This window comes from Bombina bombina, chromosome 5 (assembly GCF_027579735.1).
Source record: "Bombina bombina isolate aBomBom1 chromosome 5, aBomBom1.pri, whole genome shotgun sequence".
In the NCBI taxonomy this organism is placed as follows: domain Eukaryota; kingdom Metazoa; phylum Chordata; class Amphibia; order Anura; family Bombinatoridae; genus Bombina; species Bombina bombina.
This window is the reverse complement of record NC_069503.1, coordinates 84,905,930-84,978,018: the sequence shown is the minus strand read 5'-3', so window position 1 is coordinate 84,978,018 and position 72,089 is coordinate 84,905,930. Positions and strand designations below refer to the sequence as shown.

The 72,089-nt window shown below is 38.2% G+C and overlaps 1 protein-coding gene across 2 annotated transcripts; it reads left to right on the top strand.

Moving 5' to 3' along the window:
• The first annotated feature begins 31,683 nt into the window (after positions 1-31,683).
• On the top strand, positions 31,684-63,622 carry LOC128659224 (gastrula zinc finger protein XlCGF28.1-like). Of its 2 annotated transcripts, none has more exons than XM_053712903.1 (4): positions 31,684-31,708; positions 59,491-59,546; positions 60,692-60,805; positions 61,661-63,622. In XM_053712903.1, exons 3-4 carry the CDS (start codon positions 60,787-60,789, stop codon positions 62,821-62,823), a joined length of 1,182 nt encoding a protein of 393 aa, XP_053568878.1. In that variant the 5' UTR covers positions 31,684-31,708; positions 59,491-59,546; positions 60,692-60,786; the 3' UTR covers positions 62,824-63,622. The 2 variants fall into 2 exon arrangements, with proteins under 2 accessions (XP_053568878.1, XP_053568877.1); XM_053712902.1 differs by having other exon boundaries at positions 61,622-63,622.
• The last annotated feature ends 8,467 nt before the right edge of the window (positions 63,623-72,089 follow it).

The window sequence follows — 72,089 nt, the reverse complement described above, 5'->3', positions numbered from 1 at the left end:
CAGAAATGTACAATTGTACCCTCTTGCAGTTTCCCTGATGCGCTTTTGAAAAAGTGGAGAAAAGCTGAACACCTGCGCAGCCCCATAGAAATGGCGCCATTCACGCTCTCTTAACAGTCCCCTGTCATAGTTCAATTTGCAGACAACTAACTAATTAACACTAAATGGGATCCAAAGGGGCTGCCAAAGATACAAAGGTCCTGCATATTAAGAACATAGAAATGAGGTGGAAATTAACCCTAATGAAATGTTCTAAAACACTCCGCTACGGAAAATATTCCAACCCTAAAAATCTAGAAAACTAGAGTTTGCCAAGAGTCTCATAGATGGTTAACCCCTTCCTTGCTGTGAAGGAGGGTAACCCCTAAGTCTCCAAGTCTTGTGCAATTAATGTGCCTGCCCACTGCCTTAACCATCCATAAAGGATTTTTCCCACATAAAAAGCAGAGGGTCCTTAACACCTTCAGTGCCAGCCTCCTAGCCCCAGAAGACAAAAGGCACTTACCTGCATTCTAGCCATCCGGCAGTCAGATGACTCACATGGTATGAAAGAACGCCACTCCTTACAGAAAAGTGTAATTGTGACTTTGCTGTCCCTTTAATGTGTTTCTAATTACTTGTTTTACCGGTGTATAAAATAGTATAAAGTGTATGGGAAATTTCACATTTAGGTTTAGTTTTTATGTGAAATAGCTGTTTGCTGTTTGTAATTTATTTTCATTATTGAATTGTACACAGCCTTTAAATGACCTGAGGCTCTGGCTCCTACTTAGCATACGCAGGAGTTCACATTATATAAAAATATGAGTCTGTTATTGGCTGGTAGCTGTCACATGGTACAGGTGCAGAACTACATTTATCAGAAAACAATCTATTGCTCTTTAAAAAAAATCATAGTAAGTTTTATTGCATTGTATTTTTATTATGCATCTGTGGTTTTTGTAATTTCTATATTTCTTTCTAATGACACAATGGCCACTATTTATCAAAGGTCTTGTGGACCTGATCCGACAGTGCGGATCAGGTCTGCAAGACCTCGCTGAATACGGAGAGCAATAAGCTCTCCGCATTTAACATTGCACCAGCAGCTCACAAGAGCTGCTGGTGCAACGCCGCCCCCTGCTGACTCGCGGCCAGTCAGCTGCCAGCAGGGGGGTGTCAATCAACCCAATCGTACTCTTTAGACCGCTGCTTCATAACTTGTGTTTCTGGCGAGTCTGAAGACTCGCCTGAAACACGGGCCCATAAGCTCCATACAGAGCTTGATAAATGTACCCCAATGAGTCCACGGATCATCTAATTACTATTGGGATATATCACTCCTGCCCAGCAGGAGGCAACAAAGAGCACCACAGCAAAGCTGTTAAATATCACCTCCCTTCCCTCTAACCCCAGTCATTCTCTTTGCCTACATTAGAGCAAGGAAGTGGTAAAGTTAGGTGTTGGTAAAAGATTCTTCAATCAAGAGTTTATTATTTTTTAAGTAGTACAAGATTGTGCTGCTTTGTTCTGGGGTGTAGCCGTAGTCCATATCAGTCTCTTCAGTAGGGCAGTGGTGGTTTTAGAGCAATGGGAACTTGTGGGACATAATTCTCACTGCGCCTCCCATGTAGTTAATGCTGCCCTAACTCTGAAAGCCTGAGTAAGATTACTCAGTCTTTATCTCCTTTTTCCACAGGTCCATGTGAGGGAGAAGACCTCTCAAACCTAGTGAGCTGCCATGCTGCCTGACAGATTTATGAGGTAAGTGCTGACTTTATTTTTCTGGGTACAACAGGAAAAAGTGGTCACTTTATTCAATAAGGGACACACAGTTTTTCTCCTATATGTTAAGGGGAACATATAATGGCAGTATGTTATAGTAGGCACTGAGGCTGATGATTGTTAGAAAAAAGGCTCATGTTTTGTGGTTTCACTTCTCCCAGCAACTTGTTTTTATAATATGCCGACCGGGAGATTCATTTTGAAGATGCCCATGATGAGCGGGGCTATCTGAGGCGGCGGTTTACTGGTGCGCTCCATTTCCCCCTGCATCACTGTGACCGGGTAACAATCTCTCTGGATAGAGCATAATACGTTTTAAAGCTGCGCTCTTGGGACCGGACAGCTGCTCATTATACCGCAGACGCTGTTATTGCTATTTGCGAGTTCCGGATCTTTTACTAGAGAGATTTTATCCGGTGTCAGCAGGGCAGGTAGTCACCTCAGCAAAGCTAAGCTGAGGTGTACAGGCTGTTAATAGCATTTGCATACACACTATTCAGTTACTTACGGTTTTACATTTTTATTAAAATTTAAGTATTTTTTTGTGGTAATTAGTTCCATTGTGAGTCAGAATGGACCAAGATGCCTTGCAAAATGCTTGTTTCTATCATGTAATTGGCAAGAGTCCATGAGCTAGTGACGTATGGGATATACAATCCTACCAGTAGGGGCAAAGTTTCCCAAACCTCAAAATGCCTATAAATACACCCCTCACCACACCCACAACCCCAGTTTCATATTTGGGGAAAGTAAATATTAGAAATGTTTTTCTTACCTGGGGTTTAGTCTTTTTTTCAATTGACTTCAATTTTTTCAAATTGCGGGCTGGATTAGGCTCGCGGGTGCGCCAAATGCTACACTTTATTGTGTCATTCTTGGTGCGAGAATTTGTTGGCACAAAAGGCACGTCCGTTGACGCAAGTTCGTCATTTCCGGCGTCATAGTTGACGCTGAGTTCTTCACACAGGGTTGTGTGTAATGACTGTAATGTTTAACATAGCTCTATTTTATAAATAGATTGTTGTGTAGCTGTAGCATTCAAACACCAAATGATATGAGACTTAACACTTGGTAATAAGAAATACAGCAATTTAGTGCAATGGAAATAACCCAGGTAAAGAGTGTGTATATATATATATATATATATATATATATATATATATATATATATATATATATATATATATATATATATATTGGCAAACAAAATAAGAAACTAGAAAATGAGGAACACTAAAGGTTGCAATTCCAATGAGAGCAGTGATCCAAAATAAAGTAACAAGCAAGCATGGATTAGTAAGTTGCAGCTGTTAAAGGCAAGTCTATATACAAGTAATTAGCACAGTTAGTATACTTGCTTATCCGGTGGTGTTTGGATGATGAATACTTGCTTCCCCAGCGATGATGTAGCTAGACTCCGGTAAGTAAAGTAGGTAGGTCCTGGCAGGAGACAAGCAAACTTCAGATGAGCTGTGATAGTTTTACACAGCATGTAAGTGACTGGTAATGGAAGGAAGCAGGCAGAGGGATACGTGCTGCAAGTAGATCCGGCAATCCAGGTAACTGAGGCTGCAATGATTATAGCAGAATAGAGCAGAGACTGCAGCAGAGAGACACAGAAGCAGCACAGCTGATTATCAGGATGCAGCCAATCAAAGGTAAAAAAATGAGTAAATAAGTTGGGCTCAGGTGAATACTAGTAAATTCAGCAAAAGAGTTCCAATAACTCCAACACAAAAGTAAAAGTTATTTGAGGGTTAAATTTGACTTGAATATGAGACACTTGGACAGAGAACAATTCAGATACTCTGCTAAACAAAATAATCAAGCAAAGAACCAAAAAGGAAATGAGGCTATATAGGGAAAATAGGCGGAGTTTACTTAAAGGAACATTACTTAAAGGGACATTACATAAAGGGACATTACAGACCCCCCTGTTCAAGGCATCAGCTCCGAGGATGCAGAGGAAGGTTTGTGGATAACGCTTATAAAAAGCAGCTATCCGCAATGGAGCGTGTATATGAGAGTGTGGTACCCAGGAATCCTCCTCCTGACCATAACCCTTCCAACGTATAAGATATTCCAATTTCCTACGAAATATTCGGGAGTCAAGTATACAGTCAACCTCATATTCCTCATGATCTTCAAATTCAACATGAGGAGGTGGTGACTTCTGACGGTTAAATTCAGAGGTAGTTCTGTAAGGCTTCAGGAGCGAAACATGGAAAGAGGGATGTATGCCATATGACTGTGGTAGGTCTAGGATGAGGGTTGAAGGATTGAGGATACGTTTACTGGAAAGGGTCCGATGAACTGACTTCCTAATTTCTTTGTCGGTATGGCGAGTTTCAAGTGCTTTGTGGATAGCCATACAAGGTCCCCTAACTTATAATCAGGACTAGGTCTATGTCTGGAATCATAATAATATTGTTGATCTGCCTTGGCTTTTTGCAGATGTTGTTTTAGGAGAAGTAAACTATCCTGTAGGTTCTTAAGATAAGAAGAGGCTGATGGGGAGTCAGAAACATGTTTTGTAATTCGGATAGACTGCGGGTGATAACCATATGTAGCATAAAATGGTGTCATTTTAGTGGAACTGGAAACTGAATTGTTATATGAGTACTCGGCCATTGGCAGATGTTCAAACCAATCATCCTGCAGATGTGATACATAACATCTGAGATACTGTTCCAGAATGCCGTTCACCCTTTCGGTAAGACCGTTTGTGGGTGGTATGAAGTTGATAGCCTAGGATGTATATGAAGGGATTTACATAGATCCTTCCAAAAATGAGAAGTAAACTGTGATCCACGGTCTGTGATGATGGAATGAGGCAGTCCATGGAGGCGAACAATATGTTTAATAAAAGCATCAGCAGTTTCACTGGCAGTGGGTAAATATTTCAGTGCTATGAAATGAGCTAATTTAGTTAAATGGTCAATAACCACCATGATTGTGTTATGACCTTGTGAGATCCCCGTCCTTGATCCTTATTAAATTGTAAGCGCCTTTCAAATCAAGTTTAGTAAAGATAGTAGCTCCATTAAGGTGTTCGGGGATGAGTGGTAGGGGATAACGATTCTTTACTGTAACAGCATCGAGTGCTCTGTAATCTATGATGGGTCTTAACGAGGAATCTTTGTTAGTTACAAAAAATAAACCAGCAGCTGCTGGGGATATGGATGGAACTATAAAGCCTTTTCTAATATTATCATCCAAATACTCTCTTAAATACTGTAACTCTTTCTGTGAGAGGGGATAAATCTTACCAAAGGGGACCTTGGCTCCTGGTACCAAATCTATGGGACAATGGAATGCCCTATGAGGTGGGAGTACCTCAGCTTCCTTTATATCGAATACCTCAAGTAGATCTTGGTAGTGATTTGGGATCTCTGAGTTTATAGTACCTAATATCTGATGTGGAAAACAAGTAGTGGTACAATAATCTGACTCAAAATTAACAGTGGGAGTAGCCCAATCTATACTAGGGTTATGTTTACTTAGCCATGTGTAACCTAATATAACTGTGTGGAGAGTGGATGGGATTACATCAAAGCTAAGATATTCAGTATGCCCATGTGATGTGGTTATCATTAAAGGAACAGTATGGTGTGTTATTGGGCCATTATGTATTAATGATCCATCAATAACTCTTATAAAAACTGGATTTTGCTTTGTAACACACGGTATTTTATTATTTACAACAAATGTAGGATCTATAAAGTAGTCATATGCCCCAGAGTCTAGAATAGCGTCAGTCTTGACTTGTAGATGGTCCCACTGTAAGGAGAGTGAAAGTGTTAAAGATTTCTGTCTTATCTGTGTGGTAGTGGAATATAAGTTTGTCAGCTTACCCTTCTTTTGTCGGTGTAGTATGGGGCAGGTGGCTACTGTATGCTCTTTACTTGCACAGTATAGACAAAGGTTGGACAGGCATCGTCTAGTCTTTTCTTCAGTAGTCAGCGGACCTTTAATTACACCAATATTCATAGGGGTATGTGGATGGTTTAATTTTTTTACTCTTGTTTGGTGTCTCAGATGAGAATCTTTCTAATCGTCTTTCTCTGAGTCTGCGATCAAGAGTTGTTGCTAATTTAATTAAACCATGTAATGTGTCTGGCATATCTAATCTGGATAACTCATCCTTTAAGGTTTAATTTAAACCTAATCTAAATTGATTTTTTAGTGCAATATCGTTCCATAATGAGTCTGTAGCCCACATTTGGAAATCTGTTATGAAATCTTCCACTGGGCGCTTACCCTGTCTAAGCGCTCTTAACTTAGTCTCTGCCTGTATCTGGGTATTGCTGTCTTCATAAAGAGTACCCATGGCAGCAAAGAATTGGTCTAATGAGTCTAAAATAGGATTGTTTGATTCAAAAAAACAATTTGTCCATGATCTTGGTTCTCCTGTGAGATAGGAAATTGTAGTGGATACCTTTATTTTATCTGAACAATAAGTTTTAGGCTTCATTGTGTATAGCAATAAACATGCATTCTTGAAATCTCTAAAGTCACACCTTTTCCCTGAGAACAGAGCAGGAGGGTTAATCTGTGGTTCAGATGGTTCTGTGTGTTTTGATGCAGTTTAATCCTTAACTACATTTTTTAATGCAGTGTTTTCAGTCTGGAGATCAGTAAGAGCTCTGGCAAGATAATCCACTTTGTGGTTTAATGTATCAATCTCTGTTTGTACAGCCTGGGGATCCATTGCTACTAGTATTTCTTTCATGTAATTAGCAAGAGTCCATGAGCTAGTGACGTATGGGATATACATTCCTACCATGAGGGGCAAAGTTTCCCAAACCTCAAAATGCCTACAAATACACCCCTCACCACACCCACAAATCAGTTTTACAAACTTTGCCTCCTATGGAGGTGGTGAAGTAAGTTTGTGCTAGATTCTACGTTGATATGCGCTCCGCAGCAGGTTGGAGCCCGGTTTTCCTCTCAGCGTGCAGTGAATGTCAGAGGGATGTGAGGAGAGTATTGCCTATTTGAATGCAATGATCTCCTTCTACGGGGTCTATTTCATAGATTCTCTGTTATCGGTCGTAGAGATTCATCTCTTACCTCCCTTTTCAGATCGACGATATACTCTTATATATATACCATTACCTCTGCTGATTTTCGTTTCAGTACTGGTTTGGCTTTCTACAACATGTAGACGAGTGTCCTGGGGTAAGTAAGTCTTATTTTCTGTGACACTCTAAGCCAGTGCTTTCCAAACTGTGTGTCGGGACACACTAGTGTGTCGGCAGCAGTGTGTAGGTGTGTCCCTGTTTCAGCACAATTTTTTTTTTTTTTTGGTTTCTGACTTTCCGCCTGCCTGCTATGCATATCACATGGTTGACACGTGATTGATGCCTTGGGGGGACACAGATCATCTTAACCTATTGGCGCAGCTCAGTGGGAACTGAAACTATTACCATTGGCGGCACATTGGCTCGTGACTGCATGTGTAGTCTCCTTAATCGGCTCGTGACTGCATGTGTAGTCAGTGAGTGGGAGAGCAGTGTGTTTGCAGCGCGGGCAGTAGTCAATCGGACTCACCGAGCTCTGAGGGCGGCAGCTTAAATGCTGAGCTGAAGTCAGTGGGGTTTTTTTTGGAACTAGCTCCCAGTAGTGCATTGCTGCTCCTGCTCTTGATGTATGGATAGGAAGTGGAAGCTTAAGAAATGCTTGATGAAATGCGAGTGTCTTTATCTAATATTCCACCAAATATTCAGAAATTGTGTTCATCCCATTAACCTCATACATCCCATTAAAATATCAAGTAGCTATTTGTGTTATTAAAGTTTTTTTTTAATTCTTGCACATACATACTGTTACTTGTAAATACATTTCATTATTATATAATTCATGTATGTGTCCGTATCTCTTAAAACAAGTTAGTTTAACCTCCTTTTTGCTAGTACAACTGAATTACTGTGTCGCGAAATGATGCAGGTCTAAAAAGTGTGTCACCAACATAAAAAGTTTGGAAAGCTCTGCTCTAAGCTATGGTTGGGCGCTTTTTTATAAAGTTCTAAATATATGTATTCAAACATTTATTTGCCTTGACTCAGGATGTTCAACATTCCTTATTTTCAGACAGTCAGTTTCATATTTGGGATAATGCATTTGAATCAATCATTTTTTCTTACCTTAAAAAATTTGACTTTTTCCCTGTGGGCTGTTAGGCTCGCGGGGGCTGAAAATGCTTCATTTTATTGCGTCATTCTTGGCGCAGACTTTTTTGGTGCAAAAAATCTTTTCTGTTTCCGGCGTCATACGTGTCGCCGGAAGTTGCGTCATTTTTGACGTTCTTTTGCGCCAAAAAAGTCGGCGTTCCGGATGTGGCGTCATTTTTGGCGCCAAAAGCATTTAGGCGCCAAATAATGTGGGCGTCTTATTTGGCGCTAAAAAAATATGGGCGTCGCTTTTGTCTCCACATTATTTAAGTCTCATTTTTCATTGCTTCTGGTTGCTAGAAGCTTGTTCTTTGGCATTTTTTCCCATTCCTGAAACTGTCATTTAAGGAATTTGATCAATTTTGCTTTATATGTTGTTTTTTCTCTTACATATTGCAAGATGTCTCATGTTGCATCTGAGTCAGAAGATACTTCAGGAAAATCGCTGCCTGGTGCTGGAACTACCAAAGCTAAGTGTATCTGCTGTAAACTTTTGGTAGCTGTTCCTCCAGCTGTTGTTTGTATTAAATGTCATGACAAACTTGTTAATGCAGAAAATATTTCCTTTAGTAAAATACCATTACCTGTTGCAGTTCCATCAACATCTAATGTTCAGAGTGTTCCTGATAACATAAGAGATTTTGTTTCTGAATCCATTAAGAAGGCTATGTCTGTTATTCCTCCTTCTAGTAAACATAAAAAGTCTTTTAAAACTTCTCTTTATCCAGATGAATTTTTAAATGAACATCATCATTCTGATTCTAATGATTCTTCTGGTTCAGAGGATTCTGTTTCAGAGGTTGATGCTGATAAATCTTCATATTTATTTAAAATGGAATTTATTCGTTCTTTACTTAAAGAAGTCCTAATTGCATTAGAAATTGAGGATTCTGGTCCTCTTGATACTAAATCTAAACGTTTAGACAAGGTCTTTAAATCTCCTGTAGTTATTCCAGAAGTTTTTCCTGTTCCTGGTGCTATTTCTGAAGTAATTTCCAGGGAATGGAATAATTTGGGTAATTCATTTACTCCTTCTAAACGTTTTAAGCAATTATATCCTGTGCCGTCTGACAGATTAGAGTTTTGGGACAAAATCCCTAAAGTTGATGGGGCTATCTCTACCCTTGCTAAACGTACTACTATTCCTACGGCAGATGGTACTTCCTTTAAGGATCCTTTAGATAGGAAAATTGAATCCTTTCTAAGAAAAGCTTATTTGTGTTCAGGTAATCTTCTTAGACCTGCTATATCTTTGGCGGATGTTGCTGCAGCTTCAACTTTTTGGTTGGAAACTTTAGCGCAACAAGTAACAGATCATGATTCTCATAACATTATTATTCTTCTTCAACATGCTAATAATTTTATCTGTGATGCCATTTTTGATATTATCAGAATTGATGTCAGGTTTATGTCTCTAGCTATTTTAGCTAGAAGAGCTTTATGGCTTAAAACTTGGAATGCTGATATGTCTTCTAAATCGACTCTACTTTCCCTTTCTTTCCAGGGTAATAAATTATTTGGTTCTCAGTTGGATTCTATTATCTCAACTGTTACTGGTGGGAAAGGAACTTTTTTACCACAGGATAAAAAATCTAAGGGTAAAAACAGGGCTAATAATCGTTTTCGTTCCTTTCGTTTCAACAAAGAACAAAAGCCTGATCCTTCATCCTCAGGAGCAGTTTCAGTTTGGAAACCATCTCCAGTCTGGAATAAATAAGCCTTCTAGAAAAGCAAAGCCAGCTTCTAAGTCCACATGAAGGTGCGGCCCTCATTCCAGCTCAGCTGGTAGGGGGCAGATTACGTTTTTTCAAAGAAATTTGGATCAATTCTGTTCACAATCTTTGGATTCAGAACATTATTTCAGAAGGGTACAGAATTGGTTTCAAGATAAGACCTCCTGCAAAGAGATTTTTTCTTTCCCGTGTCCCAGTAAACCCAGCGAAAGCTCAAGCATTTCTGAAATGTGTTTCAGATCTAGAGTTGGCTGGAGTAATTATGCCAGTTCCAGTTCTGGAACAGGGGCTGGGGTTTTATTCGAATCTCTTCATTGTACCAAAGAAGGAGAATTCCTTCAGACCAGTTCTGGATCTAAAAATATTGAATCGTTATGTAAGGATACCAACATTCAAAATGGTAACTGTAAGGACTATCCTGCCTTTTGTTCAGCAAGGGCATTATATGTCTACAATAGATTTACAGGATGCATATCTGCATATTCCGATTCATCCAGCTCACTATCAGTTTCTGAGATTCTCTTTCCTGGACAAGCATTACCAGTTTGTGGCTCTGCCGTTTGGCCTAGCAACAGCTCCAAAAATTTTTACAAAGGTTCTCGGTGCCCTTCTGTCTGTAATCAGAGAACAGGGTATTGTGGTATTTCCTTATTTGGACGATATCTTGGTACTTGCTCAGTCTTCACATTTAGCAGAATTTCATACGAATCGACTTTTGTTGTTTCTTCAAGATCATGGTCGGAGGATCAATTCACTAAAAAGTTCATTGATTCCTCAGACAAGGGTAACCTTTTTGGGTTTCCAGATAGATTCAGTGTCCATGACTCTGTCTTTGACAGACAAGAGACGTCTAAAATTGATTTCAGCTTGTCGAAACCTTCAGTCACAATCATTCCCTTCGGTAGCCTTATGCATGGAAATTCTAGGTCTTATGACTGCTGCATCGGTCGCGATCCCCTTTGCTCGTTTTCACATGCGACCTCTTCAGCTCTGTATATATAATCTGTATATATATATATATATATATATATATATATATATATTATCAAGCAAAATAAGAAACTAGTAAATGAGGAACACTAAAGGTTGCAATGCCAATGAGAGCAGTGATCCAAATTAAAGTAACAAGCAAGCATGGATTAGTAAATTGCAGCTGTTAAAGGCAAGTCTATATACAAGTAATTAGCACAGTTAGTATACTTGCTTATCGGTGGTGTTTGGATGATGAATACTTGCTTCCCCTGAGATGATGTAGCTAGACTCCGGTAAGTAAAGTAGCTAGGTTCTGGCAGCAGACGAGCAAACTTCAGATGAGCTGTGATAGTTTTACACAGCGTGTAAGTGACTGGTAATGGAAGGAAGCAGGTGGAGGGATACGTGCTGCAAGTAGATCCGGCAATCCAGGTAACTGAGGCTGCAATGATTATAGCAGAATAGAGCAGAGACTGCAGCAGAGAGACACAGAAGCAGCACAGCTGATTAATAGGATGCAGTCAATCAAAGGTAAAAAAATGAATAAATAAGTTGAGCTCAGTGGGTCGATCCGATAAAAATCGTCGCCCGCAAAAGTCGGCGACGCCAATATTTGCGCGGGTTTGGTATCACATATACGGCGTAACCTAGAAGTTACGCGCATATATTTCTGCCATCGCCCGTAGTTTTTTGGGCCATAGGCAGGTATACCAAACCAGCGCAGTTTGGTATCCAATATACAGCGTAAGGACTTATGTGGCGAAAATGGAGAAATCTTACTCCATTTTCACCTCGGCACAAAAAGCAGCCGTAAGAAGCCTTACGCTGACTATTGGAGCCCCATAACTCCCTAAACTAGCTGCTAAAAAAACCTAACACCTAACGCATGCGCAATGTCTATCTACCTGTCAACCGCGATCTGCTAAATAAAACCTAACACCTAACGCATGCGCAATGTCTATCTACCTGTCAACCGCGATCCCCCGCCGCAATCCCTAATAAAGTATTTAACCCCTAAACCGCCGCCATCTACATAAACTAGCCCCCTACTGTGAGCCCCTAAAACCGCCACCATCTAACTGATCTATCCCCTACTGTGAGCCCCTAAAACCGCCACCATCTACCTGATCTATCCCCTAATCAGACCCCTTACACCGCCGCCAGCTATATTAATATTGTTAACCCCTAATCTAATATCCATAAAGTAATAAGCTCTATTACCAGCCCTTAAAAGGGCCTTTTGCGGGGCTTTGCCCCAAAGTTAACAGCTCTTTTGCCCTATAGCCTGCCCTCCCTACACCGCCGCCACCTATATTAATGGTATTAACCCCTAATGTAAGCCCCTTACACCGCCGCCATCTATATTAAAATTATTAACCCCTAATTTAATCTAACTACCCCGCCGCCAGCTATATTATCTATATTAACCCTAAGTATATTATAGTTAATATAGTTATTACATTATATATATTAACTATATTAACCCTAATTATATTAGGGTTAATATAGTTACTATAGTATTTATATTAACTATATTAACTCTATCTAACCCTAACACCCCTAACTAAATTCTTATTCAATAAATCTAATTTATATTATAAACTAAAATATTCCTATTTAAATCTAAATACTTACCTATAAAATAAACCCTAAGATAGCTACAATATAATTAATAATTACATTGAAGCTATGTTAGGGTTTATATTTATTTTACAGGTAAATTGTTAATTATTTTAACTAGGTATAATAGCTATTAAATAGTTATTAACTATTTAATAGCTACCTAGTTAAAATAATTACCCAATTACCTGTAAAATAAATCCTAACCTAAGTTACAAATACACCTACACTATCAATAAATTAAATAAACTACAAATATCTATCTAAAAATACAATTAAATAAACTAAACTAAATTACAATAAAAAACAAACACTAAATGACAAAAAATTAAAAAAAAATTACAAGATTTTTAAGCTAATTACACCTATTCTAAGCCCCCTAATAAAATAATAAAGCCCCCCAAAATAAAAAAAATTCCTTACCCTATTCTAAATTAAAAAAAGTTCAAAGCTCTTTTACCTTACCAGCCCTTAAAAGGGCCTTTTGTGGGGGCATGCCAAAAGAAAACTGCTCTTTTGCCTGAAAAAAAAAACACAATACCACCCCCCAACATTACAACCCACCACCCACATACCCCTAATCTAACCCAAACCCCCCTTAAATAAACCTAACACTACCCCCCTGAAGATCTCCCTACCTTGTTTTCACCACACCGGGCCGAACTCCTCATCCGATCCGGACGATGTCTTTATCCAAACGGCAGCAAAGTCTTCTTCCATCCGGCAGCATCTTCCATCAAACAGCATCTTCAATCTTCATTCGTAGCTCCTCCGACGCGGAGCATCCATCCCAGCCGACGACTGAACGACGAATGAGGTACCGTTAAATGATGTCATCCAAGATGGCGTCCGTCGAATTCCGATTGGCTGATAGGATTCTATCAGCCAATCGGAATTAAGGTAGAAAAATCTGATTGGCTGATTAAATCAGCCAATCAGATTCAAGTTCAATCCGATTGGCTGAACCAATCAGCCAATCAGATTGAACTTGAATCTGATTGGCTGATTCAATCAGCCAATCAGATTTTTCTACCTTAATTCCGATTGGCTGATAGAATCCTATCAGCCAATCGGAATTCGACGGACGCCATCTTGGATGACGTCATTTAACGGTACCTCATTCGTCGTTCAGTCGTCGGCCGGGATGGATGCTCCGCGTCGGAGGAGCGACGAATGAAGATTGAAGATGCCGTTTGATGGAAGATGCTGCCGGATGGAAGAAGACTTTGCTGCCGCTTGGATAAAGACATCGCCCGGATCGGATGAGGAGTTCGGCCTGGTGTGGTGAAGACAAGGTAGGGAGATCTTCAGGGGGGTAGTGTTAGGTTTATTTAAGGGGGGTTTGGGTTAGATTAGGGGTATGTGGGTGGTGGGTTGTAATGTTGGGGGGTGGTATTGTGTTTTTTTTTTTCAGGCAAAAGAGCAGTTTTCTTTGGGGCATACCCCCACAAAAGGCCCTTTTAAGGGCTGGTAAGATAAAAGAGCTTTGAACTTTTTTAAATTTAGAATAGGGTAGGGAATTTTTTTTATTTTGGGGGCTTTATTATTTTATTAGGGGGCTTAGAATAGGTGTAATTAGCTTAAAAATCTTGTAATCTTTTTTTTATTTTTTGTCATTTAGTGTTTTTTTTTTTTTTGTAATTTAGTTTAGTTTATTTAATTGTATTTTTAGATAGATATTTGTAGTTTATTTAATTTATTGATAGTGTAGGTGTATTTGTAACGTAGGTTAGGATTTATTTTACAGGTAATTGGGTAATTATTTTAACTAGGTAGCTATTAAATAGTTAATAACTATTTAATAGCTATTATACCTAGTTAAAATAATTAACAATTTGCCTGTAAAATAAATATAAACCCTAACATAGCTACAATGTAATTATTAATTATATTGTAGCTATCTTAGGTTTTATTTTATAGGTAAGTATTTAGATTTAAATAAGAATATTTTAATTAATAATATTAATATTAGATTTATTTTAATAAGAGTTTAGTTAGGGATGTTAGAGTTAGATAGGGTTATTATACTTAATATATATATATATAATATAATAACAATATTAACTATATTAACCCTAATATAATTAGGGTTAATATATATAATATAATAACTATATTAACTATATTAACCCTAATATAATTAGGGTTAATATAGTTAATATAGCTGGCGGCGGTGTAGGGGGATTAGATTAGGGGTTAATACATTTATTATAGGTGGCCGAGGTGTAGGGGGATGTAGATTAGGGGTTAATGTGTTTAATATAGGTGGCGGCGGTGTAGGGGGATTAGATTAGGGGTTAATACATTTATTATAGGTGGCCGCGGTGTAGCGGGATGTAGATTAGGGGTTAATGTGTTTAATATAGGTGGCGGCGGTGTAGGGGCATTAGATTAGGGATTAATACATTTATTATAGGTGGCCGCGGTGTAGGAGGATGTAGATTGTAGGCAAAAGAGTAGTTTACTTTGTGACAAAGCCCCGCCAAAAGCCCTTTTAAGGGCTGGCAAAAGAGTTGAATTCTTTGGGGCATGCCCCGCAAAAAGCCCTTTTAAGGGCTGGCAAAAGAGCTGTTACTTTGGGGCAATGCCACGCAAAAAGCCCTTTTCAGGGCTATTTGTAGGGTTAGACTTGGGTTTAGTGGTAGGGATAGTTTAGTATTTTAGGAGTTAAATAATTTAATATAGATGGCGGCGGGGTAGGGGGATTAGATTAGGGGTTAATAAATTTTAAAATAGATAGCGGCGGGGTAGGGGCTCACTTTAGGGGGTAGGTAAGGTAGATGGCGGCGGTGTTAGGGGCTCACTTTAGGGGGTTATAGATTTAATATAGCTGGTGGCGGTTTAGGGGTTAATAACTTTATTAGGTAGCGGCGGGCTCCGGGAGTGGCGGTTTAGGGGTTAATACATATTTTATTGTTAGGATAGTGAGGGGGGATAGCGGATAGAGGGTTAGACGTGTCGGGCTATGTTAGGGAGGCGTGTAAGACAGTGCGGATGATTTAGACTTTAGTCAGGTTTTGTAGGCGCCGGCAGTTTCTAACGTGGTGCAAGTCACTTGCGACGCCAGAAATTTGTAGTTGCGCAGATTTCTGGACATCGCTGGTTTATCCGACTTACGGCACGTTAGCATCTGACGGCGCCGTATATTGGATAGCTCGAGATGCGAGCCGAAACTGCGGGCGACGCGGGTTCCCTCGCTTGCGCCGCAAACTACGCCGTATATCGGATCGCGCCCCAGGTGAATACTAGTAAATTCAGCAAAAGAGTTCCAATAACTCCAACACAAAAGTAAAAGTTATTTGAGGGTTAAATTCGGCTTGAATATGAGACACTTAGACAGAGAACAATTCAGATACTCTGCTAATCAAAATAATCAAGCAAAGAACCAAAAAGGAAATGAGGCTATATAGGGAAAATAGGTGGAGTTTACTTAAAGGAACATTACTTAAAGGAACATTACATAAAGGGATATTAGTGTGTCATTTCCGGATATGGTTGGCGCCAAAAAAATTTCAGTTACGTTGTGCGTCATACTTGGCGCCTATTTTCTTTCATTATTTATTACCCCATTGCTATTTGCCTCTTGCCTTTTTCTATGTCAGAGGGCTATGCTATTTGCATTTTTTCCCATTCCTGAAACTGTCATATAAGGAAATTGATAATTTTGCTTTATATGTTGTTTTTTCTTTTACATTTTGCAAGATGTCTCAATCTGATCCTGCCTCAGAAGTATCTGTTGGAACTTTGCTGCCTGATATATCTCCGAATGTCATTTGTATTAGTAGTTATGATAAACTTTTACATGCAGATAATGTGTCCATCAGTAATAGTACATTGCCTGTTGCTTTTCCTACAACTTCTAATGTACATTATATACCTATGAATTTTAAAGAATTTGTTACTGATTCTATTCGGAAGGCTTTGTCTGCATTTCCACCTTCTAATAAACGTAAAAGGTCTTTTAAAACTTCTCATAAAGTTGATGAAATTTCAAATGACCGACAACATAATAATTTATCCTCCTCTGATGAAGATCTATCTGAGACAGAAGATCCTTCCTCAGACATTGACACTGACAAATCTACTTATTTATTTAAAATAGAGTATATGCGTTCTTTATTAAAAGAAGTATTAATTACTTTGGATATTGAGGAAGTTAGTCCTCTTGATATTAAAACTAGTAAACATTTAAATTTCTGTTTTTAAACCTCCTATGGTTACTCCTATTTCTGATGCTATTTCTGATATGATTTCTAAGGAATGGAATAAGCCGGGTACTCCTTTTAATCCTTCTTCAAGGTTTAAAAAATTGTATCCTTTACCAGCAATTTCAATAGAGTTTTGGGAAAAGATCCCCAAAGTTTTATTTTTACTCTTGCTAAACTTACCTATTCCTATGGAAGATAATACTTCCTTTAGATAGGAAACTTGAATCTTATCTAAGGAAAGCCTATTTATATTCAGGTCATCTTCTTAGGCCTGCAATGTCTTTGGCTGATGTTGCAGCTGCATCAACTTTTTGGTTGGAGAATTTAGCGCAACAAGAATTGGATTCTGACTTATTTAGCATTGTTCGCTTACTGCAACATGCTAATCATTTTATTTGTGATGCTATTTTTGATATTAACAAAATTGATGTTAGATCCATGTCTTTAGCTATTTTATCTAGAAGAGCTTTGTGGCTTAAATCTTGGAATGCTGATATGACATCTAAGTCTAGATTACTATCTCTTTCTTTCCAAGGTAATAATTTATTTGGTTCTCAGTTGGATTCTATTATTTCAACTGTTACTGGGTGGAAGGGAGTTTTTTAAGGACTATTCTGCTTTTTGTTCAGCAAGGATATTATATGTCCACAATAGACTTGCAGGATGCATACCTTCATATTCCGATTCATCCAGAACATTATCAGTTCCTGAGATTCTCTTTTCTAGACAAGCATTACCAATTTGTTGCTCTTTCTTTTGGCCTAGCAACAGCTCCAAGAATCTTTTCCAAGGTTCTCGGTGCCCTACTCTCTGTTATCAGAGAACAGGGTATTGCGGTGTTTCCTTATTTGGACGATATCTTGGTACTAGCTCAGTCTTTACGTTCTGCAGAATCTCACACAAATCAACTAGTGTTGTTTCTTCGAAAACATGGTTGGAGGATCAATTTACCAAAAAGTTTCTTGATTCCTCAGACAAGGGTCACCTTTTTAGGCTTCCAGATAAATTCAGTGTCCATGACTCTGTCTCTAACAGACAAGAGACGTTTAAAATTGGTTGCAGCCTGTTGGCACCTTCAGTCTCAGTCATTCCCTTCAGTTGCTATGTGCATGGAAGTTTTATGACTCATGACTGCAGCATCAGACGCGATTCCCTTTGCTCGTTTTCACATGAGACCTCTCCAGTTTTGTATGCTGAATCAATGGTGCCGGGATTATACAAAGATATCACAATTAATATCCTTAAATCCCAATGTTCGACACTCTCTGACGTGGTGGTTAAATCACCAGCGTTTAGTTCAAGGGGGCCTCTTTTGTTTGGCCAACCTGGACTGTGATCACAACAGATGCAAGTCTTTCAGGTTGGGGAGCTGTCTGGGGATCTCTGACAGCACAAGGGGTTTGGAAATCTCAAGAGGCGAGATTACCAATCAATGTTTTAGAACTCCGTGCAATTCTCAGAGCTCTTCAGTTTTGGCCTCTGTTGAAAAGAGAACCGTTCATTTGTTTTCAGACAGACAATATCACAACAGTGGCATATGTCAATCATTAGGGTGGGACTCGCAGTCCCCAAGCTATGAAAGAAGTATCTCGGATACTTGCGTGGGCGGAATCCAGCTCCTGTCTAATCTCTGCAGTGCATATCCCAGGTGTAGACAATTGGGAGGCATGATTATCTCAGCCGTCAGACTTTACATCCGGGGGAGTGGTCCCTCCATCCAGATGTGTTTTCTCAGATTGTTCAGATGTGGGGTCTTCCAGAGATAGATCTGATGGCCTCTCATCTAAACAAGAAACTTCCCAGATACCTGTCCAGGGATTTTCATGCGGAACACACACACTACATAGCTTACACTTATACATGCAGATACACACTACATAGTATACACTTATACATGCAGATACACACACACTACATAGCATACACTTACACATGCAGATACACACTACATAGCATACACTTACACATGCAGATACACACTACATAGCATACACTTACACATGCAGATACACACTACATAGCATACACTTACACATGCAGATATACATGCACACACTACATATTATACACTTATACATGCAGATACATACACACTACACACTTACACATGCAGATACACACACACTACACAGCATACACTTACACATGCAGATACACACACACTACACAGCATACACTTACACATGCAGATACACACACACACACACACAATCTACATCTCATACACTTATACAGGCAGATACACACACACACTACATAGCATACACTTACACATGCAAATACACACTACATAGCATACACGTATACATGCAGATACACACACACTAAATAGCTTACACTTATACATGCAGGTACACACACTACATAGTATACACTTACACATGCAGATACACACACACACACTACATAGCATACACATATTTATTTATTTATTTATTTATTTATAAAATATTTTACCAGGAAGGATACATTGAGATTTCTCTCGTTTTCAAGTATGTCCTGGGATCACAAAACATTGCATTGATACAATAGGGTACAATAAAATACAAAAACAATAATAAAAATACACATTATATGCAAACATTTAACATAGAGCAGGTATGAAATATTTAATCAACCATGACAGGAGCATTCTGTTTTGAGATATGTATAGAGGGATCTCTTAAAGGATTTTAGGCTTGGGGAAGTTTTTAAAGTGTGAGGGAGGTCATTCCATAATTGTGGCGCTCTGTAGGAAAAGGAGGATCGAGCTGCTTTTTTTTTGTATTGAGGCAAGCTAAATAATGTGCTGTTATTGGATCGGAGGTTATAGGAGGTGGGAATAGCAGGGGAGAGCATTCTGCTCAGGTAGGGTGGGAGCTTCCCAGAAAGGCTCTTAAAGACAAGGCAGGAAAGATGGAGGGTGCGTCTGGATTCTAGCGACAGCCAGTTTAGTTCTTTTAGCATGTCACAATGGTGGGTCCTGTAGTTACATTGTAGCACAAAGCGGCAGAGCGAGTTATATAACGTATTTAGTTTATTAAGGTGAGTTTGCGGAGCAGGTGCATATACTATGTCCCCATAATCCAAGATAGGCATCAGCATTTGCTGTACAATCTTTTCCTTTACTGTAGGGCTGAGGCAAGATTTGTTTCTGTACAGGGCACCTAGTTTTGGATAAAGTTTAGAGGCAATTTTTTCTATGTGGAGTCCAAAAGATAGATTGGGGTCTAACAACATACCTAAGTATTTAAAAGAGTGGACTGCGGTCAGCGTGCAATTGGATTTTGTTTTGATGCGAAGATGGGAATTTTGTAATTTATGTATTTTAGGTCCCATTCCAAAGATCATTGTGACCGTTTTGTCAGTGTTTAGGAAGAGTTTGTTTTTCGAGATCCACTTTTCATGTAGATACACACACACACACACTACATAGCTTACACTTATACATGCAGATACACACACACGTACATAGTATACATTTACACATGCAGATACTCACACACACTACATAGCATACACTTACACATGTAGATACACACACACACACACTACATAGCATACACTTATACACTTATACATGCAGACACAAACACTACATAGCTTACACTTATACATGCAAACACACACACTACATAGTATACACTTACACATGCAGATACACACACACTACATAGTATACATTTATACATGCAGATACACACACACACTACATAACTTACATTTATACATGCAGACACACACACACAAATACATAGCATACAATTATACATAGAGATATACACACACACACACTACATAGCATACATTTAAACATGCAGATACATAGGCTTACCAGAAGTCCCACTTTTACTGGGATTGTCCCGTTTTGGAGGCGCTGTCCCAGTGTCCCACCCAGTTGTTCATTCTGTCCCAGTAGGGTTGCCACCTCCAGGTTTCAAATCATGTGTCCGGGTTTCAGACCACCTGAAACCCGGACACATTATTCAAAATGACTGGACTGTGGCTCTCCAGCATAGTTGGATGTTGGTCCTTTGTTTCATACAGCCCTGCTTCGCTTAACGTTCGTGTCCTTTAAAATGTACATTTAGTAATACAGGCTGAGTGAGCAGCATAGGGTTTATTTTTCTAAGAATTTAACACACCCCCCCCCCCCCCCCGCCCAACCCCTGGTGTCATTGCCGGTAAAACACATTTAGGGGAATCATATGGGTATGGCTAGGAAGTACAGACAGGCAGGATTTTTGGCCTGGATCTTGCTTTACTTCATGAAGGATAGCATTTTGGCTATAATCTTCCTGCATTATGGTATAGAGTAGCCTCTTAACCTTTTAAAGCCGTTATGCCGTTCTATTCCGTCATAATTAGACTGGGCTTTAAAGCCGTTATAACGGAATAGAACGTCATAGCTAACGGCTGTCCTGAAGCCTTCTGTGCTGTCAGGATTTGATCGCGGTCTGGAGGGCGTTCCTAGGGTTGTAGGGACGCCCCCAGACGCGATCCAATAATTGAAATCTCGCAATCGTGTGCACGATCGCTTGGTTTCAATTTGTCTACATCGGAACAGTTGTTCCGATGTAGGCACTTTAGCCCTGACACGAAAGGGTTAAACAGCTTTAGCAGGTACATGTTTCTTTTTTACTTTCATTCAATGTTGTATTTATGCCTTATCAGTATTTGGCTCTGTTCCTTAATTAGACACATAAAACACATTACAGGTGACCCTCGTTTTACAACGGTTCAATTTTCAGAATAACAACCTTTTTTTCCAGTCATGTGACTGCTATTGAAAAGCATTGAGAAGCAGTGCATTTATTAAAATAGCCAGTAGGTGGAGCTGTCCGCATGTGTTGCAGCAAAGCCAAGCAAGCTGAAATTAATCAGTTTAACCAGACCTGAGCTATTGAGCAGGTTTCAAAGGAACAAGATCTTCCTGTCTATAAATCAGTCCAGATTGGAATGCATAGAAATAACTGTTTGCAGAAAAATGCAAGTCAAGTCTGTGTTGTGTGATTATTTTATTAGGTTTATAATGCTGATTAGCAAATGTTTTTGTTCATTTAACTTAGTTTAATTATATATTCTGTGTTGTGTGATTATTTTATTAGGTTTATAATGCTGTTTAGCATTTAAAGTCTTTATTTCAAAGCTTTAAAAATAATGTATTAGGTGTTACTTATGACAATTTTGAGAGGGGCCTGGAACCTATCTCCCTCACTTTCCATTGACTTACATTATAAACTGGGTTTCAATTTACAATGGTTTTGATTTACAACCATTCCTTCTGGAACCTAACCTGTACACTGCAGATATTAAATTGTGAAATTGATAATTATGAAAGTGATAATTATTCTTGATGTTTGGCATTATTTAGAATCTGAGATTTAGATTTAATGATTTATTTGCCATGACAACGTAATGGTGCCTTTTTTACTAGGGGGTGGTGTTATGGTCTATTTAAACTGTGTGATTCACTTGTTTGACTGAGGAAGGGTAGAGTATCCACGAAACATTACACACATAAAAGCTACTACTTTAAAAGGACTGGTAATTGCCCCGCCCCCTTGACCACGCTCCTGACCACACCCCCACTGGCACCGCACCAGGTGGTCCCAGTTTCACCTCTAAAAAATTATAGTAAGCCTACAGATACACACACACACGCACTTATAGATACAGATAGACACACACACACTACATCATATATGGGTATCTGTAATTCATTGTATGGGGTCCTGGGGTTGGCAAGCACATTAGCTGGCAGTCTGAGGCTGCCACTGTTTGTTACCCTGGTGTTAGCACTGCTCATTGTATAAAACTGAAGGCATGCTAGTATTATCACCAGGGGTTAGACGTCATCACTACCAGAGGTTAGAGGTCACCATTACCTGAGGTCAGAGGGTATACAGCCTTCTTACTCCTGCTTAACCCACACACCATTTCTTTTCCACTGGGAATCTATCAGGTATATAACCCTGGGAGATAAAAGCCAGCTGCTTCTGAGTATGGGCCCAATAGAATTTAAAAAAAATGTATATCTTTTTTTTAATGCATGGGGCAATGCAGGACAAATGGCTAGCAACCCGGGACAGCGGGACAGACCCCTAAAATCGGGACTGTCCCATGAAAATCGAGACAGTTGGGGGGTATGTGTCACAGGAACATCGTCAAGACACAGCAAGCAGAGACTAGTGTATAGGAGTCAGATCGGCACGCACAGTCACGTGTCACGAAAACTTCTGACTGGGGGTGACTGTAGACTCACTTGTGCGCTACAGCTTGGTATTGGGTGGAAGTTTGTCACATGATGACCAACCTCACGTGGTACTGAAGGACCCAATAGGAGCTTAAGAAAAAAAAAATAGGAACTTAAAGGGACATGAAACACAAAAATGTTCTCTCATGATTCAGATAGAAAATACAATTTTAAACAACTTTCTAATTTACTTCTATTATCTAATTTGTTTCATTTTCTTGGTATCATTTGTTGAAGAAGCAGCAATGCACTAATGGTTTCTAAGTGAACTCATGGGTGAGCCAATCACAATCGATATATATATTGTAACAGGGACCACTTTTAACCACGGTCTTCTAGGGCACAAATGCAGCACAGGACAATCCACTGTAGTTTAACAGGCTTTATTTTTCACAGCAATAACAAACAGGCAGTTCATTTTCAAAAGAGGGAAATCCTTCCTCTGCAGCAAAGTTAAGTACTTTTAAATGTGTCCCAGCACTTCACAGCATTCCACAAGTGCTTTGTAAAAATAATGTCCTTTTACAGTTCACAGGAACAAAAGTCTTTTACACAGTGTAACAAACACACACACCAGCTTCTGTAGCTGTATATCTCTCTCTCAAGGCCTAAGTGAGGCTGCTATTTAAACCCTCACAACTTCTAATTAGCCACACCTGTGATTAGCTGCTGGACAGCTTCCCAGCTGTCTGGGATAATCAAATACACACTCTTTCTCCCTGGGGTTTTAACTGAAAGGAGAAATAGCATGTACAATGCTTGGTCTTAAATATCTTCCATTTATAACCAGGCCTTGCTTTCTGTCACATATCCTCCCCCCCAGCTCACACCCAGTGGGTTGAGCGACCATGGACATCAATGAATGTACCCGAGACAAACCATCAGCATTGCCCTGCAAAAGACCGGCCTTGTGCTCAACAGTAAAATTGAAGGGTTGCAAGCTAAGAAACCACCTAGTAACCCTTGAATTTGTTTCCTTATTCTGACTCATCCATGTGAGAGGAGCATGATCTGTTATTAATTTAAATTTTCTTCCCAACAGATAGTACCTAAGGGTCTCTAAAGCCCACTTAATGGCAAGGCATTCTTTCTCCACTATAGAATAGTTCTTTTCCTGTGGAATAAGTTTTCTGCTTAGGAAAAGGACAGGATGCTCTTCTCCCTGACACTCCTGTGAGAGAACTGCTCCTAAACCAACATCAGAGGCATCTGTCTGTACAATAAAATCTTTATCGAAATTGGGGGTTACCAAAACTGGATGGGCACAAAGGGCATCTTTCAAATGCTTAAAAGCTTGTTCTGCTTCTGGGGACCATTTTATTATAATTGGGGCCCTTGCTTTTGTGAGATCTGTCAAGGGTGCCGCAATTGTAGCGAAATTCGGGATAAACCTTCTATAATAACTAGTTATCCCAATAAATGCTCTTACTTGTTTTTTAGTTAGAGGCTGTGGCCAGTTCTGTATGGCCTCTACTTTTGTTGTCTGAGGTTTAACTAATCCTCTACCAATAGTATAACCCAAGTACTTAGCTTCCTGTAAACCAACGGTACATTTTGCAGGATTGGCAGTTAACCCAGCGGACCGTATTGCATCAAGTACTGCTTGAACTTTTGGAAGATGGGATTCCCAATCTGTACTATAAATTATAACATCATCCAAATATGCTGCCGCATAACGAACATGGGGTTTCAGAATTCTATCCATCATCCTCTGGAATGTTGCCGGGGCCCCATGTAAACCAAATGGCAACACTGTATACTGAAATAAGCCCTCTGGGGTTGAAAAAGCTGTCTTTTCCTTTGCTTTACTAGTGAGAGGCACCTGCCAATACCCTTTCGCTAAATCAATTGTAGTGAGATAACGTGCTTTTCCTAGCCTTTCTATCAACTCATCTACCCTAGGCATTGGGTAGGTGTCAAATTTGGAAACACAATTAAGCTTACCTAAAGTCATTACAGAACCTTAATGAACCATCCGGCTTTGGAACAAGCACAATTGGACTGTTCCACTCACTTTGTGATTCCTCAATTACCCCAAGCTTTAACATTTTTTCTACCTCCAGTTTAATAGCCTTTCTACGAGCCTCAGGGACCCTATAGGGTTTAAGGCAGACCTTCTTCCCTGGTTCTGTTATTATGTCATGCTTAATAACATTAGTTTTTCCCGGTACCACAGAAAATACCTCTTTGTTCATTCTAATAAAATCCTTGACCTCTCTCTTCTGATGTACAGATAGGGTTTCCGATATATTTACCTCTGGTTCAGTGACAGGGAGTTCTGTAGGTTTTACCAGATTTATATGATATATTTGCTCAGGTTTCCTTCTCCCTGGCTGACTTACTTTGTAATTAACATCATTTATAACCCTGATATTATTTCTTGCCTCTACCAATGTTGGATCCTCCCATTGGGCTTTTTTAAAATTACCAGGGCCACCAACCAGATCTATCAAATCATCAATATTTTCCAAGCTAGTACTTGGTACTTCATTACTCTGAGAAGGTTGATCACCTACTAATACAGGCATAGGGCAATAAATCTTATTTTTCTCCTTTTCAATGGAACCCCCTTCAAAATCAGTTTCAGAGAAAGGAAATACATAAATATCAGAAGTTTGACATATTTCTGGAGATTCCCATAACTCCAGAAATTTTGGAAAATTTCTCCCTATCACCACCTCATGGGCTAAATTTGGTACTACACCAACACAATATTTTAATTTACCACACTGAGTCTCAATCTCCACCTCAGCTGTAGGATATTCCCGTTTATCTCCATGAACACAGATAATTCCCATTTTTTCCCCATGATCTAATACTGCATCTGGTACTAAAGATTTAGCCACTAGTGTGACCATACTTCCTGAATCAAGCAAAGCCCTAGACACTTTACCATTAACCGTCACAGAACACCAATGGGAATCATTATTAACAGAGCTGTTGCTATTAGACAATAGTGAATGTGCAACATTACAGTCCATAAATTCATCTTTATCACAGTCTCTAGCAATATGCCCAACCTCATTACATTTAAAACATCTTACAGGTTGGTTATATTTAAATGTTTCCTTAATTCCTGGGGAAATGTCTCTGGTGTTTTGCCTATACACCTGCTGCTCTCTTATCCCCTTTATCCCCTGAACAGTCTTACCAGTTCTTGTAGAGCTCTGGGACTTGGGATTGTGGGGCTGATCCATTGAAGATTGTTGCAAAACTTCTCCTGAAGCTATAAATCTTTCGACCAATACAATCAACTGATCCGCTGTTTGAGGATCACCTTGATTAACCCACCGCCGCAGGGAAGCAGGTAATCCACGCTGAAACCGGTCCATCACCAGTAGTTCCACTATTTTGGTAGCTGAATTAACCTCTGGTTGCAGCCACTTCCTGGCAAGGTGTATAAGGTCAAACATCTGGGATCTTGCAGCATTATGAGATGAAAACATCCAGGAATGGAATCTTTGTGCACGGACTGCCAAAGTCACCCCCAGGCGTGCAAGGATTTCTGCTTTCAATTTCTCATAGTCACTGGCTTGTGCTGGCTCTAAATCAAAGTAGGCCTTCTGAGGTTCACCACTAAGAAATGGCGCAAGTATACTCGCCCACTCAACTGTCGGCCATTTTTCTCTTTCTGCTGTGCGTTCAAATGCCAAAAGATACGCCTCAACATCATCAGCTGCTGTCATTTTTTGAAGATAATGACTAGCCCTTATTACTCTGGAACCTTGGCTGCAACCAACATATTCAGAGTTCAGTCTTTCTGATATGGCTTGAGCCTCTCGTTGCAGAGTCTGTGTAGCACTTTGCTGCTCCTCCCGGGTCTTCCTGAATGTCTCAGCTTGCACAGCAGCCATCTGTTGTATCAACAATTCAGTGTTCTCCTTCTGTGATTTAGCCAGCAGCATAGCACTCTCTGACTGGGCGAAGACCAACTGTTGCAGTGCTGCACTATTTTCAGCAGCTTTTCTGTTAGTCTCTTGCTGTATAGCATTAGAATGGATCAAAGCTTTAATGACCTCCTCCATGTTGCTTGCAGATTATTATGCCCACAGACTTACAACGTGGTTGCCCGCATTCTCCACCAAGTGTAACAGGGACCACTTTTAACCACGGTCTTCTAGGGCACAAATGCAGCACAGGACAATCCACTGTAGTTTAACAGGCTTTATTTTTCACAGCAATAACAAACAGGCAGTTCATTTTCAAAAGAGGGAAATCCTTCCTCTGCAGCAAAGTTAAGTACTTTTAAATGTGTCCCAGCACTTCACAGCATTCCACAAGTGCTTTGTAAAAATAATGTCCTTTTACAGTTCACAGGAACAAAAGTCTTTTACACAGTGTAACAAACACACACACCAGCTTCTGTAGCTGTATATCTCTCTCTCAAGGCCTAAGTGAGGCTGCTATTTAAACCCTCACAACTTCTAATTAGCCACACCTGTGATTAGCTGCTGGACAGCTTCCCAGCTGTCTGGGATAATCAAATACACACTATTTCTCCCTGGGGTTTTAACTGAAAGGAGAAATAGCATGTACAATGCTTGGTCTTAAATATCTTCCATTTATAACCAGGCCTTGCTTTCTGTCACAATATATATATATATATATTCAGTCACCAATCAACAGCTAGAACCTAGGTTCTCTGCTGCTCCTGAGTGTGCCTAGATAGACATTTCAGCAAAGGATAACAAGAGAAGGAAGCAGTGCTATGGAGCAATGCGGGACAGACAGCAGTCACCCCGGGACAGCGGGACAGACCCCTAAAATATGGACTGTCCATCGAAAATCGGGACAGTTGGGGGTATGCTGTGCTGCTCTTTGTGCTAGTGAAGGGTTAATACAGACTGTGCTAGTGAAGGGTTAATACACACTGTGTGCTTCTCTCTGTGCTAGTGAAAGGTTAATACCCACTACATATTTATGTGCTAGTGAAGGGTTAATACACACTGTAGCTCTCTGTGCTGGTTAAGGGAATTAATATACACTGTGCAGATTTCTGAGCTAGTGAAGGGGTTAATACAAGCTGCAGTTCTGTTCAGTGCTAGTGAAAGTGCTAATATATATTGTGTAGCTTTATGTATATAATGTGCCAGTAGAGGATAGGACAGTGACAATGTGCTCAGTTACTAAATTAAAAAAAAATATCCATTTCAGGGAGGTGCCCCCCCGCACCCCTCAATATACCACATCACTACATGCGAACCTCACTATAGTACCTCACTGTACCACCTCTGTATAGTACCTCACTGTACCACCTCACTATTGTACCCCCAGCCCCCCCTCCCAATTCAGAATTCCTCTGATTATGAATTAGTTGAAAATGTTATCACATTATAAAGTATGGGAGCCTGCACAATATATATAGTATGGGAGCCTGCACAATATATTTAGTATAGGAGCCTGCACAATATCTAGATTATGGGAGCCTGCACAATATCTAGATTATGGGAGCCTGCACAATATCTAGAGTATGGGAGCCTGCACAATATCTAGATTATGGGAGTCTGCACAATACATAGAATATGGGAGCCTGCACAATATATAGAGTATGGGAGCCGGCACAGCCTGCACAATATATAGAGTATGTGAGCCGGCACAGCCTGCACAATATATAGAGTATGGGAGCCTGCACAACTCACCTATATCAGGTCTGCTGTGCACCGCACTAGAGACTAGATCAGGAAGGGGGAGAAAAGTCTAGAGAGGAATGCAGAAACTATTTATATTAAACTATAACAGAACAGTGACACCTAGAGGAAGAAATGAAAAGTGCAAGCACAAATTTTGATTTTCTCTGGAACCGCTATTTCCGGAGATTGTGTTTAATTTGCAGGTGTCGGGGAGCAGCTTGATCAATGCGGGAGACTCCCGGACCTTCCAGGAGAGTTGGGATGTCTGCCTTCGTGACCAAGGACGTGCCTGGCACGTCCTCTGGGGGTTTGAAGCTCTGGAAGCGATTGTGATCACTTCCAGCCGCTTCCAGGGTATTGCAGCATCACTGCAATACCCTTTTTAAGCACACCAATGCAGTGAGGGCCACTCTTTGGCCCTCTCTGCATCAGCCAGCGATGGTGCCGATCATTGGTGGGTGGGAGCCGGGTGGGCGGCCCATCATTGGAGGGATTTCCTGTTCCTGCAGTAAGTAATTGAGAGCGCACGGGGGCGGCCTGGTGCGCACGCACACTATGCTAAATTGATTGAGGGAGAGGAAGGGAGAGGGAAATTATTGTTTGTAAAGGGATCGGGGAGGGGGTGTTTGGGGGGGTCAGCTACACTACAGAAAATTAGGATTTGATGGTTTTTTAATAAAGAAGCCATTGTTTTTGAGGAAATACAAATATGAGTGAGAGTAAGCGCTATATAGCTTAAAAGGCTAGGTTAAAATACATACAATTTATTACATAATAATAATAAAAAATAACATAAACAATAAAATTAGACGCATGGATCCATGTCTAACTATCTGAATGCTAAAATCTATGGTGTGTTAAAGCAAACCAATCTAAAGAAAAATAGCCTAATGGTGGTAAGGCATACACAAAATAAATAAGCACCTTCGTGATAACAATTTAAAACTAGAGTTCCATATAATTTAGACAAAATTGATATCTCAACAGTGGATATGTGCACATAAAAGACTGTGGAAAAAACAAGAAAACTGCAAAAAAAGTATTCAAAATACAAATAAAGTCCGAATGCTTGTTGATATAGTTTATGTGAATCAGTCGGTGTATCCTCAAAAATGGCGTGCAAAAATTTGAAGTGAAGTTCAAACAATAAAAAATAGTGGAATGTCAAAAAGGTAACAATTGCGTGTAATCCAAACTTCAGTTTTGTGAGGCAATCAAAGAGTCAATGTGAAAAACCTCAAAAGCAAAAACAAAAACGCTAATGTGAGTGATCAGAATAAAAGCAAAAACATATAGGTATATGCAAAATCTAGGAGTCTGATACCAAAAATCCACAATAAAACAATAGCATTGATAAAAAACCAGTATGCCAACGCGTTTCAGCCTAAACTAGACTGGTCTTGAGAATGATGCCGATCGTTGGTGGGTGGGAGCGGGAGGCAGGTGGGCGGCCCATCGTTGGAGGGATTTCCTGTTCCTGCAGGGACAGTGCGCGTAAGTCATCAAGAGCGCACGGGGGTTGCCGGGTGCGCGCACACACTATGCTAAATTGATTGAGGGAGAGGAAGGGAGAGGGAAATTATTGTTTGTAAAGGTATCGGGGAGGGGGTGTTTGGGGGGGCAGTTACCATACAGAGAATTAGGATTTGAAATTTTTTTAATAAAGAAGCCATTGTTTTTTTGGAAACTTGGTACTGGCAGACAGCTGCCAGTACCCAAAATGGCGGCAAATTGGAAGCAGGGGGAGATCGCACAAGTGGGGCACTACAAAAATAGATTTGCAGAGTTACCGGCAGCTGCCAGTACCCAAGATGGCGGACAATAAGGTAGAGGGGAAGGGTTAGAGAGCTGTTTGGGGGGTAACGGAGGTTGGAGACTAAGGGGGGATCCTACAAGGCAAAAGAAATATTTTTTTTTTTAAAAATGCCTTTTATTTTAGTACTGGCAGACTTTCTGCCAGTACCTAAAGGGACACTGAATTTTTTTCTTTCGTGATTCAGATAGAACATGCAATTTTAAGCAACTTTCTAATTTACTCCTATTATCATTTTTTTTTTTCATTCTCTTGGTATCTTTATTTGAAATGCAAGAATGTAAGTTTAGATGCCGGCCCATTTTTTGTGAACAACCTGGGTTGTTCTTGCTGATTGGTGGATAAATTCATCCACCAATAAAAAAGTTCTGTCCAGAGGTCTGAACCAAAAAAAAGCCTAGATGCCTTCTTTTTCAAATAAAGATAGCAAGAGAATGAAGAAAAATTGATAATAGGAGTAACCTAGAAAGTTGCTTAAAATTGCATGCTCTATTTGGGTTCAGTGTCCCTTTAAGATGGCGGGGATAATTGTGGGGAAGGGAAGATAGCTGTTTGGGAGGGATCAGGGGGTAGGATGTGTCAGATGGGAGGCTGATCTCGACACTAAAGCTAAAATTAACCCTTTCACTGCTGGGCATAATACAAGTGTGAAATGGTTGCATATTTTCTTTTGTCTGATTGGATGCTGCTTAACATGCATGTGACTTCTCAGCATGTATTCTGGGAAATGTAGTTCAGTATTGAACTGGCCTTTGTTCTCCCATTTACTTCCTGTGTGTGCAGCTCTTGCGAGAAGGGTCCAACTGCAGACTGGAGCTCCACTCTAGACAGGAAACATGTGACCTCCACTCAAAGCTTTTTTCTTTGCTTTTTTTTTTTTTTTTTTTTAAATCAACTTTAATGTAACAAACAAGCTATAGACAATCATTCTGAAAACGAATCATTTTGTAGCTTTCTTGCTCTTAATGTTCATTTACAGTGTTTTATGCAGATTGTGATTTATAAGGTAACCACTGTGAATTAACATTAACCCCTTAGTGATCAGACCATTGTTAAATTTTCTTACCCAGTTACGGTAAAAAAAGAGAGAGAATTTGCAGCAAACCTTCTTTTTGTTTAAAGAGAACTTCCCCGTGTTTGTTGTGTAGAGTGGAGGTTTAAATATTTAAATATTGTTAATTTAAAACAGTAGATAATACATGAAAACTAAAGAATTACTCCTGTGATTTCCTGAGATGATCGATTTATAACTTAGAATAATCATTACATTTGCTTATACTTTGCCTAACAGAACACAAATCAACTTATTTACCCTTATAAATGTCACTCAGCATAAACAAAAAAAAAGCAATTTCGTTTCCAGAATGATTGTGCCTATTGGTTGTTTGATTACATTAAAGTTTATTTTAAAAAAAAAAAAAGTGTTCTGAATGATTGTGCATATTGGTTGTTTGATACATTAAAGTTTATTGAAGAAAAAAAAAATTGGAGTGGAAGTCACATGTTTCCTGTCTAGAGTGGAGCTCCAGTCTGCAGCTAGACTACTTTGGCTCTTGCTGGGTGAGTGAGTCAGGCTGTGTGTATTGTGTGATAAAACCTTTAGTTAGTCTCTAGTCTTCTTAAAAAGTTTATAATTGTTGTTCTTTTATTGTATGTTATTTACCTGTTTGTGTCAGGCAATGGGATAGTAAGTGCTGTTTAACTCTTTGTGTTAGTAAAGGTTTAATACACACTGTGTAGCTCTCTGTGCTAGTGAAGGGTTAATACCCACTACAAATGTCTGTGCTAGTGAAGGGGTTAATACACACTGTGCTGCTCTCTGTGCTAGTGAAGGGTTAATACACACTGTGCTGCTCTCTGTGCTAGTGAAGGGTTAATACACACTGTGCTGCTCTCTGTGCTAGTGAAGGGTTAATACACACTGTGCTGCTCTCTGTGCTAGTGAAGGGTTAATACACACTGTGCTGCTCTCTGTGCTAGTGAATGGTTAATACACACTGTGCAGCTCTCTGTGCTAGTGAAGGGTTAATACACACTGTGCAGCTCTCTGTGCTAGTGAAGGGTTAATACACACTGTGCAGCTCTCTGTGCTAGTGAAGGGTTAATACACACTGTGCTGCTCTCTGTGCTAGTGAATGGTTAATACACACTGTGCTGCTCTCTGTGCTAGTGAAGGGTTAATACACACTGTGCTGCTCTCTGTGCTAGTGAAGGGTTAATACACACTGTGCTGCTCTCTGTGCTAGTGAAGGGTTAATACACACTGTGCAGCTCCCTGTGCTAGTGAAGGGTTAATACCCACTACAAATGTCTGTGCTAGTGAAGGGGTTAATACACACTGTGCTGCTCTCTGTGCTAGTGAAGGGTTAATACACACTGTGTTGCTCTCTGTGCTAGTGAAGGGGTTAATACACACTGTGTTGCTCTGTGGCAGGGAAGGGTTAATGCACTCTGCTGCTCCCTGTGCTAATGAAGGGTTAATACACACTGTGCTGCTCTTGGTGCTAGTGAAGGGTTAATACTCACTGTGCAGCTCTCTGTGCTAGTGGAGGGTTAATAGTACCCACTACAAATTTATGTGCTAGTAAAGGGGTTAATACATTGCCTATTTCTGTGCTAGTGAAGGGGTAAATAATAGTGAATGGGTTAATACACATTGTGTTGCTCTCTGTGCTAGTGAGGGGTTAATACACACTGTGCTGCTCTTTGTGCTAGTGAAGGGTTAATACACACTGTGCTGCTCTCTGTGCTAGTGAAGGGTTAATACACACTGTGCTGCTCTTTGTGCTAGTGAAGGGTTAATACACACTGTGCAGCTCTCTGTACTAGTGAAGGGTTAATACACACTGTGCTGCTCTCTGTGCTAGTGAAGGGTTAATACACACTGTGCTGCTCTCTGTGCTAGTGAAGGGGTTAATACACACTGTGCTGCTCTCTGTGCTAGTGAAGGGTTAATACACACTGTGCTGCTCTCTGTGCTAGTGAAGGGTTAATACACACTGTGCAGCTCTCTGTGCTAGTGAAGGGGTTAATACACACTATGCTGCTCTCTGTGCTAGTGAAGGGTTAATACACACTGTGCAGCTGTGCTAGTGAAGGGTTAATACTGTGCTGCTCTCTGTGCTAGTGAAGGGTTAATACACACTGTGCAGCTCTCTGTGCTAGTGAAGGGTTAATACACACTGTGCAGCTCTCTGTGCTAGTGAAGGGTTAATACACACTGTGCAGCTCTCTGTGCTAGTGAAGGGTTAATACACACTGTGCAGCTCTCTGTGCTAGTGAAGGGTTAATACACACTGTGCTGCTCTCTGTGCTAGTGAAGGGTTAATACACACTGTGCTGCTCTCTGTGCTAGTGAAGGGTTAATACACACTGTGCTGCTCTCTGTGCTAGTGAAGGGTTAATACACACTGTGCTGCTCTCTGTGCTAGTGAATGGTTAATACACACTGTGCGCTCTCTGTGCTAGTGAAGGGTTAATACACACTGTGCAGCTCTCTGTGCTAGTGAAGGGTTAATACACACTGTGCAGCTCTCTGTGCTAGTGAAGGGTTAATACACACTGTGCTGCTCTCTGTGCTAGTGAAGGGTTAATACACACTGTGCTGCTCTCTGTGCTAGTGAAGGGTTAATACACACTGTGCTGCTCTCTGTGCTAGTGAAGGGTTAATACACACTGTGCTGCTCTCTGTGCTAGTGAAGGGTTAATACACACTGTGCTGCTCTCTGTGCTAGTGAAGGGTTAATACACACTGTGCAGCTCCCTGTGCTAGTGAAGGGTTAATACCCACTACAAATGTCTGTGCTAGTGAAGGGGTTAATACACACTGTGCTGCTCTCTGTGCTAGTGAAGGGTTAATACACACTGTGTTGCTCTCTGTGCTAGTGAAGGGGTTAATACACACTGTGTTGCTCTGTGGTAGGGAAGGGTTAATGCACTCTGCTGCTCCCTGTGCTAATGAAGGGTTAATACACACTGTGCTGCTCTTGGTGCTAGTGAAAGGTTAATACTCACTGTGCAGCTCTCTGTGCTAGTGGAGGGTTAATAGTACCCACTACAAATTTATGTGCTAGTAAAGGGGTTAATACATTGCCTATTTCTGTGCTAGTGAAGGGGTAAATAATAGTGAATGGGTTAATACACATTGTGTTGCTCTCTGTGCTAGTGAGGGGTTAATACACACTGTGCTGCTCTTTGTGCTAGTGAAGGGTTAATACACACTGTGCTGCTCTCTGTGCTAGTGAAGGGTTAATACACACTGTGCTGCTCTTTGTGCTAGTGAAGGGTTAATACACACTGTGCAGCTCTCTGTACTAGTGAAGGGTTAATACACACTGTGCTGCTCTCTGTGCTAGTGAAGGGTTAATACACACTGTGCTGCTCTCTGTGCTAGTGAAGGGTTAATACACACTGTGCTGCTCTCTGTGCTAGTGAAGGGTTAATACACACCGTGCTGCTCTCTGTGCTAGTGAAGGGGTTAATACACTCTGTGCTAGTGAAGGGTTAATACACACTGTGCTGCTCTCTGTGCTAGTGAAGGGTTAATACACACTGTGCAGCTCTCTGTGCTAGTGAAGGGGTTAATACACACTATGCTGCTCTCTGTGCTAGTGAAGGGTTAATACACACTGTGCAGCTCTCTGTGCTAGTGAAGGGGTTAATATACACTATGCTGCTCTCTGTGCTAGTTAAGGGTTAATAATACCCACTAAATATTTCTGTACTATTGAAGGTTTAATACACAATGCAGCTCTGTGCTGGTTAAGGGAATTAATATACACAGTGTGTGCAGATTTCTGTGCTAGTGAAGGGGTTAATACAAGCTGCAGGTCTTCTCCGTGCTATTGAAAGTGCTAATGTATATAGTGTAGCTGTATGTATATAGTGTAGCTGTATGTATATAGTGTAGCTGTATGTATATAGTGTAGCTGTATGTATATAGTTTAGCTTTAATGTATATAGTGTAACTTTATGTATATAGTGTAGCTGTAATGTATATAGTGTAGCTGTAATGTATATAGTGTAGCTTTATGTATATAGTGTAGCTTTATGTATATAGTGTAGCTTTATGTATATAGTGTTAGTTTATGTATATTGTGTAGCTTTATGTATATAGTGCAGCTTTATTTATATAGTGTAGCTTTATGTATATAGTGTAACTTTATGTATATAGTGCAGCTTTATGTATATAGTGTAGCTTTATGTATATAGTGTAACTTTATGTATATAGTGTAGCTGTATGTATATAGTGTAGCTGTATGTATATAGTGTAGCTGTATGTATATAGTGTAGCTGTATGTATATAGTGTAGCGTTATGTATATAGTGTAGCTTTATGTATATAGTGTAACTTTATGTATATAGTGTAGCTTTATGTATATAGTGTAGCTGTATGTATATAGTGTAGCTGTATGTATATAGTGTAGCTGTATGTATATAGTGTAGCTTTATGTATATAGTGTAGCTTTATGTATATAGTGTAGCTTTATGTATATAGTGTAGCTTTATGTATATAGTGTAGCTGTATGTATATAGTGTAGCTGTAATGTATATAGTGTAGCTGTAATGTATATAGTGTAGCTTTATGTATATAGTGTAGCTTATGTATATAGTGTAGCTTTATGTATATAGTGTAGCTTTATGTATATAGTGTAGCTTTATGTATATAGTGTAGCTTTATGTATATTGTGTAGCTTTATGTATATTGTGTAGCTGTATGTATATAGTGTAGCTGTATGTATATAGTGTAGCTTTATGTATATAGTGTAGCTTTATGTATATAGTGTAGCTTTATGTATATAGTGTAGCTGTATGTATATAGTGTAGCTGTATGTATATAGTGTAGCTGTATGTATATAGTGTAGCTGTATGTATATAGTGTAGCTGTATGTATATAGTGTAGCTTTATGTATATAGTGTAGCTGTATATATATAGTGTAGCTTTATGTATATAGTGTAGCTTTATGTATATAGTGTAGCTGTAATGCACTAGTATAGGATATGACGGTGACAATGTGCTCAGTTACTAATTTTATGAATTTGCAGCATTTAAACAATGTTAACAGCATTCAATTTGTCTTTGAAATGGTTGCATATTTTCTTTTGTCTGATTGGCTGTTGCTTAACATGTGACTTCTCAGCGTGTATTCTGGGAGATATAGTTCAGTATTGAACTGGCCTTTGTTTCCCTCCCATTTACTTCCTGTGCAGCTGTTGCTGGGTTAGTGAGTCAGGCTGTGTGTGTATTGTGTGATAAAACGTTTTAGTTATTCTCTAGTCTGCTTAAAAAGTTTATAAATGTTGTTCTTTTAGTGAATGTTATTCACCTGCTTGTGCCAGTCAATGGGATAGTAAGTGCTGTTTAACTCTGTGTGTTAGTGAAGGGTTAATACCCACTACACTGTTCTGTGGTAGGGAAGGGTTAATGCACTTTGGGCTGCTCCCTGTGCCAATGAAGGGTTAATAAACACTGCTGCTGTCTTTGCTAGTGGAGGGTTAATACCCACTACAGATGTATGTTCTAATGAAGGGGTTAATACACACTGTGCAGCTATTTCTTAGTGAAGGGATTATACACTGCAGATTTCTGTGCTAGTGAAGGGGTTAATAATAATAATAGTGAATGGGTTAATACACAGTGTGCTGCTCTGTTCTAGTGAAGGGTTAATACACAATGTGCTGCTCTCTGTGCTAGTGAAGGGTTAATACACACTGTGCTGTTCTCTGTGCTAGTGAAGGGTTAATGCACACTGTGTGTCTCTGTTACAGTGAAGGGTTAATGCACACTGTACCCCAAAGCACACATTATCAGCCCTACTTTATCTAGGGGCGCACAGTAACTAGCACAGAGGAGTGCTCAGTAGCTAGCGCAGAGGGGTGCACAGTAACTAATAACCCCACATAGTTTGCCTTGTTTGTAGGAGCCAATCTGACCTTGTTACTGAGTAGAGAAAGGGTTTATATTAGTTTGTTAGCAACACTTGTATTGTTTAACATGATCTTATCACCCCTGCTCAGACTAACTAGGGGCAGATGTGTAGCATGGTCAGTTTTAAAGGGACATTAAACTTAATATTTCTTTCATTATTCAGTGTTACACTAGATACAGAACTGTACAATGTCACTTATAGTATTATGTATGGGGACTGAGGCTGTGACAGAAATATCTCGGTGTAACATTACACTATAGTGGTTGGGCTGTGTGTGGTCTGACATTGTGCAGTTCTGTATCTAGTACTAAAGACACCAGTATATGCATTGCATTTTATTTTCTATTGATGTGCAAGGTGTTTGCACTTGGCGCTACCAGTGTGTGAATTCTGACGTTTGCATTAATTACTGGCAATATTATAAAGCTCCCCCCATGGTGTCTGGCTCATGCTATTTGTATAGCTGCAAGTATTGTGTGTTCGTGACATGGCTGTTGTGACGAACCAAGGTTATCCAACCCTGCACCAGTCACTTATTTGGCACAGAAAGGGTTTTCAGCCCCCTTTTCTGTCACCTAAAGCTCAAATGCTGCCACCACTTAAAATTTATTAAAGGGAAAATCTTAAGGAAAACCCCAGACTTTACACATTAACTCTAGAAATACAATTTAGCAGAAAATAACCTAAACTTATACAGTTCTAATATTCCAGTCTCTTTCAGTAAAGTGGTTCAATTATTAGACAAAGGCCAAACTTAATAAAGGAATTATTTATTATGCCAAAAATATTATGCACAATGCATTAATAATAAAAAGTTGTTACAAATAAAATTACACACGCAAACAGTGTTTTAAAATAAAAAGGAGAAAAACAGAATTGAATACTTTACTAGCTTCAAGATCTGCGCCAGGGGAATGGCAAGAAAATGATGGCTCCTTACTTCTGTACAGCAGCTCCCCTTGTAAGAATGACAATCTTATTGTTAAAAAATAAGATTCTTAAACCTACTTCTCAGAGATCATGTTGCTTAACCACACCCTCCTGGGCGGGCTAAGAAACCCCACTGTCTTTACAAACTTCAATAGACTAAATTTCTTGCCTGAATTTATACAATCCATTATCATTCCTGCTAGGTAAGAAATTTCTATATTTACATATTTAGAACCTCTTAGTTTTATTGGGAGAACCAGTTTGATATCAAATATGCCATAGGTTGTCATATTTACCTGCCGTTAAGGTTATAACACTTTTAACCCACATATGTACATAATATACCAATGTCCTGTCAGTGACCTGGTCAGTTTTTGTAATGAAGGGCCTGTTTTGCATCATGCATTCTATTGACAGCTTAAGCCATAAACTTTATCCTGTGTATCTCTGTGACTAAGAGCTTCAGTGATTTTATGACTCAATGCATACACACTAGCATTTGGTGGCTAGTTAGAGGGTTCTGGCACTTCAAAGAAAATACAAACACAATTCTTCTTGAAAACAAATAACTGTTTTGAGTGCAAGCTGCACAAAGTTAACTCCTTAGGAGCTGAATCCTGAGATATTTGTGACAGCTGTTTTGTAGGGAGGAACCATATGGCAGAGTAATTGTGAGGGGGGATTATGCAGTGAAAGTCAGGTTAGAAGTCAAGGGAGAATTCATAGAAGCTTGCACTTGGTGTTGTGAGACTAAACTCCTAAATACAATGCGCATGCGCAAAAGACGTACACGAGCTTGCTCGACACGGAGCAGTTACTTTAAACAGAGCATTCATTTAGACGAGAATTATCAATCCTTGGATTGATGGATTGTACACCTATATAGCACTCATTCCCTAATTGATAGTGACAAAAATTGGACAAGAGCTGTGTCTCCTGGGAGGAGAGTGTGCGTGGGGATATTTATTAAAATATAACCTTTATTGGTATTTTTTTTAAATATAAGGCAACAAACACAATTGACATACAAACTTTATTAAAAACACAGGTTTGGGTCTTTGTAGGTTTTTATCCGTTATTCACGGAGTACATTAAGTGGTTGTGGTGTGTATTAGAAATTACTTGAATTTCAAGTCAGGTTAATCTCGGTAATTGTATAGTATTTTGTTATACTTTGAGCTTTTATTTGGGAAAGCTGTTGTGTTATGATATTTACTCTAATATTGTATATGTGGTCTATGACTAACCATTCAAATCAAATTTTAATATTAGAGGTATTAACGTAAATATCCCATATTATCACCAAAGTTTGTTATTAATGCTTGTAGTATTGCATTTAATATGTACCTTAGTGAGACAATACCTGATTTCCTAGTGGTTGTATTCTTATCTCAGTATGATATTGTTGGAAATATATGCATAATGCTATTTTAAATAGCCTCCTAGCTATATAAATACAAAAAGTACTGTCTGTGTGTAGTATAATAATACTGGTCAGTGAGTTAATATATTAACCCCTGTAATGTCTTTGGATCGTATATTTATCAATACTTATGTATGCACGAGCATTATGCTTGAATCACTACACAGAGATTATGTTACTAAAATTCCATTGAATTTTTAAAGTTGATAATATGTACTATAATTGTTATAACAGCAACACATTTAAGTAACATAGTAGCTCTAATGGATCTTGGCGTTCTTGGATCTTTGATAATATTGGTAACACGCTTCCAGTATAAGTTCACAAGAAAGCGTTTGGTAATGGTATTCTCATCATTTGTTTCTCTGATAATTAATATTAAGATCTTACGATGTAAGAGTTATGGTAATCATGTGAGTATATTATAATGTTACAATAAAGTAGCTGTTCTTGGTATACTAATTATGCTCTTAGTATGTATCAACTATTACTTAGTAATATTAACTAGTTAAATCATATTGTCCACTTGGGCCTTGAGAGTTGTTAGCGGTATTATAGCGAGAATTCGCTAAATATTTGCGGTATTATCTGTATATATGAATCTTCATACTAATAACCGCTTGCTGAATCCACGCTATAGATACTGATTGATTTTTGAAGTGTTTGTAATATTATATCAATGCTTAATGCATCACATCTATAACTGCTTACAATATTTGTAATACTTGCGATAATATATCTATATCAGATGTATAACATTACTAACCGCTTACTAAATCCATGGCTATAAATGCCAGTTTAGCTTAAGGTGCTTCACTAAGTATTGGCGGTGTTGTATGTATATTTAAAGCTCCATAGTTCTGGCCATTGGCTGATTCTAAGCTTCTAATATCGATTGAGCTAAAGATATTGCTACTGAGTTAACCCCATTTTCGAGTAAATTTACTTAATATTGTGCACAACCACAATAGTTATATATAATATAAAGACCTCTTTTCCTGCTAATTAAAAAATGCTAACTGGCATTTTACAAACAATTCCCTAACATGTTTCGCCACTAACGTGGCTTTTTCAAAGGGTACAGCGCGGCCATATAGATGTCTATTTATTGGCTGGCACTACTCCTCCTATTGGACGTTTTAAACAAATCAGGTTGTTCCTTACGAGGAACCAATCATTGAATGAGAGACAGCCTGTGTGTATTAGAAAAGGAATATCATTGGGTACGAGCATTCATTTAGGATGACGTCCGGGAAAGGAGGGGTCTGGGGTGCGATCAAATATACGGCGCAGGTTTCGGCGCAAGTGTGGGAACCTGCGCCGCCCGTAATTTCACCTCGCACATCGGGGTATTAAATATACCCCGCCGTCAGTTCATAAAGTGCCGTAAGTCTGATAAACTAGCGATGTCCAGAAATAAGCGTAAATACAAATTTCTGGAGTCGCCAGTGACTTACGGTACTTTAGAAACTGTCGGCGCCTAAGAAAAGTAAAAAAAAATAACAAATCTACCGTAAAAGTCTAACACGTCTCCCAAAAATAAGCCCCAACACGTAAAACCCCTATATCCGCAATCCCCAAACTCTCACTACTAATAATAAATGTATTAACCCCTAGACCGACAACCCCCCACAACGCAATATGCCTATTTAAACTATTAACCCCTATATCCGCCATCAAATCCACACCGCAAGTAATAACTCAATTATTAACCCCTAAACCGCCATAACCCACAACGCAATAAACCTATTCAAGTATTAACCTCTAAACTGCCATAGCCCACATAGCCTATTAAATGTATTAACCCCTAATCTGTCGCTGCGCTATAATAAATTTATTAACCCCTAAACCTAAGTCTAACCCTAACACCCCCTAACTTAAATATTATTTAAATAAATCTAAATAAATTTACTATTATTAACTAAATTATTCCTTTTTAAAACTAAGTAAAACTAAAATAAGTACAAATTTACCTGTAAAATAAAACCTAACCTACGTTACAATTACACCTAACACTACACTATCATTAAATAAATTAAATTAACTACAACTACCTAACATTAAATACAATAAAATAAACTAAAGTACAACCCCCCCCCCCCACTAAATTACAGAAAATAAAAAAAATTACAAGAAGTTTAAACTAATTACACCTAATCTAAACCCCCTAATAAAATAAAAAAGCCCCCCAAAATAATAAAATTCCCTACCCTATACTAAATTACAAATAGCCCTTAAAAGGGCTTTTTGCGGGGTATTGCCCCAAAGTAATCAACTCTTTTACCAGTAAAAAAAGAAATACAACCCCCCCAACATTAAAACCCACCACCCACACACCCAACCTTACTCTAAAACCCACCCAATCCCACTTAATAAAACCTAACACTACCCCCTTGAAGATCACCCTACCTTGAGCCGTCTTCACCCAGCCGGGCAGAAGTCTTCAGCCAAGCGGCATCTTCTATCTTCTTCCATCCGACGAGGAGCGGGTCCATCTTGAAGACATCCGACGCGGAGCATCCTCTTCCATCGACGGCGACTGTAGAATGAAGGTTCCTTTTAAATGACGTCATCCACCCTTTAATTCCGATTGGCTGATAGAATTCTATCAGCCAATTGGAATTAAGGTAGGAAAAATCAGCCAATAGAATGCAAGCTCAATCCTATTGGCTGATTGCATCAGCCAATAGGATTTTTCCTACCTTAATTCCGATTGGCTGATAGAATTCTATCAGCCAATCGGAATTGAAGGGACGCCATCTTGGATGACGTCATTTAAAAAAAACTTCATTCTACAGTCGCCGTCGATGGAAGAGGATGCTCCGCGTCGGATGTCTTCAAGATGGACCCGCTCCTCGTCGGATGGAAGAAGATAGAAGATGCCGCTTGGATGAAGACTTCTGCCCGGCTGGAGGACCTCTTCTGCCCGGATCGGATGAAGACTTCTGCCCGGCTGGAGGACCTCTTCTGCCCGGATCGGATGAAGACTTCTGCCCGGCTGGGTGAAGACGGCTCAAGGTAGGGTGATCTTCAAGATGGTAGTGTTAGGTTTTATTAATGGGGGATTGGGTGGTTTTTAGAGTAAGGTTGGGTGTGTGGGTGGTGGGTTTTAATGTTGGGGGGGTTGTATTTCTTTTTTTACAGGTAAAAGAGCTGATTACTTTGGGGCAATGCCCCGCAAAAAGCCCTTTTAAGGGAAATTTGTAATTTAGTATAGGGTAGGGAATTTTATTATTTTGGGGGGCTTTTTTATTTTATTAGGGGGCTAAGATTATGTGTAATTAGTTTAAACTTCTTGTATTTTTTTTATTTTCTGTAATTTAGTGGGGGGGTTTTGTACTTTAGTTTATTTTATTTAATTGTATTTAATGTTAGGTAATTGTAGTTAATTAATTTATTTAATGATAGTGTAGTGTTAGGTGTAATTGAAACTTAGGTTAGGCTTTATTTATTGGTAAATTTGTACTTATTTTAGCTAGGGAGTTATTAAATAGTTATTAACTATTCTACCTAGTTAAAATAAATAAAAAGTTGCCTGTAAAATAAAAATAAATCCTAAAATAGCTACAATGTAATTATTAATTATATTGTAGCTATCTTAGTTTTTTTTTATAGGTAAGTATTTAGTTTTAAATAGGAATAATTTAGTTAATAGTAAATTTATTTAGATTTATTTAAATAATATTTAAGTTAGGGTTAGACTTAGGTTTAGGGGTTAATACATTTAATAGGCTATGGCGGTTTAGGGGTTAGTACTTGAATAGGTTTATTGCATTGTGGGTTAATGGCGGATTAGGGGTTAATCGTTTTAAGAGGTAGTTTGCGATGTTGGGGTTGGCGGATTTAGGGATTAATAATTTAGTTATTACTTGTATTGTGGGCTATGGCGGTTTAGGGGTTAATAGACTTTATTAGTTATTGCGGTGGGGGATTGTGGTTGACAGGTAGATAGACATTGCGCATGCGTTAGGTGTTAGTTTATTTTTTAAGGCATTTTCGGGAGTTACGGTGCTGTCATACTCCGCACAAGGCCTGCTACGGCTGCCTTTTCTCCATTTTCGCCACGTAAGGCCTTGCGCTGGATATTGGATACCGATTTACGACGCGGTCCCATGTTAGCCTATGGGAGTAATAATTGCAAGCGAAGGGTGAAATATTTGCCCATAACTTGTATGCTACGCCGTATATGTAATACCAAAATCGCGTAAAAAATGGCGGCGGAGGATTTTGCGGGCGACGCTGCATATGTAATGGAGGCCCTGGTGGCCATTTCAAATTGGCCGGAGTATGAAAAGTAAGTGATTTTGAATGAAAAACATATATGCATTAAACATGGGCTACAGGAGGATTTAAATTATCATTAACTACTATATAGGAGTAAGTAATTATAAATGTTGTGTTGACTGTCCCTTTAATTATTCAGATAGGGCATGTCATTTTTATTTTTTTTTATCTTTATTTATAAGCCAAAACAAAAAACAGAGATAATACATTTTTGAACAGAAAATTGAGAAAAATAAAGAAGCACTAAGGCATAGTACGGCCTAATGGCCTTGCATAATTTATACAATATTATGCTAATTCTACTTAGCATGCATATTTGAGATTATGCTTAGTATTATTCAAAATATTAAAATAACTACTTCATTTGTCTCTGAAAATGCCTTGGGATTTTTTTTTTTTCCCCCTCCCAAAAACATATTTGGCGCCACGCAGGGCTGATTATCTTTCCATATTACCCAAAGCAACCATTAGTAAATATTTACAATTTGCAAAATTATGTCAATATGTTTCAACCAGAGTAATTAAAAAAAAAAAAAAAAAAAGGAAGAGAAAGAACAAAAAAGAAAAAGGGGAAGCAAGGAGGAGGGAGGCAAAACAAATTATAAACTCTGCTAGATTTTTCTCTTTCTCTCCCCATTTCCCCCCCCCTCCTCTCCACTGTCTTGGATCAGTTTCTCCAGCCACCGAAGTGATCGGAGCATTATAACATAATATCCATCCAAACAAAACCAGTGACAATCGGCCAGAGAGAAAAAAAAAAAAAAGAAGGAAAACCATATTGGCTAATCTCTTCCCCTCTCCGCAATTTCTACATCTACCAGAACCCCAGGAGAACTATTTCTGAATTTTTAAAGGGAAAAATTAAATAATCAATTTCGGTTTCCTGAAGTGATTTTATAAATGTTGCCCATTTACTAAAAAACTTCCTTATGTCCGGTTCCTTGTCAATATCTATGTCCTTTTGTTCTAGCATACATTGTTTTTTTAAATAATTCCTGATTTCGGGAATTGTCGGGAGTGCTCTTGTTTTCCATTTTTTGCAAATCAGGTATCTAGTAGTTAAAATAGAGAGGGTTATTATTTTATCATTATCCTGATGACCATTTTCCATCTTTAGGTACAGTATAATTTGGTATAGTGATAGAGGAGTTATATTAACTTTTAATGTAGTTTTTAGCCAAAATTCCAATCTATTCCAGAATCTTCTAATCTTTGGGCAAGACCAAAACATATGAATCAGGTCTGCCGCCTGAAGGGAACATTTAGGACACTTGTTAAATTGCTGATTGTGTATTCTAAGGCCTTTCTCCGGAGTAAAGTATGTCCTATGAAGGAGCCTAATATGGGCCTCCCGCCAGGTGGCAGATATCGTAGAGGCAGCTACTTTACTTATTGATAGTTGGATAGTTTTCGAGTCAATGTTTGTCTGGGATATTAATGAACTCCACTTTAATGCCATATTATCTAGTAAAGGAGTACCTCTACTTATGTTAAGTATATTATAACATGGGGTAATAGACATATGATAATTTTTTGTCAGAATTAGCCAGTTTTCCAATTTACCTAGCGTCCAACAATAACCTTGCTGTTTAATTCCGCAGCAAAATGCCTTATTTGCAAATAAGCAAAAAAGTCTCTATTAGGGAGATTAAATTCTATTTTAAGTTCCTCGAAGGACTTGATACATTTTCTGTCTTTATCTAATATACATATTATTTTGTCGAGACCAGAGTTATGCCACCTATTAAAGATAATTGAATTTATACCTGCTTGGAATTGTGGATTCCCTATTATAGGAAGATGTTTCGAGACACTTCTGGATATTGAAAGAGATTTAGTTAGTATACCCCATGCCTTAATCGGGATATATATAGTGCTAAGTCCTTTAATATTCGCAGGCAACTCCCGTGATAAAGAATGAATCATAGCCACTGGGAGATAAGGCTTACAAATATTCAGTTCTAACTCATTGTTTAGAATATAATTTTTTGCGTATATCCAATCAGCTACTATGCGCGCCAGAAAGCTAAGATTGTAGAATTTAATGTTCGGTAATGCTAAACCTCCAAGATCTTTGGATATAGTAAGTTTAGCAAGAGATATCTTAGGTCTCTTACCCTGCCATATAAATTGACTAAGTGCAGCATTAATAAAGCAGATATCTTTTTCTAATAAGAGCAATGGTACATTCTGAAGGATATATAGGAGTTTAGGGAGGAGGATCATTTTAAATAATTCTACTCGACCAGAAACTGACAAAGGCAAATTCTGCCAAGATTTGAGTTTATCCTTAATAGAAATTAATATGGGTGATATATTAAATTTGTATAAGTCCCATAGGTTAAGTGCAATATGAATCCCTAGATACTTAAAAGAATCTGTGACCACTCTAAATGGGATATTTAAAATGGAGCTACTGTTTTTCCTCAGCCAGAGTATTTCAGATTTTAATTTATTTACCTTATATCCCGAGAAGGAGCCAAAATGATCGGTTATTTGAAGGAGTTTTGGTATGTTTAATTTTGTGTTAGATATGTAGATTAGTAGATCATCAGCATATAGACCAATTTTTATCTGATAATCTCGGATCCTTATGCCCTCTAGGGATTCCCTGATCATAATAGCCAGCGGTTCAATGGCTATATCGAAAAGAAGCGGGGAGAGAGGGCAACCCTGACGTGTGCCTCTGTCTATCACAATTGGAGAAGAAACAGTGTCATTTACTATCAACCTTGTTTAGGAATGAGTATGCAAGTTTCCCACAAATCTAGGAAGATTACCAACTATCCCAAACTTTGTTAAAGCTGTCAATGTATGATTGAAAACTACAGAATCAAAGGCTTTCTCTGCATCAATTGACAACACTGCCAGGTCAGGGAGGCCCTCTCTCCCCGTGGCAGAGAGGGGATTGTTCTGAATGTAATCCATTGTAACAAGAAGCTCTCTAATTTTTGCCGCCGAGTTACGCCCATTTAGAAACTTGATCTGTGTGTATTATTTTTGCTAAGATGGGTTGTAACCTAGTTGCAAGAATGGAGGACATAATTTAGTAGTCTGAGTTGAGCAGGGCAATTGGTCTATATGACTCTTTTTGCAAGGGATCCTTCCCCTCTTTTAAGATCAAAGTTGTATATGATGAGGAAAAGGAGGCCGAGACCGGGTTACTATCAACATAAATCTTATTATAGAGATTACTCAGGTAAGGTGTTATTTCTGCTGACAAAATTTTGTAAAATTAATTTGGCAGCCCATCAGGGCCTGGGGCTTTATTAGAGGAGAGTTTGAGAATTTCTCTCTCTATCTCTTTCCTGTTGCTGTGGGAAATATGATTTTACTCCAAAACTCAGCAGCCCTCTCCCCATCATAGCCTTTACAGGCGTAGAGATCCTGATAATATTCTAAGAATATGTCGGAAATTTCCTTAGGGTCTAAAATTTGCTTCCCCTTATTTTGAAGTTCTTCAATGGTTGGTTTCTTTCCCTCATTTTTAACTAATCTAGCTAGCATTTTTCCAGATTTGTTGCCAAATTTATATAATTTGGCTTGAAATATGAGTTCTTTGTGTGTTTCCTGGGACAATATAAAAGAGTCTCTAGCGCTTTTGGCACGAATATATTTTGCCCAATTTAAGGTTTTTTTTTCCAGAAGAAAGCGATTATATGAATTAATCAATGTGTTATTGATTTCTTTTTCTATTATCTTCAGCTTTTTAGTTAAAGTAGCTACATAAGTGGTGATTTCGCCTCTTAGTACCGCTTTGGCTGCCTCCCAGAATATATCTGGGCGCCCTACGTAGTCGCTGTTGTTATTAGCATAATCTTTAAATTTAATCCTGATCCGTTCCTTAAATTTGAAATCCGTTGCTAAGTAATAAGGGAAGAAAAAACGAGAGAATTTGGGCTTTGGATGGCCCAAATGAATTACGAGAAAGATAGGCCCGTGATCGGAAAGAAAGATCGGCATTATTCCTGCTCTTATATTTGTTAAAGATAGACGTTCATCCGTTAGAAATAAGTCGATCCTAGAAAGGGTTTTATGGGCTTTGGAGAGACAGGTGTAATCCTGTGTGTCAGGATTTTGAATTCTCCAAATATCCCGTAATGCCAGATTTTGCTTAATTTTATTAAAGATTTTTGTATCTAAATTGTCTTTCTTTTGTTTTATTTGCATGGGATTTCTCCTGAGTCTATCTATCGGAGATTGTGGTGCCATATTGAAATCTCCTCCTAGGATCAAATACCCTTCAGAAATTAATAAGAGTTTGGTCTGGATGGTATTCCAAAAATTCGGATCAGAGACGTTCGGACCATATATATTACAAAGTTGTATATGTCAATTGGGCTGCCTTAAATTTCACAATGACATATCTCCCCTCCAGGTCTGCCTCAGAATACAAGATTTCTAGTTGTGATTTCTTCGCTATTAATATAGCTACACCTCTCTTTTTCCTAATACTTTGTGCTATAATAACATCTTTAACCCATTGGGCTTTTAACTTTAGAGATTCTTCAAAATTTAAATGAGTTTCTTGTATAAGGGCAATATCCACTTGGGTTCTACATAGATGAGAAAGTATTGCTTTACGTTTTAATGGGGGTCGAGATGCCTCCTACGTTCCAGGATACTATTTTTAAATTATTTGCCTTTTGCATCATTTACTTAGGGAACGGAGAGGGGGAGAGAGAGGAAAAAAAAAAAAAAAGGGTTACATACTTAGATGGATTAAAAATTTATCATTGAAACTTCCCCCAATCCCCGGGGATTCCCCATTCATAGGCCCTATTCTATTTTTATGACATAGAGTCATCATCTGTCTAAGATTACGGGTTCAGTGTTTTAAAAAAATCTGCAGCCATTTGAGCATCTTCAAATAAATGTCTTAGAGCTTCAACTCTAAGTTTAGAGGGGTATATTAAAGTGGCACGGTACCCATTTTGTATGAGCTTTGTACAGATCGGGGCCAACTCTCTTCTCTTAGAGGCTGTATGTGCCGAGAAATCTTGAAAAATCATGATTCTAGCCTTGTCTATGAGGACTGGCCGATTTTTACGATAGGATTGCAGTAGCATGTTTTTGTCTTGGAAATTGAGTAGTCTCGCAATAACCGGTCTAGGGCGACTCTTATCCCTGTTGTCTAAACGAGGAGGACCCACTCTATGCGCTCTTTCTACTAGAATCGGATGGTAGGTTGGAAGAATGTTTAGGACCTTAGTAAGTGTATCTGATATAAAACGACATAGGTCATCATATTTTTTGTCCTCAGGGAGGCCAATTATACGAATATTATTTCTTCTAGATCGATTTTCCAAGTCCTCCAACCTATCATGGACTCCCCGGGAATTGATCTTTAAAGTCTCAAGTTTAGAGTTATGTTAAGTCCTCCAAGTCTGACACTCGTTGCTCTACCTCCTGTAATCTGTTGGAGAACTGTCTTATCTCTTGAGTTAACAGGGATATATCTTGTTTAATTTCTGCCCTTAGCGTGTCAAATTTAGGTGTAAGGGCTTCAGAGATGCTAGTAACTAAGCTTTGTATATTGGTAGATTCAGATATAGATGCCATATGTGTAATAGTTGATTCAGAAAGGGGGTCTTGAGTAATCTTAGTTTTCCTGTCTCTATTTCTAGCTGCCATATTTGGTGAAGGTGTCTTAGAGGTATTAGAAAAAAAATTGTCCATGTGTACTATATCTATTTAAGGGGTTGAAAAAGGGGGGAAGTGTAAGTGAGTTGTTTATCAGTGAAGTGGAGGAGGAGAGAAAAAAAAGGGCAGTGAACAAGTGTGAGGAGTGAAAGTGCGTATGTGTGTTAAAGGAATTTGTGTAATGTGAAGGACGTGATTGTGAGAATGTGTCAATGTGGGGTGACAAAAAAGTGTTAAGTATAGTTGTGAAAATTGTTTTTGTGAAAAGGGAAGAGGAAAAGTGTTGTTTTATTTTTAATTAGCTTCCCCTATTACTAGCTGTTATGCTGCGCTATAAAGTGAATGTTTCGTGATAGTTCTACTTACAGGTATGGACGTGAAGATTATACTATTAGACTTGTTAAGAAGGAGAAACGAGACAAACGAGACAAGAGGGAGTACTAGATAAGTTTAGAGTATTAGATGTTTCTAATGTCAGCTCATTTGTGTGGAAAGAAGAAAAAAAATTAGCCAAGGATTAACAATTGGGATAGAAAAAGGTGTTTCACCTGTTAGTTTTCCCTGTTAGAATATTACTGACATTATACTCAGATACATATTATATATCTATAAAACAAGCAGGTTTGCTTTTCAGAGTTTTGTTTGTGGAGAGCTAAAATTTGTAAGGAATCTGCATTATCACATCCCTTCTTTCATTCTTTTGTTCTTCAGCAATTTATTTGGTGTGATTATATGGTTTCGCCTGGGTAAAATCTATAATTTTTTAGATAAGCCTTTAGTTTTGTGATAAAGATCACATCTGATTTTTTTTTTTTTTTTTTTACACCAGGGGCTGTCTAAGGCTGTTTACAACCTTTGTCTATTGGCTCCACCAATTCAGTTTCACTGTAAATTATTACAGCGGACTGGAGAAAATTATTTGCAAAAGTTTCCTTAGGATAAATACAGAAAGTTTTATGTTCAACAATAAGTGTAATAATTTTTAAAGACTTCTAGAGGTTATGAGGCCTCAATTTAGAACAGAAGCAGGTAAATACAAAGGGGTAGGGATAGTTATAGCTCTTGCCCTTATATCTTTACAAGTATCTTTTTGTAACAACCTTATGTCAAGCTATATCCCACAAATAAAGAAGAGGCGAAGGGAGAGAGAGAGAAAAAAAAAAAGAGAGGAAAAACAGATATTATGCAACAATTGTCTCTCTTTTCTCTCCTTCTCCCCGCCTAACAAAAAGAAAAATTTAAACTAAGCAGGGCCAAACAAATTCAGTTGATTTGAGTTATTTTAGTTTACTTCAACTTAACTAAACAGTTTTATCTAACTCGTAGGTTTGTTTGATAACTGATAGCTATTTAGCATAAGAAAGCAACATTCTTAATTCATGTATATGACATAAGGCAGCACTGTTAGCAAGTAAATAAGTGAATAGAAACATTAGTATCAAGCTGCTGACAATCAAGTAGTTTTAAATAAGCAGTATTTTTTTTAAAGCAGAGAAAAAAAAAGGAAAAGTTTGACGTTCCAGAAACAAAAAACAAAAAAAAAAAAAAAAAAGCAAGATGAAATTATGTCTCTTTGTTTAAACTCAGCCGTGCTTGCTCCAAAGGGCCATGTTGAGACATTAGTTATTTAGCATTTATTGCTCTATCCCGGTACACCCATCAGAGTTTGCCCCTTGTATGTATAGAGTCAAACACTGTTCCAAGTGAGAGGGGCGGTGGGGGGTAATAGCAGTTAAACAGTTTTAAACGTTACCCGTTGCTGTCTGTAGATGCAGTTTGAAGATCGCAAGACTTTTCTCCAGGGCGATCCAGCCAGTCCAAAGTCCAGAAGATAGGAATAGCGGTCCGTGCCCCTCGCGCAGCACCGGTGGGAGGGGACACCCGGACCTGATACAGCAGTCCGCGCAGCCGACCACCTCTCCACACCCTTCACCGCAGACAAAGCCAGAAGCAGCCGGGGACCGTCCAGCAAGAAGAATTCACCACCGCGGGAGGCCCAACAGGAAAACAAGGTCCGGTCGCCACAGAGTCCACAAAAGCCGGTGCAGACAAACAACGGGCGGGCTCCCACTTCAAACCCTGCGAACACCGCCAGACCAGTCACAGGGGAGACTCCACTCGGGTAAGTCTTCTGAGATTGTGGTATGATGACCTCTGTCCTTGTGTGTTTGAAGAGGCAGGTTTATGCAAGGAACCAATACACAAAAGAAAGAAAAAGATATATATCTTCCAGTTTGGGGACCAGGAGAGAGAAAAATAGTCTCTTAGAAGTGTGCAGTATATAGAAACAGGGACCTATAAATGCTGCAGAATGCAGCTCAGTGCATAGTCGTGGCACTGCTGCGGTTCCAGGAGCGGTGAAACAGCTAAGTAGGCCACCCTGGGTCTGAGGGTTTGGGCGCGAGGGTTTCGCCAATAGCCTAAGGTGGAGGTGATGCTTAGACAGGTGCAACAGGAGCCCTACACCTGAGCTCCTCCCCCGGAAACCACCTCTAGAGCATGCCATCTAGGGCATGTCATTTTAAACAACTTTCCAATTTGGTTTTATCATCAAATTTGCTTTGTTCTCTTGATATTCTTTATTGAAAGCTAAAACTAGGTAGGCTCATATGCTCATTTCTCATGCTTCTTATCTCAGTGTATTTGACAGTGTCACACAGCTAGACAGTGCTAGTTCATGCATGCCATATAGCTAAAATTGTGCTCACACCCATGGAATTATTTGAGGCAGCACTGATTGGCGAGAATGCAAGACTGTGAAAAGAACTGAGATAAGGGGCAGTCTGCAGAGGCTTAGATACAAGGTAATCACAGAGGTAAAAAGTATATTAATAGATACAAACTCAGTGGGAGAATAACTATTTTCATTAAGATGATCTTTTTAGATACAATTATCAGAAATGAAGCCCATCTTTGTAACCTAGTTTGTATTTTCTTAAATATCTCTCTGTAATTTAAAGGGACAGTCTAGCCAAAATGAAACTTTCATGATTCAGATAGGACATGCAATTTTAAAAAAACTTTCCAATTTACTTTTATCATCGTATTTGCTTTGTTCGCTTGATATTCTTTGTTGAAATATGCTGTGCTATGCTATGCTAATTTCTAATCGCTTGAAAGATGCCTCTTAATTTAGTGCATATTGACAGATTTTAAAAGCTAGACAGTGCTAGTTCATGTGAGCCATATAGATACCATTGTACTCACTCACATGGAGTTAGTTATGAGTTAGCACAGATTGGTTAAAATACAAGTCTGACAAAAGAACTGAAATAAGGGGCAGTCTGCAGAGGCTTAGATACAAGGTAATCACAGAGGTAAAAAGTATATTAATATAACAGTGTTGGTTATGCAAAACTGGGCAATGGGTAATAAAGGGATTATCTATCTTTTTAAAATATAAAAATTCTGGAGTAGTCTGTCCCTTTTAAGCACAGATTTAAGTGATTTTTCTATATGGTTCCAACAGATTTGGGAGACATAAGGCTCAGACTGATCTGTACAATCAATAGCTTTAGCTAACAAAGTGGTACAGAAAACAGACATTTTAAACTGTCTAAACTTATTCTTAGAGGCAAAAGACTCCAATAAAGAATATCTTAATTTAAAAGATATATTCTAAATAAGAGGGACAGTTGATCTTAATAAAAACAATATGTTCCTCAATCCAATAAATATTTGTTCCTAGGAACAGACCACTGTTCCAACCCAGAACATTAGCCCCTTATTTAAGAAATGAGGTAATTCAGAAACCATTATACTTAAACATTTACGGCACATAATGAATGTTTTTGTTACAAAAAAAGTTACTAATAAGTACCTGCATATAAGCATACTGCACGCAAAGCTCATTACTTCAAAACCAGTGGAAGAAGGAAGCAAGGTATCCATCACTTCCCAGACGCCGAGGTACCCAAGTCGCCAGAAATTCAAGAGCAACAAAAACAACAAGAGTTAAAGATCATTAACTTATCGGACTATGCATTAAATGAGTTTGAGAGAGCGGTATTATCCAAAGGCTTGAGTTTCTCACCTACACAGGACTTTAACCTCTTTGATATCATCTTGGACTTAAACAAATTTGTCCGTAAGATAACATTGAAGAAACACTTCAGTAATGAACCAACATCAATTTGTGATGAGAGTCCACCAGATCCTCCTATAGTTGTATCTCTAAATGAAAAATGTAACTTCTCAGAATAGTGTGATATTGCCTTATTATGTGATCTAAATGTGGAAAGTGAGAGTGAGTCTAACAAAACCAAACAGCAGGTTGTTAACAGTTTGAAAAAAAGTACATTTTATCCAGTGAACTCTCGCACAGACCTCATAGAAGTTTTTCATGCTATAGTTTAACAGGATCTAACTGAATTAGCTGAAAAAACTTTAAAGGTTGGCTCCAACAAACATAGATATAAAAATTTGAATAGGAGGGAATGGAGTGCTCTTGACAGAATCATTAACAACAAAAACTTAGTGGTAGTGGATTCTGATAAGGGAGGTTCTATTGTTATTTTAAATAAGAAACAATATCTTGATGAAGCTATGAGACAGTTAAGTGATACAGATACGTATAAAAAATTAACTTTTCAAACTAAACAGGAGCCCCAATATATTACTATTTCATAGCATCCCCAGGATTGCTGAAAAACCCAAGAGGCAACTCTTGTATATACTGCTCAATAGTGCTAAAGCCCTAATCCCAAAAAATTGGAAAACAACAAACGTCCCCTCTATTTCTGACTGGTCGACCTGGGTTAGCAGGAACCTACAGCTGGAACGTTATAGGTATTGGAGAGAGGATAGAATAGAAATACATGAATACATGCTGGAACTATGGAACCCCATGAACACTTAAACACATAGGCATAGAGTGTATGGTCTATTACTGAAAACTGCCACATACCATCTACCCTCTCATTGCTCCCCTTCACCCTCTTACCACTCCCCCTCCCCTTAGGGGTTGTGGATTCCCCCCCCTTTTTTTTTTTTTTTTCTCTTTCTCTCAACTTCTCTTCTCTCTCTCTTCCTTTTCTAATGATTTAATCAATCAATTACTCATATCTCTGGGTGTGCACTATAACACCAATAACTTGAAGAAAACTAATTCCTGTTGTTATTGACAATGTTTTGTAAAAGACTTGGAAATTATATTGGCAAACATACAATAATATGTTAATTTTTGCTGCTGTACGAACAGTGGCGGGCTCACATTGTAACAAGAGCCAAGTCTGTTATGTTTATATTCTTTGTGTTAATAAAGATTTATAAAACTTAAAAAAAAATAAAAAAAAATTAACTTTTAATCCTACAACTAAATTCCAAAGGGAACTTTCTTCATTATTAGATGATGGTAGAGAAAAAGGTATCTTTACTAATAGTATTTGTGATTCGCTGTTCGTAGAACATCCTAGAATCCCTGTGTTTAAATTTTTACCAAAGGTACATAAAAGCTTGGTCAATCCCCCGGGGAGACCAATAATATCTGCAATTGGCTCTCTGGGGGAGAGATTGGGAGAATGGCTGGATGCACAACTGCAACCGGTGGTTCAATCTTTACCAGGTTTTTTACGTGACACAAAACATCTGATCAGATCTTTACATGAGTTCAAATGTGACACAGATTATAATTTCGTAACAATAGATGCTGTGTCCTTGTACTCGTGTATACCACATGATCAAGGTTTGTTGGCAATGAAAACTATGCTTTTCAAATATTCTAATTATTATTCAACTTTAATTGACTTCATGTTACAAGTGACCAAATTCTTGTTGCACCATAATTTTATTTTTGATGGTATGTACTTTCTACAACAGAAAGGCACTGCGATGGGGGCTAAATTTGCCCCCTCGTATGCTAATCTCTATCTAGCAGATTTTGAGGATAAGAAACTGTTTAACATCGCAAATCCATTCAAGAAGCATATCATCTATTATACACGCTTCATAGATGATATGCTGTTATTATGGAGTGGAGTGGATAAAGATTTGGTAGAATTTGTAGAATATCTAAACCATAATGGTGCCAACCTTAAATTCACTTTTAGTTCTTCTAGAGATAATATATCATTTTTAGATGTTAAACTTAGTAATGGTACAGAGGAGATTGTTACGGAAGTTTTTAGGAAAGATTTTGGGCAATACTATTCTTAGAGCAGATTCATGCCATCCATCACATCTAAAAAGAGGTATACCGAAAGGACAATACATTAGGCTACGGAGGAACTGCAGTAACCTAGAGAGCTATAAAAAACATGCAGCAGATCTCACTCTTAGATTAAAAGAGAGAGGTTATGATGAACAAACTCTGCTGACATTGTCTGAACAAGTGAGTAAATTTGATAGAAACAATTTGCTTAAAGACAAAGATAGACAAGTTAGGAACAGGGATGGCATTAATTTTATTACATCTTACAGTAGACAGTTTGATAACATTAGTAGAATCATAAAGAACAGATTACCTATTTTAGATAGGGACATAGATCTAAATAATATATCTGATAAATGCAACTTCATCTCTAGGAAAGCTAAAACTATTGGTGATATGGTTAGAAAAGATTTTAGCAAAAAGAGCCCACTCTCTATACATTCCACCAATTGGTTGACACCTAAACCAGGTTTTTTCAGATGTAATGTGAGACCTTGCAAAAGCTGTAGCCATGCCTCAGTTGGGGAGACTTTTACTTCTACACATATGGGTCAGGTATACAGGATTAAGGAACGTATTTCTTGTACCTCTACCTTTGTTATATATCTCTTAACTTGTAAAGTTTGTAATTTTCAGTACACAGGGTTAACATCTAGAATGCTTAAAGATCGAATAAGAGAACATTTACTCTCCCTTGAGGCAGATATTCCCAAGACCCCTGTGGCTAAGCATTTTGCTTTACATGAAGATAGATTAGCAGGTTTTAAATTTCAAGGGATTGAGGTAGTTAAACTAGGACCCAGAGGTGGCAATAGATATGCTGCACTCAGTAAACGTGAGGTTTACTGGATCCACACTCTCAAAACTGGTGCCCCTTTTGGTATCAATAAAATAAGTGACATTAAATTATTTATTGACAATTCGTAATGCAAGTATTTACATGTTTATACTGTTAGTTGCCTATTTAGTTTACATTGTCTCTTATCTCAAGGCTCTGTATACTTATAAGATTCTAAATTTACAATTTATCACATTTTCTGTGTTATATTAAGTAATCTTAATGATAACAATATCCCATTATTATTTAGATCCACATAGAGCTGGGTCTGTCCATACCCTATTCAGTTTATTTGTACCCATTAGCATTTGACTTTTATACTGATATGTTTGTACATTGAATTGGGGTATGGGTCAGACACTGCTCTCTGTGTATAATGTATCTATATTCATGCAATTGAAGCACACACATATTCTGTGTGTTTTTTAGTTTGTATGAATGAATCTATCATCTGTCGGTTATATTGAACAAAGATGGTATAAATAATTTATATGTAGTTTTACTATATATTCATGCCAGTTAGCTCTAGGTATATAAGATATTCATATTCTCTCTCTCTTTCTCTTTCTCTCTCTCTTTCTCTCTCTCTTTCTCTCTCTCTTTCTCTCTCTCTTTCTCTCTCTCTTTCTCTCTCTCTTTCTCTCTCTCTTTCTCTCTCCCTTTTTTTTTCTCTCTCAGAGTAACGAGTCATTCTGCCCTCTGATTCTGAAAATAACATCGTTATTAATGTGCAGCTTTAAGATTGTTGTAACAAAATTTTATTTGAAATAATAGTCTAAGTATGAATATGTGTATATTTCTTTTATGACTTTCTCAGGTTTATTTGTCTTGTATAGTTTGATTTTCTTTTCACATTGGTTTGGTTTTTTGGTAACATTATTTCTGTTGCTTTTTGTGATTAACTATGCAACAGGTGTGAAGGGTTTACACCCTATTCTTAAGGAGCTCTTGCACACCTGAATGTTAGCTCTGATGAAGTGCCCAATAGGGCAGGAAACGCGTCAGCGGTAGTCAAGTCTGTGTACTGTGCCTTTGTCTTTTTACTCACGGAATCTAAATAAAGGTGACATTTTTAAATTTATATCTTCAGCCTTACTGTTTTTTCCACTATTGGGTTTTTGTCTCTATCAGAGGTGTTGAATACCTTCCATTTATTCATTGCAGATAAGGCAAAGAAAAGAAAAATCCAAGTTTGCTCTTAAACGGAAAAATAACTTGGAAAGGGACATAATTTACAACTCTCCTTATTAAAACATTTGTTTGCTTTAATTTATTTGAAGCAGACAAAACAATAACTCCACTCAGTTCTTATGCCGGAGAACGAGGCAGAGGTAAATATCGAGGCTCAGCAACCACTAAAAATGGCGCCACTCTGATTATCGAGAAGGAGACATGGCCAAGAATCGGCATGGAATGAAAAAAAAATTAAAACAAGAAGGACCAAGCTCTCCTCTATTGCTGATGCGTTTTCGAAAAAGTGGAGAGAAACTGAACACCTGCTGATGCGTTTTCGAAAAAGCGGAGAGAAACTGAACACCTGCGCAGCCCCATAGGAATGGCGCCATTCGCGCTCTCCTATCAGTCCCTTGTCATAATTCAATTTTCAGACAACTCTTCAAATTAACACTAAATGGGACCTAAAGGGGCTGCCAAAAAGACAAAGGTCCTGCATATTAAATACACAGAAATTAGGTAGAAATTAACCCTAATGAAATGTTCTAAAACACTCCGCTATAGAAAAAAATCCCACTCCTAAAACATCTACAAAACTCGTTTGCCAAGAGTATTATATATGAAAAAATAGATCTGAGCCCCATAGATGTCTCATCCAATTAATGTGCCTGCCCACTGCCTTAACCATCCATAAAGGATTTTTCCCACATAAAAAGCAGAGGGTCCTTAACCCCTTCAGTGCCAGCCTCCTAGCCCCAGAAGACAAAAGGCACTTACCTGCATTCTAGCAGTCAGGCAGTCAGATGACTCGCATGGTATGAAAGAACGCCACTCCTTACAGAGACCTGTGGAAAAAAGAAAGAACAGAGTAAACCTACTCTGGCTTTCTATATACTAGGGCAGCAAAATGTTACGAAAACGCACCAAGGCCCACCTTACAAGTTCCTAACTGCTTTAAAGCCACAACTGCCCTACTGAAGAGACTAACGTGGAGTATGGCTAGACCCAATCCTTGAAAAAGGGGAAAGAACAGAGTAAACCTACTCTGGCATTCTAAAGTAGATACAATCTAGCTTGTAGCGAAAGTAATCCAATTTTCTTCAGACACCAAAACTTCACCTCCTCCATGCACCAAGGCAAAGAGAATGACTGGGGGTTGTGGGAAGGGAAGTGATACTTAAAGGGACACTGAACCCAATTTTTTCTTTATTTCGTGATTCAGATAGAGAATGCAATTTTAAGCAACTTTCTACTTTACTATTATCATATTTTCTTCATTCTCTTGATATCTTTATTTGATAAAGGCATCTAAGCTTTTTTTTGTTCAGAACTCTGGACAGCACTTTTTTATTGGTGGGTGAGTTTATCCACCAATCAGCAAGAACATCCCAGGTTGTTCACAAAAAATGGGCTGGCATCTAAACTTATATTCTTGTATTTCAAATAAAGATACCAAGAGAATGAAGAAAATGTGATAATAGGAGTAAATTAGATAAATTGCTTAAAATGTCATGCTCCATTTGAATAATTTTCATTTAATATTACTGTGAAGCGTCTATTTGCTCCAGTAATAAATATCATTCAGCTTATGGCCCTGTTGTATCAGTCCCATCACATTTACTGATCTAATCATAAATATCTTGTGATCTGCATATTATTTTATTTCTAATGAGGTTATTTTATAATACATTTCTTATTTCTATTAGCTGCACCTGTTTATCATCAGAACGTTTATCTCACTGATCTGTGACTGATTCTTGTTGTTAGTAAAGACCTTAGTGAGTGTATTCTGCACCTTCAGCTGCTGCTGTTTATGTCACATGATCACAGACTTAAAGGGACAGTGTCATGTACATTTGGTTTCCCCTTAAAATAACAAGAAACCCTATTTTTTTTCTTCAACATTTAAATAGAACATATAATTTTCAACAACTTTCCAACTGACTTATATTATGATATTTTCTTCATTCTTTAGGAATCCTTTATTGAAGCAGCAGCAATGCACTACTGGGAGCTACCTGAGCACATAAGGTGAGCCAATGGCAAGAGGCTTGTATGTGCCACTAATCAGCAGCTAGCGCACCATAGTGCATTATATGCTTTGTCACAAAGGTCCCCAAGGGAATAAAGCAGATTTGATAATAGAAGGAAATTGTAGAGTTGTTTAAATTTGAATCATAAAAGTGTAATTGTGACTTTGCTGTCCCTTTAATGTGTTTCTAATGACTTGTTTTACCGGTCTATAAAATAGTATAAAGTGTATGGGAAATTTCACCTTTAGCTTTATTTTTATGTAAAATAACTGCTGTCTGTAATTTATTTTCATTATTAAATTGTACACAGCCTTTTAAATGACCTGAGGCAACGGCTCCTACTTAGCATATGCAGGAGATCACATTATATAAAAATATGAGTCTATTATTGGCTGATAGCTGTCACATGGTACAGGTGCAGAACTACATTTATCAGAAAATAATCTATTGCTCTTTTTAAATTAATAGTAAGTTTTATTGCTTTGTATTTTTATTATGCATCTGTGTTTTAGTAATTCTATATTTTATGGACCTTTTAAATGGACTGAATTTTCCAAAATAACATCTCATTATATTATCACTCCATGTAAACACAAATTCATTATTTTCTTAACTCTATCCAAGAAAACATTTAAAATGAACATTTTAGTGCCTATGTCTCCCACACCCCTTGCAGTGTGATTTAGCACAACTCAGTATTGACCAGGAGAAGTTAAAGGACTGGGGGTGGAGCACATGACAAAATGTCTGACAGTGAGAATTAGTATGAAGTACAATACCAATACTGCAGTATCCAATCTAACTTATATTTAAACAACTGATTTAAAAGGTGTTTCATATAAATGATAGAAAATAAAGATTATAATTTATTTGTAAAGTTGTGATAGGGCCCCACTTAAATAGATTTTCTACCATTATGTTGTATAGATCTGGAAAGATTCATATTTAATGGGCAATTATAACACCTACAGAACTAACTGTACTAAATGCTTGTGCTGAATCAATAGCACATCTGTAATAATCTAATGAGCTGATCTGTATCACATGAATTGTTATGCGTGCCTTTAATTATACCATATGTACAGTTAATCAGAACCATTATTTATTATTTTCTGTCTAAACCATTTAATATACTTTTTACAGACACGGCCAGAGCACTGAGAGATATCGGGTATTGATTTAACTGGAGTGAATAAGGGAACCTTCTTCGTGATCAGACATTGGAGCCTGTTATCAGCATGAACTCATATGTGTTAGGTGAGTAAAATAGATATTATGCTGACTTTAATTACTGGGAAAATATAATAAATCACTCATTAAACAAATATAAACTATTATATTTATATCTGCATCTATTAAGAACAGTTGTGTCAGTGACAGTTATAAAGAAGGAGCAACCCCCATTGGGATGAGGATCAGGGTAAAAAATAATACCCCCCCCCCCCTCTGTCCTATTAGACAGATCATGTCTAACAACTGCCTAACCTCACCCCCTGACCTGGTTCATTACTCAGAATACCTGCAATTCCACCTTCCCCTACCCTGACCTCGCTCATGGAACACCCATAACTACATTTATGCCTTTCTTGTTCCCATGTGTGAAACACTCACAACTTCCCCAGTGTTCCCCACACCAGAACCACCACCCTCTCAAAACATCTCACTTATCATTCTGTGATGATTAAGACATCATGTTCTCACCTAACTGGTTGAGCATGAGCTGGGCAGAGCTGTATGTGCAGTTGCTTGTGCAATGTTAAAGGAAGATGGTGGATGCCATATTCTTGCCCAGAATACAGATGTACTTGTTCCCTGGCTGAGAACATTATCCACACGCACCTTGTTTAATGCAGCCCTATAACTCGTTTTGATCAGTAATTTAGTTTACTATGGTGTAGTAATGTTTACATTCTATGTCATCCTTTTTTAATTTGTGATTTACAGGAAAATAAATGTAAAAATACAAAAAGGAAGACATTTTTGAGTAAAAAAAATGATTTTTTTTTTTTATTGAGATGAATTATATTATAAAGAATAAACAGTCTTATTTTTCTTCCATTTCTTTTTATGTAGACAAACACATGAATAATTCATATCCATCCTTCACTACAGGAAGCATCAGAATGATACTGCAAACTTCAAAAGTCTTAGACACCAATGACTATTCACAAACATTGGGGAAATCACAGCAGATATTTAAACAAGATGGTGAATTGGCAGGAACTGGGCAACAATCATGTAATTCAGTCATCAAACAAGAGGACAACATTAATGCCTTATCTAGTGAAATGATTATCCCAGAGGATACACCACACACATTTACTGAGTTTTCAAAACATAATAAAGAAGGGAAAAGTCTACAGTCTAGCCAAATGATTCATACAAAGGAACAACCTTTCAAATCTACAGAATGTGAGAAAAGCTTTAGATGGAAGTCTCATCTACTAGAGCACTACACAATTCACTCGGGTGAGAAACCACACACATGTACTGAGTGCGGCAAATGTTTTACACGAATGAATCATCTGAAAACTCATAAAAAGATTCACACAGGAGAAAAGCCTTTCACATGTACAGAGTGTGGGAAATGTTTTATAGAAAAGAGTCATTTGAAAACTCATAAAAAGATTCACGCAGGGGAGAAGCCGTTCACATGTACAGAGTGTGGAAAAGGATTTACAATAAAGTGTAATCTGAAAACTCATGAAAGGATTCACACAGGAGAAAAACTTTTCACATGTACAGAGTGTGGAAAAAGTTTTACACAAATGGATGGTCTGAAAACTCATGAAAAGATTCACACAGGAAAAAAACCTTTCACATGTACAGAGTGTGGAAAAAGTTTTACACAAATGCATTGCCTGAAAACTCATGAAATGATTCACACAGGAGAAAAGCCTTTCACATGTACAGAGTGTGGAAAAAGCTTTACACAAATGAGTCATCTAAAATATCATGAAATGAGTCACACAGGGGAAAAGCTTTTCACATGTACAGAGTGTGGAAACAGTTTTACACAAAAGAGTGATCTGAAAAAGCATGAAATGGTTCATACAGGAGAAAAGCCTTTCACATGTACAGAGTGTGGAAAAAGTTTTACACGTATGGATTGTCTGAAAACTCATGAAATGATTCACACAGGAGAAAAGCCTTTCACATGTTCAGAGTGTGGAAAAAGCTTTACACAAATGAGTCGTCTAAAATATCATGAGACACACAGGGGAAAAGCTTTTCACATGTACAGAGTGTGGAAACAGTTTTACACAAAAGTGTGATCTGAAAAAGCATGAAATGTTTCATACAGGAGAAAAGCCGTTCACATGTACAGAGTGTGGAAAAGGATTTACACAAATGAGTAATCTGAAAACTCATGAAAGGATTCGCACAGGAGAAAAGCCTTTCACATGTACAGAGTGTGGAAAATGTTTTTCACAAATAAGTAGTCTGAAAACTCATGAAAGGATTCATAAGGGAAGAAACCTTTAACATGTTTAGAAAATAGGGTTGCTACCTTGCTACCTTTTGCACAGCCAATTATCTGACACTTTGCAAATGGGCGTGGTTGAGGATGTGGTTCACACAACCTTACAGGGACATTCCAGGCAAAATTGGAATCTACTTGTATGCATTTCAGTTTTGAGTAGAACCATTTTTGTAACATACATGTATTAGAATAAATGCTTCTAATAAGTTATAGTTGTTTCAAAGGTGTATTTAAGTATGCCCCGTGCACCAGTATTTTAAACACAGCACTTGCTCAGAGAGCCTAAGGTGCTTTTACCAGTGACTCAATTTGTTCATTGCTGACATGATACAAGACCCAGTGGCGCTATGCGCAGCTGCAGTGTTTAAAATGCTGGTGCACTGAGAGTATCTAGCTATGCTACACATGCACGTGCAGAGAAAAATATTATCACTAAAATATTGATAACTTTTACTAGAAACATTTTTGCCAATATGTGTTTATTGCAAATATGTTTCTATCCAAGGATGTAATTCATCTGTGTATTTAAATTTTGACCAGAGTGTCCCTTTAATAAAATATATTTGACCATTTTTTGGTCTGTTATTAAAGGATTGAGTGTTTATAATGTTTAATTTAATACACACACAGCAAAAATAGATGAGAGAGATATGATAGAGATATATACAGTTTGGTAGACAGACTGACAGAAAGGTGTGTGTGTGTGCGTATATATACCCGTTAAGGGTCTAGCCAGATCTGCCGAACTGGAGGGGGGAGATGTCATGGATACCAGACAGCCAAGGCTGCCCCCACCCATCCCCCTACCTGACTCCTTGTCACACCAGATTTGGCCCTTTCATGGCTAGCGGGATCTTGCTGTCTCTTGCTATTTGGCAACGACGGACAACAACCAAGGCTCCATAATCGGAAACCCTCCATCTGTAAAATCAGACCAGTAGCAAGTGAGCGGGTTGGGACAGAGACTGTCAATTGTGAGTAGCCCTATTTTGGCATACACAATAGCACTGTACATACTTCTGCTACGATACCAGTGGAAAACCATCACTTTAAGAGACTCTTATAGCCATATCATTATTCACTGGTTATTATAATTAATAGGAACACTGATCCAATAACCACAGTATACGGACTTGCTTTCTGAATTTATTTCATCTTCAATGTTAGGCCTCCATACTTGCCTAAATGCATCAACTCCATATAAACAACTAATGAGAGAAAAGAAAGCATTGCAGAACTTATCTGATTAGAACTTTTTGAAACCTTAAGCCGTATCCTGGCTATCTGCAATACAGTGGACATTTCGTTCATTATCCATCTAGCAGCACTACCAATCAGATTTATCATAAGTCTTTAACACCTTATTCTTATCTACACGTGTTGCCGAACATACCAACCTGCAATATTTAAATAACTCATTGCTATAGGAATAGGTTTGTTCTCACAACCCGCCCTGCTTTGGCAGTCAACTTTGTCACTAATTCAACAATCTCTCTTATAGCAAAGAATTCTCATGTTATTAATTGTATCAACTCCTATTTAGCTTAATCATCATCAATCTTATGGTACAAAACCATATCCATATTTTCACCCAAATACATAATTTGCTACCTTTACATATGAACTTACATGTAGTTCACATTAGCAATAAGAGCCTCTGATAACATCTCGCTAAGCAGCAATTTTTACCATCAGTGCTGTCTAATTAATCTCACACATTGTGAGTCAGCTTCTAGTTAAGAAACTATTATCTCTGATCTTTCCTTAAAGATCTTTAGCCTCTCTAGTTTCTTAAATTTCACAGGCTTCCCCTTATATATACTTTTCACTCTTTCTACTTTTGTTTTACACACAAGTGCACTAGCACACACAGACACATTTGCAGTTCATTATGGCTGAAAGTAACATTCCCACAGGGGTTTTAGACATAGATAGAAGAAAGCTTATAATGAATACAGCACTAAAAGGTAACTCCACTAGAACAGAAGAACCAGCAGAGGGGGATTTAATGACCATTTTCTCTAATTTAGAGAACAAGAAATATAAAGAAAGCAACCTCTGGTGGGATATTGAATTCCTAGAACTGTACATTAGTGAAAGAAAAGTCCCTAGGGGACTGAGGATGAAAAAATATCCTTCATTTGCACTACATAATTCCGACTTCATGGAAGAATGGAATAACAATTTGACCAACTGCTCCATCATTTTGATGAAGCAGTTAGTCAAACATAAGAAAGAAGAAAGGGATTCTCTATTAGTGCGGATTGAAGAAATAGTTGAATCACTGAAACCATTTGAACAAACTAGGAAATACATAGATTATAAAACACAATTAGACTCTACTATGCAACAATTAGACTCAACACTGTCAGAAAGGAAAGTCAACAAATAACAAAGAGACATAAAAGATTATGAATTAGACATTGTATACTCATCGCAAAAAAACCAGCCAAATAGACAAAAAAACAACTCACAACATAGTAACCATAAATAAAAGAAATGGCACCTTCAATCACACACCCAATGCTAAACGAGTAACATTCTCCAGCATTGACACAGACAATACAGAAAGTTCATTGACCACAGAAGACATGCAAGCACATACTTCTAATGAAGAAATAGCTAGTCCAAGCACTTCAGAAGGCTAGGACTAAATTATCAACACTAGTACAAACACCCATCACCAGCAGTACACCAAAAAAGGAGCTACCACTACGCTATCCAAGCAGGATAAAAAGATAACGCAGAAGAAGTAGGATCAGTAATAAATTTGTCCAGCACTTCACTCACCAGCTCACAGATCACTTTATTAAATAAAGGACTATCATTTGCACTCACTTTGACTTATTTTCCACTATATTAGATGTTAATGCTTTGGTTAGGAAAATCACTTTGTACAAACATTTCTCACTACTAACACACGCAACATGCGAACAAAGTAACACTCAACTAGCAGAAAACATTCCTTATAAAGTTAAACACTCAATAGGTCTACAGTTCACTGATCTATGCGACCTGAACACGCTCATTTCACTACAACACCCAGAAGCCAGCACCCATGACACTATTCCCAAATTTAAAACTTCCACTAAAAATCTTATTTTTATCCAGTTCATAGTAGGAGTGAACCAATTGAAATGTTCCAAAACCTCATAGAATTAGAGCTTACTAGTCTGCACTCTGCTTTAGAACTAGCATCCAATACATCCATTAATTCTACTACCAAACACAACTTATCCATTGATGAACAACAAGCACTTAAGTCACTTGGTAACAACAAAGACATAGTAGTCACCCCGGCGGATAAGGGGGGGGGGGGTGCTGTAGTCATTCTCAACACCGAAGACTACAAAAAAGAAGTATATAAACAACTAAATGACAGGGACACATATCTAAAATTGACTTTCAATCCAATGAACAAATACAAAAAAGAGCTTCATGCACTCTTAGACTCTGCAGTGGAAGAAGGCTTTCTAAATCAAGAAATAGCAGACCATTGCCTAGTTGAATACCCCATCATTCCTACCTTTCGCATAGTACCAAAGATACACAAAACCCTCATCAACACACCAGGCAGGCCCATTGTGGCCAGCAGAGGTTCACTATGCGAAAGGATAGGAAACTGGCTTGACAATGTATTAAAACCTATTGTCAAGTCTTTGCCAGGGTATATACGTGACAGCACACATCTTATACAGCAAATTCAAGCTATTACCTGGCAGGACAATTATACATGGCTCACTATTGATGTATCAGCTCTTTATTCGAGTATTCCTCATGAGGAAGGCTTAAAAGCTCTTACATACATGCTGAAAAGACACACCAGTTATCCAGAAGAATTTATCACATTTCTTGAAGAACTCACACGATTTCTTTTAACACACAACTACTTTGTCTTTGAGGGCCATTACTACCTCCAAAAATGTGGCACGGCCATGGGGGCCAAGTTTGCCCCCTCATATGCGAATCTGTATATGGGGTATTTTGAACATCTCTATCTTTTTGGGAGTGGACTGGCCCTCGGCGACAAAGTAGTTGTGTATGGCAGATTCATTGATGATCTCATCCTTATTTATAAGAAAAATACTGAATTAACCATAAACCTTTCTCTAACAATAACACACTAAATTTGAAATTCACTTATAAAAATGATGACCTCTTGATTGATTTCCTTGATCTTACATTGAAACATAACTGCGAAGGCAAAATAATAACTAGCACCTTTAGAAAACCTTTATCAAGAAACACCATTCTTAGAGCTGACTCATGCCATGCTCCACATATGCAAAAATGCATCCCTAAGGGCCAATATTTAAGATTACGGAGAAACTGCAGTTCCCTTCATCTTTACAACAAACAAGCAGATAAACTCACTCATAGACTAATAGCAAGAGGCTACAAAAAGAGCATCCTTCTTAATATCAAATCTCAGGTAGCAAGAATGGATAGGATTACACTCCTTAATAAAAATGCACGAACCAAAACAGAAAAAACAGCATCTATTAGTGACAACAAAACCCCCATACCTAGAGAAGACATATGCTTTGTAACTAAATATAGTAATCAGTTTTACACTATTATCAAAACCATAAAAAAATATTTACCAGTCCTCAATGGTGACATGACCTTAAGTAACAAACTGGAAAGAAATATAAAATTTGTGGCCAAAAAAGCACCAACTATACGTGATAAGATCACACAGAAATTTCACAATAAAATTCCACCTATTACCAATTGGCTAACACCCACCAGAGGGAACTACAAATGTGGCCATGTACCGTGTAAAAGCTGTAAATACCTTACCTTTAGCTCTTCACAAACTAACAAATCATACTCCATAACTACTAGAATGGATTGTACATCCACCTACATCATATATCTTATCACGTGCACACATTGTCAACAACAATACATAGGCATAACAACACGACCACAAAAAGATTGCATAAGAGAACATCTCTTATCAATAGAAGAAGAAATCCCTAGAACCCCAGTGGCCAAACACTTTCACACACATGAACAGAGACTAACTCATTTTTCATTTAAGGCAATTGAACAAATAAACTATTAGGGGTGATAGAAATCCATTAGGGGGTGATAGAAACAAGACACTATTTAAAAGAGAAGTATACTGGATATTTATGCTACAGACCAGAGTACCACAAGGTATGAATAAGAGATATGATGTAAACTTATTCATAGAGTAATCAGTGTATATCCATCTCTTTCTAGACTTATCCTTTCAACAAAAAGAAAGTATCTCCTTCTTCATCAAGAAATCCTCCACCCCAGCTCTACTTCCTTATCTTTTTAGTTCTAGCTTTCAATGAACACATAGGTACAACTTAGTTATTACACCAATTTTCCCATGATAGACTAGATCTTCATCAGATATTGAATAAGTGATATGCTGCGAACTCTGTTTACAAATTTCCACCAAGAGCTTTCCTCATACTCAAACTGACTATCACTAGTTATAACATAACAATCCATAACATGAGACTTTTATTGTGATTCAATAAATCAGTCTTGATCCTCCCCCTGCCTTATCATCTACTTCAGTCCATCTTGTTGATATAACCTGTTAGGCAAGTACTGAATGCACAACTCCATTTATTTTGGTCTTACAACCAATTAGTGAGCCTTTCCAGATTTCCCCCAGAGGTTGCTTTCCTCTCCCCTTCTATAATTCCATTAGTCTACTTATTTCATTTATTGGTTATAACCTCTTACTCTCAATTGTCATCACTATTCCAGCTTTTGACAATTCAGATGCTACATGGCTACGCCATTACTCTTGTAGCATTTAATCTCTAATTTTCCCCTCTTCATAAGTAACTTGAGAATGACACCCCTATCACTCACGAGTGACAATTATATAGCCTCTCACAACATTTTAAACATGTCATGAGTTATATATTAACCATAAATACTCAATTTTATTTTAGGGGTGATACACACAGATGAATATCATACAGTTCATTTTTCTCCCTTTCTCATTTTCCTTATACCTTACTAATGAAATTAAGTAATGCTAACTTAATATCATCCTTTAATGTTATTAACTATCGGCTAGATTTAGAGTTTTGTCGGTAACGACCCGCGTAGCTAACGCTGGCTTTTTTCTGGCCGCACCTTTAAAATAACTCTGGTATTGAGAGTCCACAGAATGTCTGCGTTAGGTTCCAAAAAAACCCTGCATATTATTAACCCCTAATCTGCCGCTCCGTAAACCGCCGCTACTTACATTATCCCTATGTACCCCTAATCTGCTACCCCTAACACCGCCGACCCCTATATTATATTTATTAACCCCTAATCTGCCCCCCACAACGTCGCCTCCACCTGCCTACACTTATTAACCCCTAATCTGCCGACCGGACCGCACCGCTATTATAATAAAGTTATTAACCCCTAATCCGCCTCACTAACCCTATAATAAATAGTATTAACCCCTAATCTTCCCTCCCTAACATCGCCGACACCTAACTTCAAACATTAACCCCTAATCTGCCGAGTGGAGCTCACCGCTATTCTAATAAATGTATTAACCCCTAAAGCTAAGTCTAACACTAACACCCCCCTAACTTAAATATAATTTAAATCTAACGAAATTAATTAACTCTTATTAAATAAATTATTCCTATTTAAAGCTAAATACTTACCTGTAATATAAATCCTAATATAGCTACAATATAAATTATAATTATATTATAGCTATTTTAGGATTTATATTTATTTTACAAGTAACTTTGTATTTATTTTAACCAGGTACAATAGCTATTAAATAGTTAAGAACTATTTAATAGTTACCTAGTTAAAATAAGTACAAAATTACCTGTAAAATAAATCCTAACCTAAGTTACAATTAAACCTAACACTATACTATCATTAAATTAATTAAATAAAATACCTACAATTACCTACAATTAAACCTAACACTACACTATCAATACATTAATTAAATACAATACCTACAAATAACTACAATGAAATAAACTAACTAAAGTACAAAAAATAAAAAAGAACTAAGTTACAAAAAATAAAAAAATATTTACAAACATTATAAATATATTACAACAATTTTAAACTAATTACACCTACTCTAAGCCCCCTAATAAAATAACAAAGCCCCCCAAAATAAAAAAATGCCCTACCCTATTCTAAATTACTAAAGTTCAAAGCTCTTTTACCTTACCAGCCCTGAACAGGGCCCTTTGTGGGGCATGCCCCAAGAAGTTCAGCTCTTTTGCCTGTAAAAAAAACATACAATACCCCCCCCCAACATTACAACCCACCACCCTAATCTAACCCAAACCCCCCTTAAATAAACCTAACACTAAACCCCTGAAGATCTCCCTACCTTGAGTCGTCTTCACCCAGCCGAGCCAAATTCTTCATCCAAGCGGAGCAAGAAGAGGTCCTCCATCCGGTAGAAGTCTTCAAGCGGGGCAGAAGAGGTCTTCCATCCGATTGAAGTCTTCATCCAAGCGGGATCTTCTATCGTCATCCATCCGGAGCGGAGCGGCAGCATCCTGAAGACCTCCGACGCGGAACATCCATCCTGGCCGACGAATGACGGTTCCTTTAAATGACGTCATCCAAGATGGCGTCCCTCGAATTCCGATTGGCTGATAGGATTCTATCAGCCAATCGGAATTAAGGTAGGAATATTCTGATTGGCTGATGGAATCAGCCAATCGGATTGAACTTGATTCTGATTGGCTGATTCCATCAGCCAATCAGAATATTCCTACCTTAATTCCGATTGGCTGATAGAATCCTATTCTGATTGGCTGATGGAATCAGCCAATCAGAATCAAGTTCAATCCGATTGGCTGATCGGAACAGCCAATCGGATTGAACTTGATTCTGATTGGCTGATTCCATCAGCCAATCAGAATATTCCTACCTTAATTCCGATTGGCTGATAGAATCCTATCAGCCAATCGGAATTCGAGGGACGCCATCTTGGATGACGTCATTTAAAGGAACCGTCATTCGTCGGCCAGGATGGATGTTCCGCGTCGGAGGTCTTCAGGATGCTGCCGCTCCGCTCCGGATGGATGACGATAGAAGATCCCGCTTGGATGAAGACTTCAATCGGATGGAAGACCTCTTCTGCCCCGCTTGGATTAAGACTTTTACCGGATGGAGGACCTCTTCTTGCTCCGCTTGGATGAAGAATTTGGCTCGGCTGGGTGAAGACGACTAAAGGTAGGGAGATCTTCAGGGGCTTAGTGTTAGGTTTATTTAAGGGGGGTTTGGGTTAGATTAGGGGTATGTGGGTGGTGGGTTGTAATGTTGGGGGGGGGTATTGTATGTTTTTTTTTTTACAGGCAAAAGAGCTGAACTTCTTGGGGCATGCCCCGCAAAGGGCCCTGTTCAGGGCTGGTAAGGTAAAAGAGCTTTGAACTTTAGTAATTTAGAATAGGGTAGGGCATTTTTTTATTTTGGGGGGCTTTGTTATTTTATTAGGGGGCTTAGAGTAGGTGTAATTAGTTTAAAATTGTTGTAATATATTTCTAATGTTTGTAAATATTTTTTTATTTTTTGTAACTTAGTTCTTTTTTATTTTTTGTACTTTAGTTAGTTTATTTCATTGTAGTTATTTGTAGGTATTGTATTTAATTAATGTATTGATAGTGTAGTGTTAGGTTTAATTGTAGGTATTTTATTTAATTAATTTAATGATAGTATAGTGTTAGGTTTAATTGTAACTTAGGTTAGGATTTATTTTACAGGTAATTTTGTACTTATTTTAACTAGGTAACTATTAAATAGTTCTTAACTATTTAATAGCTATTGTACCTGGTTAAAATAATTACAAAGTTGCCTGTAAAATAAATATTAATCCTAAAATAGCTACAATGTAATTATAATTTATATTGTAGCTATATTAGGATTTATTTTACAGGTAAGTATTTAGCTTTAAATAGGAATAAGTTATTTAATAAGAGTTAATTTATTTCGTTAGAATAAAATTATATTTAACTTAGGGGGGTGTTAGGGTTAGGGTTAGAATTAGCTTTAGGGGTTAAAAAATGTATTAGAATA